Consider the following 72,089-nt stretch of genomic DNA (forward strand, 5'->3'; position numbering starts at 1 on the left):
TTTCCGAAATAGTAAATGTTCATTTTTGTACCAGTATATTAATGTTCATTTTAAACAACACAAACGACATCATTTTGGATGGGGGTACAGCCAGCTTTGGCTGTACCCGGGTATAGCCAAAAATTTGCGTACAATTATTATTACTTGCTTCTTTATATCTTTGGGTAAATTTTTCTTCTCTTCTCTCATGAGTTGAGTCTCACACTCACTTATTCACCCATTCACTTTTTATTTTTTCATTCTCCTAAAATCTTTTGCAAAATGGCATGGACCAAGTGCAAAGGGCAAAAAGAGTTATACTCTTGATGTAAGCATCTCCATATCAATTAGATAGACCAAATTTTTATTTTTGCACACCTATGTGAGACAAAATTTCCCGTGTTCTACTCACAAGGGATGTGTCAAAATCAATTTCTCTATATCATTATTAGCCAATAACCTTTTAAGAGAGGATTACAGAGACTTAGCTTTTCGACGTCTAGCTCCTTTGTAAGTTTTTGTTTATTTTATTTGTTGGGTTTTTATTGTCTTTTTTTGCAGCCTATAATAATAATAATAAAAAAAAATAAAAAAAAATAAAAAAAAATAAAAATAAAAAAAAATAAAAATAATAATAATAATAATAATAATAATAATAATAATAATAATAATAATAATAATAATAATAATAATAATAATAAGAGTAATTGTTAGGAATTAAACACAAGTTATCTAAGTCGATAAGAATATGAAACAGACTTGGAGTCAAATATAAGTTTTGTTTGGTTTATATGTTGTTTCCTAGTTTAATTAGAATTGTAATTAGGAAACTAAATATGTTTTGGTATGTAAGAATCTCTAGAATTATTTAGATTTGAAGAGCAAATATAATTCTAGTAGACGAGAGTTTCTAGTTTAGTCTATAAAAGGGCATTTAGGCCTAAATAGAAAATACATTGGTTAGAGGAATCATCAATTGAGAGCTATTGTATTATTTTGCAAATTTTCTGGCAAACACTCGTGTCTTTTATTATTGTTCTTTACTATTTATTCTACATTATATTTGCGGATTTGTTCCTGATTATTTGCGACAGGAGTTTGGTTATAAGAACAATAATTAATAAATAAACTAGCCAACAGCCAGATTTGATGGGATTGCCACGAATATACATGATCCATGAAATGCTATCGAGACACAAAAGACATGATGGCACGACATATTATTCTCCCTGTCTTCTTATACAGTTATACACTTAGACCAGGTCATTTGGTGCATTTGAAAAAATCCATACATACGGCCTATTCGTTGTGTTTTATTTAACGGTTTTTTCATGAAATGCCCCTGAGGTTTGCAAAAACGCACCAAATACCCTCGCGTCTTTTGAATCACATAATATACCCCTATTTTTTCCCAAGTTTGCACCAAATACCCCTAAACCGACCTTCCGTTAAGCCTCCGTTAAGTCGTGTTTATAATTCACAGAATACCCCTATTTATAAACTAAGTTGCACCAAATACCCAAAATATTTTTAAACCGCAGAATTTGATTTCCATAAATCGTTCACCTAATATGGGGATTGAGGATATGCAATTAATAATAGAAAATATTGTCACTCAAATCTTTCACCTAAAATATCACACTTTGTTTGACCAGCAATGGAAATAAAAGGGGGGCGTCTACACAATCACCACCCACAAACATTAATCGGAAAACCAAATCATAGTGGTTCATTTCTATATTAGTTCACCATCACCTCTGGGCTTGAATTCACAGAAAAACAATAACCGACTAGTTTCATATCCCATAGATACAGCAAGGTGGGGCAACAACTTAGCAGGGAAGTGCTAATAATCAACTGACTTTAGCTCACTCTAATAAAATGAGATCAAAATTACAAGAAAAAGAAAGGAACATGACTGTCATGATGAATTCAAGGGTGAAATATAACCAATTTCAACTAGAAAGCACAACCAAAGAGTATATAGAAATCAAAACTGTAGAAATCATCATCATCAAGTTGTTATCTGAAATGGCTACTACAAATGACCAGCAACTTCATCTGCTTTACGATACCTAGGGCCTTGAACCCAAGCACCATCAATGGGGGCAATAACTCCAGTCAAGCCATCGTCGACAAAATCACAACCCTCTTCCCCTCTAAAACAGCCTTCACCGGCGCCAACTTAAGCTTCACACCAAAGTCCCTAATCCTCTGTGAAGGCTCGATAAAGGTTCTCCCCACATAATGGGACCTAATCAAACCCTTTTGAAAGGGCACACCAGCTTTCTCAGCATCCCCAAGAGCAGCAACAACCCCAGAATCAGGCACTGCAATAACCACATCACATTCAACAGGCGAATCAAACCAAATAAAAAACGCCTAGAAATCAAACGCCAATTTGTAATCAAAAGAACTAATCAACAACAAACACAAGAATCACAACCAAACCACCGATCAAAATCCGGCGAAATTTGTCGATCCCTTGCCAGAAGACCCGAAACCCATCCCTAATTCAAACCCAATGAGAAACTTCCTTCTACTGGGCAATTATAATTATCAAAGGAAAGAGAAGAAGCTTTGTAGAGCTTTACTTGATAAGGAGAGAGAAAATAATTTGGGTTTGGAATCTGGTCACGAGGATGATGCAAGTGAGGCTGTTGGGTTTGGAATCTGGTCACGAGGATCACCAACATCTTGCCCCCATTTGTAGTAGCCACTATACTTCAAAATCGTGGGTTAGGCTTGCCGGCGACCAGAGATCGGCCTCCGCCGGCGAAAAAAGAGCGGAGATCGGATGCCGCCGGCGACCAGAGAGCCGGAGGAAGAACATCGGAGAGGAGAGAGAAAAAGATAGAGAAAATGGTTGAGATTTCTTTGGGAATTTTGTCAAAAAACATGTTTTAAGGGCAAAATAGTAAAACGCGACTAACGGCAGACTAACGCCGTTAACTCAAAGGTGTATCTCATGAACAGTACGCAAAAATAGGGGTATATTATGTGATTCAAAAGACGCGAGGGTATTTGATGCGTTTTTGCAAACCTCAGGGGTATTTCATGAAAAAACCGTTTATTTAATTATTTGGTTATTATCGTATCATATCTTTAAAAAGTATGATCTTTTATCAAAACTAGTATTCGGTTGCGCGCGTTATGCAATGTGACTGGAAATTTCAATTGTGCATCAATGGCGTTGTAGCACCCTAATATTTTAATATTTTTGAATTCGGATTGAATTCGGGTATCCGATTCAAAAACTTTGGAAACCCCAAACTTTTGGATTGGATCCGGATCACATTTTTCTGATATGGAAATTTCGGATCGGGTCAGATCCTATATCCGAAAATAGAATACCCTTAATACCTAGTATATATTCTACGTTTTATTACCTTAGATAAATTAGGATACAATAATGACAAAAAGCTATCCTAATTTCAATGTACTTTTCCTTTTAAAAAAAAGAGTTGACAAGTTGGATACTCGAAACTCGATACTATACACAATACATGTTCTACATTTCATTTGAATAAAAAATGACACGCAAATGTATATGAGAACTTCTGTCTTGTTCCCAACTATATTTTAGTTTGGTGTACTCAGAGTCGGTTAATTTTTATTGATCGGTTGTATTAAATCGTAATTAAACAAAACCGATAAAGTTAGTACAAAAGAAAGACATTTGCTACATGTACCCAATTCTAAATATACTTCGTACTTATGAGCAAGATTATTAAGACATTTGGTACATGTACCCAATTCTAAATATACTTCGTACCTATGAGCAAGATTATTAGATTAAGGAGTATGAGTTGAGTAATTGCCTAAGAAATATGCAGTGAAATGTTTAGATTAAGGTCGCAATAAGACTATTACCCTTAATTAAGATAGTTGACAAATTAGTTAAAAAACATTAGAATAAATAGTTAAAAAGAAGTAAAATGAATAATTGCTATACATAGCCACATAGGGAGTTACTATTCATAAGAAACAGTAATAAATCTCCCACTTTTAAAAAAGTAGAGATGACTAGTTTGCTATATCTGATATGTTTTTTTTTAATTTCTTTTTTCTTTTTTAATAAAATTTGAACGGGTCTAGTCATGTAAGTTCGGGTGTTAACTCTGTAAACATTGGACCCTTACTTTTTTTTTTTTTTTTTTTAACAATGGCAACATAACACTACGAAAATAGAGTGTGAAACATATATATATATATATATATATATATAGAGAGAGAGAGAGAGAGAGAGAGAAAAGGGATCATGTGACTATGTGAGAACAGATCTTATATGAGAACAAATCCTGACCATTGAGGAGGCAAGATCTAACGGCTAGAATATCACCCGTGTAATTGTTAGAAATAATGGCAAATTCGTAATTAAATTTAATAAACAAAACAAGCCTTCATCTTCTCACGCAATTCCGTTCATACTTTTTCCATATATTTAAAAGTTAGTTGAAAGGAAAAGTGGATTATTTATCGAATATAGTGATGTCATATTGTCAATGGGGCTGGTTTTTTAGGGAGACCCCGTGCATCCGCCCCCTAGTGGATTATTTGTTGAAAGTAGTGACGAGGACAAATTTTAGATTAGACATGCGCGCGTTGCTAATCCTTCATCTAACTACTAACTTACATATTATAATGTTTAATTTATTTACTCAAATACTCTAATCAGACAAACGGATTGTCAAAAACTCTAGAATAATTTTTAAAATTCAAAATTATCTTACCAAAAAAACACTGAGTCTAGGGGTAGGTTATTTTAGGTTGGGCTACTGGATACACTGAAGGGGGAGTCATGAAGCAGGGATAAATTTTGCTCTGTACCTCTCGAGACGGGGATTGAGAGTGGTGGATATCGTTCTTATCGTGGATGGAGGGGATGGAGATGAGAATTGTAGGCGGGTATGAGTGTGCAGGCCTCGCCTCGCCTCAAAGTCATCTCTAACTGAATAATTAAATGGTGTGGTTAGATGTTAAGCGACCGGGTAATGAAGTTAATGAACGACTATGCGAGTATTAATTGGGTATTACTGTCGAAGTGAAGGGTGGATAAGATCATTAAGTTTATTCTTGACACAAGAGGTGAATGAGAAAGAAAATATATTCATTTATATACCCTTATCTGTTTTAAACTTTTTTAATAAACATGACACCGAATGGGAGATTACAAATTTATCCATCATTAACTATAATTTGGAGGATAGCTATTGTTCTATTTCAATGATAATTATCTACTATATTTCATATAAATTTATGTTCAGATTATAAACCGTGCATCGCACGGGTATTATACTGCAGAGATCAAGAGGATGGCTCAAAGCTTTAGCATATGCACCATCGTGAAGGCTGACAGGACAACAGTGCACAAGGCCCATCTAATAGCAGGCTGACCGGACAGCATTGCACAAGGCCCATCTATTAGCAAATAAGTGTAGGAAAGAAGGTGTTAGTTTCAGTACTAGGCTTTAATTTCTCGTTGATTTAGCTCATGTCAAAAGGAAAAACAAGTACTGTGTATGGATAAACGAACTTGTTTTTTTGTTATCTTCAAACATTAAATCAAGGCACCAAAACAGATGAGTGGAACACTGAAAATCAAACCGAAAAATCATGACTAGTTACTCCCTCCGTCTCTTTTTATTTTTTACGTTTTTTTTTTTTGGGTATTTCAAAATGTTCTTTACATTTCCTTTTATATTATCACATAAATAACATAGTATTCTATCAAAATTTGTGTCCAATTATTATTTTAATCAATTAAATTCATTGGGTCATTTAATCTCTCATACTTTTCTATTGGGACATTAAATTTTTCTCATTTTTCAATATCAGAATTTTGATAAAAGTGAAAACATTAAAAATAAACGTAATTTATCTTGTTTAAATAAAAAATTTGAGGAATCTCGATCCAAATTAATTATTCGTTAAAACGCGTGAAAAGTACCAAACATAAAGAACAAAAAGAGACGGAGGGAGTAGTCAATTGGGATCTTAAAAGAACCTAATATCCTAATAAAAATCTTAGAATGTTAAGGGGTTGCTAATTATTGGCTGGTTCACTTCAAGAAGACAATAAGGCAGTTTGCGGAACCTTCCTAACTCATTGCATCTATTTGCACAAAGTAATTCATCCGCCTCATCATCCATGAATACATAAACCCACTCATCAGGCTCCAGGAAAGCGCTGTCGATGGATGAGTCGTCATCATCACCATCACCATCACCATCACAATCACAATCACCATCATCATCTTCAACTTCAACTTCAACTTCAACTTCAACTTCAACTTCAACGGACGAGTCCTGCTGTAACCATCCAAGCCCAATCTCAACATATGAATGATCGCCCTCTTCTCTAAATATTCCAACAGTTGATGGTCGTGGTTGTGGTTGGCGTACACAATTTGCAATAGAAACTAGACTCTCTCTGTAACCTATAATCATGTCTCCTCCCGGAACTTGAAGCGATTTCATTTTCTGCGTACTCAAATTATACCATGATGTTACTTTTCTATCATCTTCATGTTTGCTAAACACAATCGTTTTTTTCTTCCACAACATCATTCATACCCCTGAACTTACCACTTCGGGTAATGTAATATACTGTTGTTTGTTCCAAAACCCAGTTGGACCATACTCCTTCAAAACCCATATATGCATACCTCTTGTAAACTCAATCGTGTCGTCCATATAATACAAGGTAGGGTACATATCATTGGAGTATTGGTTCAAAAACTCAGCAGAAGACCCTGTTTTATCAGGAAGAGGGGTCTCGACGAATACCTCATCCACCATGTCGAACGAGAGAAGGGAAGGGAAAGAGCTATCGTACCCAACATCTCTCGACATCCAATGGTGCATACGACCAGTAGAGATTCCAGAACAAGGACCATCAGCAACAACCTCCTCAAAGTTAAAACCGGCAGAAGAGCTACCGGAACAAGGACTAAAACCGGCATCATCAACCTGCCACCAAGAATTAGCAGCAAGGGAGTACAATTGCACCACGATGGAATTCGTACCCACATAATAAAAACAAACAACCTTGTAATCATTGGTTACTTCATCAAACCCGAAACCAAAATAAGAAATCATATACTTTATTGGGTTGGGCAGTCTGAAAACTTCTCTAGTAGCTGGGTTCCATAACAAAATCACATTTTCGAAACCTCTTCTCAAATAGAGAAGGAAGAGGCCATTACAAGGGCCGTAAATGGCGCAACCGGAAACTAATTCATGATGATCAATACCGAAGCGAGGCGGTTCACATTCAACAGCTGGTCTAAACTTGAAGGCAGTTTCAAAAGTGAGGTTTTCGCAAGAAATAATGGAAATAGAAGAAGCTGGGGGAAATGTGGTCAAAAGAGAATCCAATTCCCGATCGTTTCCCGATCGAGTGGCGTGATGTTTGGATGCAAATTCAGGTGATCTAATGAAAGTTAGCCAGTACTTACAAACACATGTAAATCGAATCAACGATTTCACCGGCAGCCGCGCTAAGATCTCTATCAACACATCCTCTTGCAATTCAATTTCCATATCCTCTGACATCTAATAATATACTCCTGCAATCAATTAGACGAATTTGATTTGTCATAAAACGAACAAATTAAAGTTGAATCAGAGAAGCCAAGATTTGATATTTACCTGAAAATTTAAATGAACCAAGTTGATGCCTAAGCCAGAGTAGGAGGATTTTCCCCGCACAACCTGTTGGAGGACATGAGGACAGTGTTCGACAACTGCCGGCGACGGAAGAAAAGGTTGAAGGAGAATGGAGTTGAAAGTGGAGATATTATTAACACTCAGCAATGCTGTGACAGGGTGGCTCAAACAGGGTGTAATTAAAGCATGAATTATATATGGTTCGAATTAAGGTGGAACATGGAAGGCACAATTGAGTAAATTATACACACGAGTTATTAAATCATGATCACAAAATCTTGCACTTATGCTGATCATGACCTGACATGAAAACCAGTGAATCAGCATCAAAGCTAACAGATACTGTATAATTGAAATAGACATAGATGTATCCTGAATGTAGCCAAGCCTCAAAACAGAGATTAAAAACAAAATGTTGTACCCAAAAAGGCTCTCGCTATTTAGCACATGGTTAATGTACACAGTCTTACCCTTATTTTCATAAAGAGACAAAACAGAGATCAAAATTACACACACAAAAAAAAAAAAAAAAAAACAAAAAACGACCTCATGTCACGTCACATGTGTACAAAAAAAGGCAAGATTAATGATAACAAATTACATGACATTACATAGTAACTAACTAAAAATGTGTAGTATGTAGGCACCGTTATTCTTCCTTTGTATATGTGTGTTCTCCAACTTCTAAGCAAACCTGCATAACACCACAATTGATGTGATCAGGAATAAACACCTGGAACATGACAACCGTTTTTATTTTTTTCGCTATTTAAAGAACTACAATTCATAACCTAGAAGAAAAATTCTAGCAAACACAACAATTACTTGCTCTAAATAAGCAACTTCTTGAGAAGTCCAAATATATTCAACCTGTCCTTTAATCAATCTAGATAATAGAGAAACTAACTCTCGAAGACCCACAAAAAGAAGCAGAGAAAAAAGTTTGTGAAGGTAAATAAGCCAGAGCAGCATTTCCTGCGATCTTCAGCAAATTTGTTTTCAGAAGGACAGGTATAACACAGAAAGACAAATGAAGATAGACGAACTTATTTTCTGTGATCTTTCAACAATTTTAATCACAGGTTTATGGAGTAACCAAGTCAAAATAGAACAATTGAACACCGAGAATCAAACGAAAAATTCACGAATCTTAGAAAAGGCGAATTCATTCCAGGAAAGAAATATAGCGACAGACTCACACATTTGTATTTGTATAACAAATATATGGTGCATAGAACAATACTACTAACTACTAACCATAAATTGAATATCAGCTGCCACCAGTATCATGAGCAATTCAATTTGTGTCTGCCACAACTCGCTGTCACAGAAAATAAACATATCTGTTATCTGAAGTACACACATACAACTTAATATATCAGCACAAGAAACATAATCCTATACAGTATACACTGAGCTCCAATATTACTGTTCACCCAGAACTATAAGCTGGCACAGTGGCACCTATCTCAAAAAGACTCCAAAGTGTTATTCATAATAAAACTACATACACCCTTACCTAGTGCTTGAGGGCATCTCACATATACATGAGTACACAACTTTACATCAATTAGAAAAAGGTCTTTGATAAACCTTAAGTGATGCACCCCCAAACCTACACCCACCGGAAAATTCAGGCATATGTGCATATTAACATTCCAATTTCCTATATCTACTCTCATAAACTAAGCATAGGAATCGGATTAGTCAATGTCCAACCTCGTTAAAAGTAATTAGAGTTCAGCAGCCTGAACTCTCAAATTATCTGATTAACATTCAAATGTTACTTTGTAGTTTGTATTCATCTTATTACTTGTGCAAATCAAACTGGACACAACTCCTGCTACCCATTTACATAAGCTGACAAAATACATATTGTTGTTATTAAAAAGCACATGTAAATCCTGGAATTGATCCCTAATTTTACTAGTACCTACATTACACCTTGACCACATACAGAACTTGTACCATATTTCCCCCCTGCACGTCATGGCAGTGTTCTTAATCACTAAATGACGAAACCACTGTTACCCGATTCGCTAGTATGATGGTACGTAATTCGCTACCTAATTTGATAAATAGACCAAAATTGAACCATTTTCATGTTATAATCTGCTTTTTCGGTTCGCGGTTCTTATGGTGATTAAAGGATTAGGTTAAAATGGACTAAACTAACTACTTTACTAGCATACTTTAAAATTTAAATTCAAAGTCTCTGAAAACAAATACAAATATAAAACCATAGAAGAGTCATGCAGGATTTTTTTATCTACTTCACAAGTCAAAGCATCATTAGACTGCGTACTTCAATTTGAACTTAAGTAATAACTGTACTCCACCAACACTAAAAGAATCAAGGTAAAACCTTTTCTTTCTCAGCACATATACACTTTTTTGTAGATTTAAGTATTTAACCATGCCTCAACTCGGAGAAAGTTAATTTACAGTGTTGATGACAAGCACATGTATATATAACAGAAAAGCTCAGTGTATACATCCTTATGCAGCATGTAGGATTGTTAGGATTGTCAGGAATGATATGGAACAATCAATTCACTCATTACCTATATGCTTAGACAACATCTGCTTTGTATAATAACACTTCTGAACTGAATTCAAAACAATTATGTTTCAGAACTAAGTGGGTTTCAAAACTTCAATACAAAGCTATAAATTAATGAAACTACATAGTTGACTATCAGAAAAAGAATCCAACCCACTGTACACGTATAGAAAATCCTGCTGAACAAGCAAAATGGCATCAAGCTGATTTCGTAATTTAAGCAACATAATAGTATAATACAAACATGGACCTGTCAGCTTCTTGGTGCGAGTACCGGGTGTGTGCAAGGGTATGGGTGGGTGGGTGGGTAAGAGAAAACAAGATTCAAATAAGAGTGGAGCGAGGAAAAGAAACGAAAGGAATGAAGGTAAACCTTAGTGTAAAACCGTGACGATCTTTTACGTTTCGGATGCGAACCTCCAGGAAATTGCTTTGAAGACATCAAAATATTTGCCTCGGTGTTTACAAATTTACTCTGATGATGCTCAACGCTATTAAAATTTCTCATCCTCCTGTGTTCCCGAGAAGATTCTGGATCCGAAGTCTTTTTCCAGGACTTCTCCGTTAGGTTATCAAAATTCAAGCATCTAAATAAGAAAAAAAAACATAAAAGCTATTAGCTAAAACAATAAGGTAAAGTCAGCAGAAGAACTTTCCCATAGAGGAAAAGAGCTTACTCTGATCCCTCCCTTCCATTTCCCGTGTCGCTCTTACCCTGCAACGTAAGCGTCACTTAGAAGCTAATCCATTGAGTCAACGAATGATTAAAGCCAAGAGATAAAACAAAGTGTCCTGTTGAACGATATGAGTATCATGATGGTTGTTATTTGGAAAATGTTTGTGATACACAAACCATGAACGGAGCTATATGAGTATTATTATCGTCCTTAAGAACCCCTATCTTCTCTACAAGAATCAAGATTCAAGCTGACAGGGCCAAGCCAAAGGACCTTGTGCACTATTCTTGATTGTGGACACGAAGAAGAAAGAGAAAGTAGGGAAAAACCAATGCTGCTGTAGAAAATCAAAAGATTCTCAGCAGCCTGCTAATACCAGATATTATTCAAGATAAGGAAGTCTTGCAACTAAGACCGAGGTTTTCCTTTATATTTTAAACAATCATTATACACTTAAATTCTTTGAACTCAATTATTATTTATATGAATCAACTTCTTCACCAAATAGAGTAAAGAGAAGACGAGAGGAAAAGGTTTGTTATAAGAGATGATCAAGAAAGTTCATGATGGCTGATGCTCAAGCAGTCGTCAATCTAGATATTTTAGTGCAGAAGCTTTAGAGATTTTTTTTTCTTTTTTGGCAAATAGAAGCTTTAGAGCAATGAGAATAAGAAAAGGAAAAATTGGTTATATAGTGAAGAGGCAAATGGGGTTGTTACACTCCTTCAGTTTCATGAAGTTCTTCCTGCTTTTACTTTATTCCTTGTTTGGTCTTCAACTTTGTGGGACCCACTTCTCTCAAGACTACAATCCTGTCCTATCTAAAAAGAAAAAAAAGGACCCATATTTCCACGTTCTCGCCTCCCTTGGGTTCTGTTCCTATAGTGACTAGGAAGACAATTAAGAGTGTAGGGAGTAAGAGAGAATCAAGGAAAACTTATGATGGCTGATGATAAGGAGGTCAGAAATTTGTATAAGCTTTAGCTCTCTGGGACGGCTTAAATGCTTAATGGAAGCTCAGTATCTAAATATCCAAAGCTATTTATTGAAGGAGACAATTTTTCTTATTAACTCTCAAAAGAATTTGACTAATACGCTGATTACCAGTATCATTCTGGCTGTCTATAGTATTTATTCTGAGAATGTTCAATCATTTCCAATTACTTCAGGGAGGATATTAAAGAATAATCAACTTTGGGCAAAACTGGCCTACTTATCACTGTTGGTATAGTATAATCAATCTTTAATTAGTTCAATCATCATTGAGGATGAGGTGGCAACTTATTCTCGGGGCGTTACCTAGGTTTTGCTGTCCTTGTTAAACAAAAGAATAAAATCCGAAAGGGACAAAGTCACAAAGGTTTAAAGCAAGTTTAATTATACCAGATTTCCCACATTTGCTGTATCTGAACTTCTGCAAATGTCCTCTTGAAGCTTATTTGATTTAGTTGAAATGCAATGATCTAACCCATTTTGCCTAGGAACAACCAACTCAAGGGACCCATCATTGCACCAAGGATATATTGCTGCATCTTTTTGCTGCAGCTCATCAGTTTCAATAACAGCCTCCTGTGTCCTTAGAAATCCAGCCTTTTCTGTTTCAATACCCTCAGTAAGATCGATGACATTCTGTGACTCATATCTGCCTTTTGAGTGATTAGCCGCTGAATGAGATTGTGCCTCTCTTATTTGCAAATCAGATTTCTTGAAGAAGCTTGTTCTTCTGTGCCGAGTTTCCACTTCACTCCTATCAACAAGATCCAATGGAAGACTATTCAACACAGGAGACACACACGTGCTCTGAGCAACTGATTGAACAGGCCACATCTGAAGCTCATCCCCGCTGGGAGCCTGAATAGAGTTAACTTTTCTAGATAAAACCACTTCGTTATTCTTTAGCCGATCATCCACATTTACACATCTACCGATTCCAGAAGGAGAATATTCAATATCCTGATTCACAGTAGCAAAAGTTGATGCTTTAGTCTCCATGCAAACAGTTGTTAACAACTCACTACGTTTCACTGCAGGTTCCAGAGAGCAATAAGTTTGCTGCAAGGTTGGGTTTTCGCAAATGCCATTCACAGCATTTGAACCCTGCCTTGCTGGCATTTCTGAACATTTAGGATAAGATGTGGCAGAGTTCCTTGTAAAATTAAAATGGTTTCTAGTCCGGACAGCTGCATTCACATGTGAATTAGCAGCTCTTCTGCTGGATTTTGCACCAGAAAGTTTCCCCTTAGTACCAGATTCAATTCTGGATGTCAGATATCCTTCCTCATCTATCAAATTCCCCAGACAATGAACAGAATTTAAGGATTTCAATCCAGGTGAAGACAAAGACCCTTTTCCTTCATCAGGTTGATCAGTTTTTGCCAGGTTATCGGTCAATATTGAGGTTGGGTAAGACCCATCTTGAAGTTGGCCATTATCACTCTCCTTAGATGGATCCAAAGTAAAAGAGCCCTTTTTGTGCTTAGGATTACTTTGTGATTTGGGCTTGTGTACAACATCATTTATTTGAACTCCAGCTTTTAAACTCTCGATCCAATCTGACGGGGTTGAATTCAGATCAACATACAGTTTAATTCCATCCTCGCAAAAAACGTCAAACGTAAATGTAGGGACAGGAGCTACTACAGGAAAACCAACAACAGTCTTTGGAACGCCTGCACCACTAATACTTTCTCTGTCGGCTTGCGTTAAATTATTCAAATCGACAGATGCCTGCAGAAGTGCAGAGCACAACAGACATGATGAGCAATCTTAAAAATACAAGCAGAGTCCAGATTGCTCCAGAAATCTAGAATTCAGCTCATGATATTAAAAAAATTCACATCCATCTATTTTGAAGATATTCATAAGGTATCCCTGTTAAATTAATGTTTCAACTGAGAGACTGTACAACCGAGGTCCCACTTTCTATAGAAATCATCATTAACTTCAGAGTAAGCCTCATTCAAATAAAAACCCTATCATAAAAGATACATGGATACACTAAAATTCAACTTCCGCCCATCTGACAGGTCTCTTTCAAAATTTCGCTCTTCCCCACAAACACTATCCTTTGCCTCTTGCCTCTGGTGGCCACTGCTTCCCTCTTTCTTCTGTCTACCCCCCCCCCCCCCCCCCCAAATTCTTTCCCCTCTCCTACCCCACTCACTCACCATCTCCTTGCCTTTAGGGGATCAAGCTCACCACCAAGCCATATCCCTGATTCCCTACCTCGAGCACCATTCTTTTCTCCTGCATCCGTAACTTGATACCAACAAACAAAAAACATATTTTAAGTTTTTCAAATTTGAGAGAGAGAGAGTTGTGTTTCTTTTAAATATATAAATTTTTGGCGGAGCATGGTATAAGAAAAGTTGGGTCAACTGAACATATAATAAGGAATGGAGAAACTAGTAAATATGCTTTTATATTTGCATATTTTTAAGTCCAAAACAGCCTCTAGCTTAAGACGCCCTAACTCCCTGAGGCAGAAGCGCACATAAGTTTTTAACAACTTCTACTGTTCATTAGAGATCTTGGAATTGCCTTGATGCGCCTTAGTTTGTTTTATACATTGGCTTAAGAAGAGACATACTCCCTTAGTACCATATAAAATTACAAATGTTACCCGGTGACTTTTTTTATAAGAACTAAACTGGCCAAATGTTCTGCTAAAAGCAAAAAAAAAAAAAAAAAGTTGAGCATGCATCAATTTAATCACGGAAAAGTACTTTTTGCCAAGAATCTTTTATGATAGCTAGTGATAGTGTTTTCTAAATTTCTTCATAAAGATACAACATATTTCTTAAGAAATTTGTACCCAAAATTACCAAATTTTGCTCAAAGGAAAAAAAAAAACTGTATCGTGATTCAGGGTGGAGGGAGTAAAATCTTTTACAGGCAAATATATCTTTTCTCCAGCGCTAATAATCAAGGGTATGGTGGAAATATTTCCGTATACCCGTTTTCCTTGTGAATTTCAGAACAAAAAAATGCAGAACACTAGAGAAATACCATAAGCAGAACAATACTGAATTTTTCCACAAACTGATCTAATTCACATTTTCTGGAACTGAGTTTCAGGAAGGAAAAGACGGTCTTTGGATCCCTCATTGTTCCTATCTCAAATCACTTCCAAGAAATAAAATATGGCAATCCAGGAGAAAATATGGCACTCAAAGCTCTTCAAGGCATTAGAGACTAGTTCTCATTCAATGGCATAAGCACACGACTACACTGATTCAACTTGATTATAACAGGTTAAATGTCTAGGCATGGTGATAATTTTATAAAATTATCTCAACAGACTAATTGTCTTATGAACCTGCCAAAGAGGCAAAGAGAACTTGACAGTGAGAGCCGGACCTTATCAGAAGTAGCAGAGTCTTTGAAGTTCTGCAAATCATTTGGTTGTACATCTCGATGATTATGGCGTAGGTTACAATCTGGAGAAAAGAAACGACAATAAAGAAGAAAATTTTGAGAACTACAAAACAAATAATTCCTGATCTTGTCCCGCAATTAAATGGATAATACATTCAATGCCAACAATCTAGCCTCTTTTCTTGTGATTTATATTTCATAACGTAGATATAGAATTCATAGAGCACCATACACAATAATAACACAAGATAACAATACAGCAGTTTCCTCATCCAAATAAATTCAGAATTTCAGATCTTGACAAAATAGACACATTAATTTATTTTTACTTTTTGGGGTGGGGTGGGGGGTGGAGGGAGAGAGGAGAGGAGATAGCTCAATACCTTTTCTCTGGTCATCTGTCGAATTCATCATCACAAAAGTCTGCTGCGCTGTTATTCCTGAAGAAAAGAGATCACTTCTAGAGTTCTAGTCCTCTCCCATATGGCTCTGGTGCTCAGGTTCTTCGTCTGCATTTATATAGGAGAGAATCGTCAATTTTCAAGATATAAAAGGAAATGAATCAAAGTAGACCTTATGAGGCATGTGAATTATGGTAGATATCGGAAAAGTTAATAATACAACCGTTGTGAAACACTATGTGATACGACCAAACCTTTTTCAACCACTCAAAACATTTTAAAAGTGATTTTTTTTCACCCCTATTTTCCAGGGTTGTGAGAGGGTCTTATTGCCTCATAGTGCAACCACTATATTCCGTTAACCAAAAGATATATTGCTTTCAATGTAGGAAAATTGTCCTATACGACACCAACGGCTTTGGCACAAGGAGCAATGCCTGCAACTAAAGTGGGTGTACAGGGAAGCACCAACTTTAATGTTGAGAGCGCTTAATGACACATCACAGTTGATTCCACCGGATTCTTATTTATCCAGCCACTGTCAAAACCCTCTCCCCCCCTTCCTCATTCCCACGCCTGTCCATCCATCTTGAACAAAATAGAAAGATCCTCCATAATAGAATCTGGCAGAAGTTACAACGACGTGTCATTGAGGAGTTCACCCATCTGCCCTATACGCCCACTTAACTTGACGATGCTCTCTCCACCAAAGCTGTAGTCAGTGTCAAATAGGCCAAATTTTATTAAATGTATGTGTGTTTTCTTTTGCACTAAACTTCTTTCATATCCACATTTTTTGAGGCAAGACATACTTTTAAAAGCATTACAGATTAAGAAAATACACTGAATTCACAAAAAGATCAAATTTAAGACAACGTTGATGTTAAAAAAATACTACCTCCGTCCCAATTTAATTGTCCCACTAAGCTTTTCACGGACTTTTATGAGATATGTAATTGTAGGCTTATCAATAACAGTTAAATAGAAAAGTAGGTGTGACTAGGGATGTCAGTGGGGCGGGTTTCGCGGGAGACCCGCCCCGCATCCGCCCCAAGTAGGCGGGGATGGAGGTAGGTTTGGCGGGTGATGGGGCGGGGATGGGTATAAAAATCGTACCCGCCATGGGTGATGGGGCGGGTGTGGATTTTGTGTTGAACCCGCCCCATCCCCGCCCGCCCCGCCCCATCCCCACTCGCCCCGCTTCATACCCGCCATGGGTGATGGGGTGAGTTTGGATTTATTTGCATCTTTAGGTGATAATATAAGTTTAGGTGAGATTTTTATGTTTTTTGTTTGAATTTTTTTTATGACGAGTATTTTTTGATTATATAGGTTACTTTAGTCATTAGTATTTTTTTTTTTTTTTTCTATAGTTAACTTTCACTAATCCGTATATATAGCAAATATTTGCTAAATAAGAAAAATTAGGCGGGTATTAGCGCGGGTATGAAGCGGGGATAAGACGGGGATGGATACCCAGTTGGATGGCGGGGCGGGGATGGATTTTAGCTTACACCCGTTGGGGCGGGGATGGGGATGAACTTTGTACCCGCCATGGGTGATGGGGCGGGGATGGGGATGAAAATTTTAGGTGGGGATGAAGATGGAGGGACCTACATCCGCATCCGCCCCGCCCCATTGACATCCCTAGGTGTGACGGGAGATAGTGGAAGAAATTTTTAATTGAATGTGAGGATGTGGGCCCATAATTTGGTAGTGGGGACTGGGGAGAGAGAGATAATAAAATATTAGTAGGTCCATGCCATAATAGGAAGTGTGACAATTAAGTTGAGACGAACGTAAATATAAAGTGTGACGATTAAATTGGGATGGGGGGTTAAAGGTTTTCAGTTTTCACAGTGAAAGGTTAAAGTAAGACGTTGTGGGCCTTGCGACAATGGTTCTGGTTGACATGAAATGAAATTATATGAGTTGTATCAGTTCTATGACGGCCAATGACACAATCTTACATGTGAACATCTAATTTGACAAAGAAGCACCTCTCTACAGCCACCCCCTATTGCCACCCTAAGTCTGCAACCGTAGAAAACTTCACCTCTTAGCCCAATAATGCTGACTTTTGTATCTTTTACATTTGAAAGCATTAATTACGTAGTTGTAATAGTACTTGAATTAAGGCTATAAATAGCCATGGTTGTAATCGGCAGAACACAAGCCTTTGTATGAGAAATATATCAAACACTTTGAGTGTTCTTTAGGTTGAGTATAATCTCCCTTCCCCTTGGTGGTGTTACTATATCCAAGGTTTCCTTCTCTACTACTTCCTAGTGGTGTTTCTGTATCTGGGAATTAGAGAGCTGTATCGCCGGAGTAGCCGATCGGCGTGGTGATTAGGCTAATTCTATCCGACCCCTACCCAGTACGGTGTCAAATTGGTACCAGAGCCAAGGTTCCACTTACCTTTCGGACACCCTCCATTGAAGCCGAAACCGACCGTTGCTTCTTCAATACCTATTACATCCGCTTAAACACACAAAACAAACCACCAAACAAACACCACCCTTCACCGAAAATCTAACCCAAAAATATAAAAAATAATAATAATAATAATAATTCACCTCCACCGTGAGCCACGACGCACCCACCGACTCACCATCGCCAATTCGCTAGTCACCATTACCATCTCACCTCAAATTTATCCAGAGTAATTTCGGAGTCCGATTTGCTTATCACGTTTGAGTTGTAAGCTGCCGCCGGATTCTTTGATCGAGTAACTCCAATCTGAAATTTTGGTACTCTGTTCTCACTTTCTCTCTCATTGAATTTGGGTTTTTGTTCAATCACTGTTGCGTCCTTTCTTTAAAATCCCTTACTTATTTGGTTAGTTTATTTATAATATTATTAAAAAAAAAAAAAAAAAAAAAAGAAGAGAACTAGTAGTCTGCTTTTATACGTAAGTCAGCCCATTTATTCTTAGCATGGAGTCATGAAGTATTAATTCATTGTTGTTATGGTCAAAGTCAATTAGTAGCTTTCTTAGTCTTTTGTTATTTGTGTATCACCCTATAATTAGTACTTTTATATTTGTAAAAAAAAAAATATATATATATATATATATGTATATATATATATATATATGTATATATATATATATATATATATATATATTAAAAAAAAAAAAAAAAACAGAAAAAAAATAAAATTATTTACAAAATGCCCCCGAGAACACGTCGTGGTGGTAATCATCAACCACGTCCTGTTTATGATACAATCATAGCTGATATGCAACGAGAAATCCAACGACTCCAACAACGTCTTACACGTTATGAAGCTGCCGCTGGTCCATCCCGTCAGTCAGATGACGAACAATCAGACGGTGAAGATGAAGAAGTCAATCCATTTCACCAACCCGATGGTGAATCATCAAGTGGAGAAACATCCAATACCAGGCGAACCCGTCATCCCCAACACCGAGAAAAAGATTTGGGAATAAAAGTTGATATTCCTGATTTTGAAGGAGGTGTTCATCCAGACGATTTTATTGAATGGCTTCACACCGTTGAACGTGTCTTTGATTTCAAGGATATTCCAGATGATCGCAAGGTCAAGATAGTTGCAATCAAGTTCAAGAAGCATGCATCCATTTGGTGGGAGAATCTTAAGAGACAACGAGAACGAGAAGATCGTAGTAAAATTCGCACATGGGATAAAATGAAGCGTGAACTCAAGCGCAAATTTTTACCAAGTCATTATCATCAAGATATATTTCTTAAGTTCCATCACCTGGAACAAGGAAGCAAATCTGTGGCAGAGTATATTGCCGAATTTGAAGATTTATCAATGAAGTGTGACAATGCCGAGCCTGAAGAGCAGACCATTGCAAGATTCTTGACACGCCTGGACCCGAAGATCTCTAAAGTTGTACAACTCCAGCAATATTGGTCGTTCAACGATGTCACCAAGCTAGCCTTAAAAGTTGAAAGCCAACAAACAAAAGAGAAGACCGGATTCAAAACTGTCACGAAAGAGACACCTTATCGTGGTAACCCTTCAACAAGGTTTCCACCACCAAGAGCTAACTCCAGCACCACAATGAAAAAGGTCGAGAATCCAGCCGCAACCAGCAAGCCTTTCAAGCAAGTAAGTAATCCTACTTCGAGGAGATGTTTTAAGTGTCAAGGATTCGGACACAATGCTTCAGAATGTCCAAATTCTAGAATAATCTCTTTTGTCGAAGAAGAATTATTTGAAGACGATCAAGTTGAGGAAAGCCAAGAAGATGAAGCTGATCAAGAGGTCCTACATGCAGACAAAGGTGAATCACTCGTTATTCGACGTATCCTCAACGCAGCTCCTATTGAAGAAGATGAATGGTTGCGCCACAACATCTTCCACACTCGGTGTACATCTCATGGGAAGATATGCAATGTCATCATCGATAGTGGCAGTTGTGAAAATGTTGTTGCCGCGACAATGGTCGAGAAATTGAAGTTGCCTACAAAGGATCACCCTTATCCTTACAAGCTCACATGGTTGAAGAAGGGGAATGATGTCAAGGTCACTAAACGATGCCTAATTGATTTCTCCATTGGTAAGAAATACCAAGATAAGGTATGGTGTGATGTCATTCCTATGGATGCTTGTCATTTACTTTTGGGTCGTCCATGGCAATATGATCGTCATGCAATTCATGATGGTTTTAAAAACACTTATTCCTTTGAAAAAGATGGTATTAAAATTGTTTTAGCTCCATTTAAAAGGGATATGTTAGCAAAGCCAAGCCAAGAGAAGAGTCTCACCGTGTCTGAATCAATGTTTACTATGGCGTTAGAAGAATCGAGAGTTGCTTGTGTCCTTGTCATGCTAGAAGAGAATAAAGAAGATCAAGGGATTCCTGACGAGATCACGCCTCTACTTCGTGAATTCAATGACATTGTGCCTGAAAAAATCCCACCTGGTCTACCTCCAATGCGTGACATTCAACATTGTATTGATTTTGTTCCTGGTGCAGTGATTCCAAACAAAGCTGCATATCGAATGAGTCCAAAAGAGCATGAAGAACTTCAGAGACAAGTCACCGAGCTTATGCAGAAATGTTTAGTTCGTGAAAGTGTGAGTCCTTGCACAGTTCCAGCACTCCTTGTGCCAAAGAAAGACGGATCATGGCGTATGTGCATCGATAGTCGTACTGTCAATCGGATCACAATCAAATACAGATTTCCTATTCCTCGCCTTGATGACCTACTAGATCAATTGCATAATGCTTTTTTATTTTCCAAAATTGATCTACGAAGTGGGTACCATCAGATTCGAATGCGACCTGAAGATGAGTGGAAGACTGCATTCAAGACTAGAGATGGATTATACGAGCGGATGGTCATGCCATTTGGTCTTTCAAATGCACCGAGCACTTTTATGCGATTGATGAATCAGGTATTCCGCCCTTTCATTGGAAAATTCGTGGTTGTTTATTTTGATGACATCCTTGTGTATAGTCGAAATTCTGAAGAACACTTGGAGCATTTGCGGCAAATTTTTCAAGTTCTTCGTGAACAGAAATTGTATGCCAATTTGAAGAAATGTCACTTCTTGACTGACAAAGTGGTATTTCTTGGGTACGTTGTATCAAGCAATGGGATTGAGATGGATCCCAGCAAAATTGAGGCAATTATTAGCTGGCCAATTCCTCAATCAATACATGATGTTCGCAGTTTTCATGGCCTAGCATCTTTCTATCGCCGCTTCATCAAGAATTTCAGCACTATTGCCGCCCCACTCACTGAAGTATTAAAAAAAGAAAAGTTTGAGTGGACCCGAGCTGCCCAACAAAGCTTTGAAGAACTCAAAGAAATTATCACGAGAGCACCAACTCTAGCCTTGCCAGATTTTGACAAGCTTTTTGAAGTAGATTGTGACGCTTCAGGAGTTGGTATAGGTACAGTTCTCAGTCAAGAGGGTCGACCAATTGCCTTCTTTAGTGAGAAACTCAATGAATCAAGGCGTAAGTACTCAACGTACGAGAAGGAATTTTATGCAATTGTACGAGCCTTAGATCACTGGAGTCACTATTTGCTAGCTAAGGAATTTGTGTTGTATTCTGATCATGAGTCACTCAAGTATCTTCACAGCCAACAAAAGCTCCAGCGTCGTCATGCAAAATGGAGTGAGTTTTTATCTCCTTTTCACTTTGTCCTTAAGCACAAGTCTGGAACTCAAAATAAAGTTGCTGATGGTTTAAGTAGACGACATGCTTTGCTCTCAACTCTTCAAGTCAAAGTAATTGGTTTTGAAGTTCTCAAGGATTTGTATGAAGATGATGAAGACCTTGGAGAATTCTAGAAGAAATGTGTTGAAGGCCCTCACCGCCGGTTTCATCGTCAAGATGGTTACTTATTCAAGGGAAATCAGTTGTGCATACCAAGATGTTCCTTGCGTGATATGATACTACACGAGTGTCATGCCGGTGGTCTTGCTGGACATTTTGGTAGAGACAAGACATTGAGCATTATTGCAGAGAATTTCTATTGGCCACACATGGTTAGAGATGTCGATCGATATGTCAAAAGATGTCGAGCATGTCATATTGCAAAAGCTCGTGGTCAAAACACAGGTCTTTACACTCCATTGCCTGTTCCCGATGCTCCTTGGGAAGATGTGAGTATGGATTTTGTTGTTGGGTTACCTCGTACCCAACGCAACAAAGATTCAATCATGGTTGTTGTTGATCGATTCTCAAAGATGGCACACTTTCTTCCATGCAACAAGACTAATGATGCCACACAAGTTGCCGATCTTAACTTTCGAGAAATTTTGCGTCTACATGGAATTCCAAAGACAATCACTTCTGATCGAGATGTCAAATTCATGAGTCACTTTTGGTGTACTCTATGGCGCAAATTAGGTACACGGTTGCAATTTAGCTCTGCGGCGCATCCTCAAACTGATGGTCAAACCGAAGTTGTCAACATGACTCTTGGAAACATGTTGAGAAGTCTTGTGGATAAAAACCTTCGCCAATGGGATTTGATGATAGCTCAAGCAGAATTTGCCTATAATTGTTCTCCAAGTCAAACTACTGGTGAAAGCCCGTTCAAGATCGTTTATAGTAAAAATCCGACCACACCGGTTGATCTTGCTCCACTACCTTCTCCTAACAACTTTAGTGGTGATGCTGATGAACGAGCTAGAGAAATCAAGAAGCTACATGAGAAAGTCTGAGCTCAGATCACACGGAAAAATAAACGTTACCAAGAGCAAGCGAATAAATTTCGCAAACCGGCCACTTTTAAAGAAGGAGATTTGGTTTGGATTCACTTAAGGAAAGAAAGGTTTCCACGAGGGACACATGGAAAGCTGAAGCCAAGGGCCGATGGACCTTTCAAAGTTCTAGAAAGGATTGGAGAAAATGCATACAAGATTGAGCTTCCAGGGGAATACAATGTTTCTGCTACCTTCAATGTTACTGATTTGTCCCCATATTATGAGGATGAGGAAGAACAAAGACTCGAGGTCGAGTCTTCTCCAACAGGGGGAGTTTGACACAATCTTACATGTGAACATCTAATTTGACAAAGAAGCACCTCTCTACAGCCACCCCTATTGCCCTACAGCCACCCCCTATTGCCACCCTAAGTCTGCAACCGTAGAAAACTTCACCTCTTAGCCCAATAATGCTGACTTTTGTATCTTTTACATTTGAAAGCATTAATTATGTAGTTGTAATAGTACTTGAATTAAGGCTATAAATAGCCATGGTTGTAATCGGCAGAACACAAGCCTTTGTATGAGAAATATATCAAACACTTTGAGTGTTCTTCGGGTTGAGTATAATCTCCCTTCCCCTTGGTGGTGTTACTATATCCAAGGTTCTCTTCTCTACTACTTCCTAGTGGTGTTTCTGTATCTGGGAATTAGAGAGCTGTATCGCCGGAGTAGCCGATCGGCGTGGTGATTAGGCTAATTCTATCCGACCCCTACCCAGTACGGTGTCAGCCAATATGTTACAGCTCCGTATAACTTAGTGAATAGCTGAAAAATAGATACATATTAGCCAATGTATCAGGTAACAACTGATTTCAATATCACAATTCCACTTCACTGAAGTTCACTTTGTAACCAGGCTCTACTTTGAAACCAGGTCCTATATCTCTAACTGAAATATACCTCTATAACCCTAACAAATTATGGCACCATTTTCATTACAAAATATATTCTACTGCGTCATAAGAAGTTTGCAAAAAGTTCCTATTAAACTTCAATATCTCCATCCCTTCATTGCTAATGTTCATAAAATTGTCACTAAAAGAAAGGTGGATCTTTAATCCACATTAGACGCTTTTCCAACCAAAAAATGAAGAAAACTTTGAGAACCACAAAACAAATAACACCTGATCTTGTTGCACAGTTGATAATACATCCAATGCCATTCATAGAACACCATACACAATACAGCGGTATCCACATCCAAATAGATTCAGAATTTCAAATCTTGACAAAATAGCACCCTCTTATTTGCGGGGAACAAACAGTGAGCAAGAAAGACACATTTTTTTTGGGGGGGCGGGGGGGGGGAAGGAATATAGCTCAATACCTTCTCCCTGGTCATCTGCTGAATTCATCATCACAAAAGTCTGCAGCTCTGTTGTTCCTGAAGCAAAGAGGTCACTTCTAGTCCCCTCGCATATGGCTCTGGTACTCAGGTTCTTCTTCGTCATTTACATAGGAGAGAACAGTCAATTTTTAAGATATAAAATGAATCAAAGTACACCCTATGAGGCATGTGATTTAAGGTAGATATCATAAAAATTCTAATACAACCATAGAAAACCCTATGTGGTAAGACCAACCATTTATCAACCACTCAAAAAAAAAAGTTCAAAGTGATTTTCTTTCACCCCTATTTTCCAGGGTTGTCAGAGGGTCTTATTGCCTCATAGTGCAACCAATGTATTGGGAAACTTTCGGGTAGATATTGTAAATGTTAAATAAAACTTTTCAGATAATCAAAAGAGATATTGCTTTCAATGTAGGGAAATTGGCCTATATGACACCAAAAACATGGTGGAAGGAGCAATGCCAACAACTAAAGTGGGAAGCACGAACCTAAAATAATTGTTCCTTTAGCTTTCTTTGGACATCCCATAGTCTTGTACAAAACTAAAATTAAAAATCCTTGCCAATCGACTTTTATTGAACATACTGAAATATGCTAAACTTGAAAGAGATGATTTCGGCCGAATTTGAAAAACTATAGCTAGTTTCACATTGAACGCTAAGTCATTTACAGATATACGATGATGTCTTCCATACAACTTAAGATTTTTCAAAAGGATCGAAAAAATTAGGGACGAATGTAGTCCATGATAAAATCCACAATGGGGTAACCAAGGCTTCTCTCCACACACTTTTAGACAAAACATTTGTCTAATATATGAAACTTTCTTATGGAGAGGTTTAGAACCCTGTCCATGTACTTCTGATTACTGCTGATATTTCAGAAATACACCAAGTTTTGCCGCATAGTGCATACATCTTCTCTCCCTAAATTATGCTATTAGTGGGATCCATTCTGCCTACTGTTGCTACTCTACATGTAATTTTAAGAACTAATAGTAAGGGAATTTTGTACTGACTATTAGGTTTCATTTCCATCTTGCTGCTCAAGAAGAAGAAAACAAGGTTTTATATCTTCAAATATGACAAACTATGATATTCTAGTCAGCACCGCAGTGGAAAAGCAAGCTAATTATAATTTTTGCAAATAAACAATTTTCGCTATTTGGGAATATCTGTGTCACAACAACAATAAAAGCCAGCATAGATTCCAATATCAACAGGCCTAAGGAAGAATGTGTACAGAGTCTTACCCTTTTCACAGAGAGCAGTCTATCAAGGGCAACCATGGTGATCATGGAAATAAAAGGGAAAAACACAGAGATACAGCTACTATCTTTGTTTTCATACTAGTTTATAGGAAGAGGGGAAGGGGAGAAGGAAATTACCACTGCCTTCACTCTAAAATATTGAAGAAATTTAGGGACTGGCAAAAAACAAGATAATTTATTGCACTGTTTCTATCTTGCACCTTGACATGTGTAATTCCAGCGCAATCTCAGTCATCTTAAAACTAAAATAAAGAACATGCTTTAGAAAGCAAAATTTTGATATTTCATCACCTTTTTAGGACAGAGTAAAAATAATAGTTGTAGCAATATGGTATACAAAGTTATAAAAAAGTGTTTTGGTTTTTTCCAGAAATACTAACCTGGAAATTGTAGATGAGTTTGAGCAGCTTCTCCAAATAAAAAGTTCTACCTCTCTGGGTTCATACCTTGGGTTTCCCCTTCAACACAGAAAGCCTACTAGAGCCAAGTTATCATTCCTTATTGACAAGCTGAGTTCAAAATTTGCCGCTTGGAAAACCAATTCTCTCTACAAAGCTGGGTGTTATCTCTTAATTCAATCTTCCTTACTAGCCATCCCTAGATACTAAAGGCAGGTTCTCCATTGCCCCTCTTCCATAACCTTCAATCTTTGACTCAATTTGTTCGATTTTTTTTGTGGGGGGGGGGGGGGGGTGGGTGGGTGGGCAGCCCCAAAGAAATGGGTGGGTTGGGGTTCTTGTGCAACTCGGAGATAAACACTATTGCCTTGGCAAAGCTCTGTTGGAATCTGGAGACCAAGCACTCAATTGACTCGAAAATCATACATGAATAAGTACATCAAAATAGAACCTTTCCCACCTCTTTTGCTCTAGGTTCCCATATTTGGAAAGCTGTCGGGAAGGGTTGGGCTTTGTACAAGAGAGTCTTGCTTGGCAAGTTAAGGAAGGGTCCTCCATTGACTTGTGGGTTGATAAATGGGTTGGTAATGAATCTCTTAGGGCAAGACTAATTGGGCCTGTGAATAGGGCTGAGGAAAAGCAGACAGTCAGGGATATTAAGGGGATGTCTTGTAATCAATTAGAGAATTTCCTCTCCTTTCCTATGATCCTATCTCGCCTGATCTGCTACAAATATATGTGCTGTCCCTTTTCCCAACAAACCTGATAGGTTGTTTTCAGACTGGCAGACGAAAAGAAAGTTCAATTCTAGCATGGTTAGAACTTGTATCAATTTGGGAAAATTAAATATCTCAAAGGGAAGTCATGATTGGGAGTGGATCTGGGATACGGTGGGACTACCAAAGATGCTATTCTTTTATTGGCCAATTTGGTGGGATAGGTTAGCGACCAAAAAGAATCACAACTTTTAGGCTTCAAACAAATCCTCACTGTGCTTTATGTCCAGGAATTGTTGAAGATAATGATCATATATTCAGATTTTGTGTGAGAGCAATGGATTTCTGGGAGTCTAAGGGTTTGAGTTGTGATATGTCTTCTCCTTTCAACACTTGGTTTAAGACTTCACTGTTTGCTGCCTCAACAGGTTCTGATAATATTCCCTTCAATGTTCATTTTGCTTTTGGGTGTTGGGCTATTTGGAAGCGGCGCAATGTGTGGTGCGTCTCCCAAATTAACATCCCCCTTTCTTCTTCAATCAAGCCCTCTTCCTGGGCTGCCTTGGAGTGGTTCTATACCCAAAAATAGCCGTCCAAGGAACCAAAGCCCAATCCCCCCAAATGGTCGGGCCTGCCCCATGGCACCATTAAAATTAACATAGATGCCTCCTCTTCCCCCCTCCTTCTGCTCAGGCACTGCTGCAGTTGCTGGGAACCACTGTGGTGAGTGGATGGAAGGTAGACTCTGGTTTGTTACGCTAATGATGTGTTATCAGCTGAACTTCTGGGAAAGAGGTCCTTTCGTGGGTTGGGGAGAAAAACTGGGATGGTTGTATCATCTCTTCTGACTGTCTTATAGCTGTCCAGGAAATATTAAGTATAAAAGTGTATAACTCCAGAAATAAAACACTCGTTGATATGTGCAGGGCACGGCTTGAAACTACAGGATGCTACACTGATTTTTGAAGACAGATCTACCAATTTAGTGGCTGACTCGATGGCGAAAAGCGCAAGGAAGAACTTTATTTTGAATTATCAAAGCTGTATTTTTCACTCACCCCCTTTGGAATGTACTAAACTTTTAATAGAAGACGCTAATCTCGCCTCTTTTGGTTTTAATAGGGCAAGTGGTGTGACGCTTGACCCTTGAAGTAATAGTCCTGTAAACTCTACGGATCCTTTTGGATCCCAACTTTGAGTTAACAATTAATCTGATGTTCTCTTTTGATAAAAAAAAAACAGCTATACTTCGTACAACATAAGTCCATAGTAGTTGTAGTATAAGATAAACAAAGAAAGAGGCAGAACGGGAAGTATCACAACGACAGTCACACCTTCCCCAAATCTCATCATAAGCAGGCAAGAAACTTGCTATACCAGACGGCTGACACACACAGAAGCATAAAATGGCAAAGGAAATCCATTTGATGCATAGATTGAAAAGTAAACCAAAAGAAAAGATAATAATAAAAAAAAATTATTTACATAAAAACCATACCAACAGAAGAAGTGGAAATGAGAGAATTAAGGAGAGGCCATAGCATAAGGAAGCCACATGCAAGCACATAGACTGGCAGATACCCCAGTGGCAATGTCACAAGAAATATGAAAGCACAAAATCTAGCATAGGAGACCCACCCTAGGGCCCACTACAACAGTCCTAGAGCACCACTAATCCCTATTGAAGATCATAACAAATTTTCTAGTGACCACCCCCTACCCCTCATTTGTCTTAGGCTTTTCCTTTCTCTCTTGAAATCCCTTATTATCATGTTCTTGCTCTTCTGTAGTTCTGTCTGCCACTCTGCCTTCTCCTGAAGTGACCAAACCATCAAGACCTTGCCTCTTGCATCTTACCTTCCATTGGAGGCAGCTCTCACTTCCACCTTATGAACCAATTTCTACTAAAACACTAAGATTGATTAATTTATGTAACTGAAAAAGTACAGGGGGAAATCATTTATTACACCAATTTTGGTCTTAGTATTTAATACATGTTTATTACCGTTTACGCATAATTTGAAGACAACAATAAGTCATTAACTATTATGGTAGAAAGGCTAACTTTTTATCATCTTGATGTGAAAAAGCACCCTTGTTGGTATAACCCACAACAACGACCGGAAAACCAAAGCCTTATTCCCAAAAGGATGGGGTCGGGTTGCATGAACCAAGGATTGCATCTTTATCACCCTTCCCAAAATAGCATCTTTATCTTGATTAGCACTATCACTTTATCAGCTAGAAGCCGTATCATTACACAACATAAATTGAAATTATTTTCCTTCTAGTTTATGCGGAATCTTCTTGCCACACTGCCACAGTACTTTACTTATAGGTAAAAAAAACGGCGGTAGAAAAAAGAAATTGGGTCACCCTATAAACAACAAATTTTCGCATGCAGCAGTTCCACAAGATTAAGGTTAACAAAAAAATAGAAAAGTTATCAGAGTGAAGCACCCATCGAATATGTGGTTAAGGCTCTCACAAGATATCCTACAAGAATTGTCTTCTGAAGGACTTCAACAATGAGTTCGGAGAGAAAAATCTACCATAACTATTTCCATCACTGAACACAGGCCATAGTTTCATGGGATCAATAAAATCTCTCCATTTTTATTATTTAGCCATTGCATGCATAACACAGCAAATAAACATCGTAGATGGCACCTAGGCATTCCTATATTCTAGCAATTAGTCAAATGCCTATGTTCTCAGTCAAATGCATCAATCTCAATAACAGTGGGCCTGTGGCTCTACGTGACTTAAAACCATGCACCCTATCAATAAATTCGAAGTCTTATTTCGTGCTTAGAGAGTTGCAAATGTAAGATATCGCATAAAATTCCAGAATAGTTAACAACTGGGGAAAATGACTTAAATACAAAAATAACCATAAATCCCTATGTTGCATTAGTTCAAAAATAATTCAAACTCACGGGAGGTCTTTGAATATGGCCAGAACAATTATGGTGTCAACTCTCCTAATGAACCTTTTAAATATATTGCAGTAATGTTTTATTTTAAGAATTACGGAGTGGTAACTGGTAAGTTTAAATACTGAAGACAATAAAGTTTTCCCCTTTGCCGACAAGGCCTGCTTTCTAACCATCCATGGACGGTTGTCTCAGTTCCCACCAAAAAATCTTTATCTTCACCTATTTCACTTTTTAAAACAAACTCTTCAATATGTTACAAGTAAAAATAATTGAGTGTAAGACCATTTCTAACAAACACCTTACACAAGTTAAACAATGGACTATTCCATGTTACTTTCCCTCAGCGATAATACTAAGAAAGATAATTCATTTGATATTGATCGGTTGATCCACTTAAACCCATTCATTGTCATAATACTTCAGAGTTCAGAATTTTATTCAGTCAGGGGCAAATCATTTATTTGTCCAAAGCCCACTTACATCTAAAAAAGTACTACTTTCAGAGGGTTTAAATACAGTGACGTTTGTCTGTGAATTTTCACTATATACACCAATATGCTACAATGGAAGATTAACGTATATAATTAACAGCCAATTAAAACAGGCATCATAGAAGCAAATTAAATAAAGAGATTAAATCTGAAGAAAAATAACCTATGACCAAAATTGAAGAGTTGACTATAACACAGCTCTTTTTTAAAACTAAAGAGGCTTACTCCTCATACAGCTGAAAGATGATAGTGGCATCAGCAGAATACCTCCAGGTAAAGAATCAAGGACGTTGCCGCTTCAGAGTTTGACTTATTACAGGTAGACCGTATTTCTTGTACAAGCCCAGGAGATCCTTTCTTGAGAAATTATGATACAAATCCTCCTCTTTCTTGTCTTCCATATGTTTCAAACAATGCATCAAAGTGTAAACCTGAGGCCAAAATCAGCAGTAATGTTCAAGTAGTATAATGAATGTCACTCACCAACCATTAATCACAATTACATATGAAAAAGAACCCCAAGCAACTCTACTTCCAGATGTACTAGAGATTTAGGCTCCTTTAAAAAAAACGTTGAAACAAGCACAGCCTTAGTGGAACGTTGGTCAGCAGTTCTCTTAGAAAGAGAAATCTAGGTTTTGATTCGTTTTCAAGGAAATATGATTTATGACGTTAAAAAATAAATAAAGAAGAACTAACAGCCCGTCTGGTATGCAATAACAGAAGGTGGAAATTGTATTAGCCATTTAAATGTAATTTTGCAAGGAAAGTCTCATGCATCCGTCCAAAATAAGACAACTCTATCCTCAAGTCGATGGTTTCTAAATAAATTTTCGTTATCACCATTGAAGAGGCGGTTTTGAGTGGCAACAGAATTATTTGAAGAACAATTCATACTTGGAGACGGAGAAGATTATCATAGAAATTTCCAAAGGACTTTCCTTACTAAATTAGACATAAACTTATTACAACCACTGGCATTTATTACCACCTATCAAACAGAAACTAAGTGGAACAATCAAATTAGCTTATGTCTTTCCAATCACAGACCAGATATTGCATTTATGTATCCTGCAACTATTTCCTTTTTACCCAGCAGAAAGAAAAAGTAGGAAACGTTACTGCTAGAACAACACCAAATTATATTTTTTCACTTAGCAAACTGTAAAGAGCTCTTTAGTCTCTACACAACTATAATTTTTCATTACAAACAAAGAGATTAGCAAGATATAAATAACATTCCATTGCAAACTTTACTATGCAACCAAATAAAGGTAAATCCGTACATAGAAATAGTTTGACCAAGAGAAAATAGCTGATATTAACATGAGATAGCTCAACGAGAATGGGATTCGTGAATTACAATATCTAGCTGGACAGAAATGACTGTGCAAACTGTGTTTTAACTACAAGCGGCCTCCAATGAAGCAAAGAAGAGGTATAGATCGTGCACGCACACAAAATCACATATGAGCCGAAGCATCAAGAACCAATAGACATCTAAAGGTACCTAAACACTCAACACCTGAGGTTCCATCTCCTCATACTCTCATAGGTTATCCCCCTTTCCTTTGAAGTACATTGAGGTTACCTTTTTTTATCCCCGTTTATATTAATATGAGATACCAAAAGTTGTGGACAAGTGTTATATCTATTATTCGAAAAACGCCACATACAACCTTAGCATGTTCCATTCAAAGCATAAAGTAAACCAAACATTGTGATTGAGTGATCCCTAGTATAGCAAGCAATATATAGAATACAGATAGTATCAAAAGGTATCCTTCCAAAACGAACTGGCCTTGCCGTTTCTAATTTTCTTCTTCATAAAGCATTGTCATTAAGGCTTTGTTTGATAGGGCGTAAAACATTTTCATGGAAAACGATTTTCCCCTTTTCAATTATTTTACGTTGTTTGGTTGGGTAAGGGATGGAAAACAATTTTCCATGACTCCCTCAAAGGCGGAAAACCCTTTTCCATTTGAAAGGAAGGAAACCTCTTTCCTTCTTTCCTCCTTACCTCCCTCTCCTTTCTTCCCCTCAATCATCACCATCTTCTCCCATTTTCCTTTAAGGTACCAAAGAAAGGAAAACTAATTTGGTATTGTGTTTTCCATTTAAAAATGTTTTCCATGGAAAATCGTTTTACAATGAAAATGTTTTACCCCCTACCAAACGGAGCCTAAGGGCACGCTTGGGTTGGGTGTAATGGATTATGGGGGTAATAAAAGTCAAACCATCATAATGAAAGGACAATGAAGGTAAATTTAGGTGGTTGCAAGGAGGGCGGTGTGGTGGTATTGTGATGAGAAGTTGTGGTAGTGGTGGTGTTGTGAGGAGAAGGGAGGAAGGGGGAAGTAATTACCCCCTAAATGAGGGTAATAATCACCCTAGTGGGATGGTGGGTAACTATTTCCCCCATGACGAGGGTATTTGTTTCCCCTTTCCTTTTATTTTCTTCTTGCCAACACTAGCTTGTTCCCTTTGCCACCACTTCATCTCCTCATCATCACCTTCAATTACCTTAGTTTGACTTTTATTATTCCTTTAATACATTACCCTCAATCCAAGCATGCCCTAAGTGATTCCTATATTTACATGCAAATGTAAACTACATCTTTTTTCTCCTTTTTGTTTAGTTACTACAATAGTCAATTTTATAAGAACTGAATCGTCTTTGAACTCGAAACTAAGTTAAAACTTTTATTAGCATTATCATAAATCATTATCCCCACTGAACTACAAAAAATGCAATTCAAGAAGCATAAATACCAAAAATAAAAAATAATCACACCAAGCTTCTCGCTACCAGAAAAAACAATATAACAAATAACAAACTCAAATAAACTACGATTAGGGTGAAAATTGGGCAATTTTACAGAAAATGCAAACCTTGTTTCCCCTGTAAAAGTGATGATTGATGCTTTAATTTCCCTCTCTTAGCAACTTGAGCTTGAAACTGAACAATAGATTCAAAAAAAACCCCGAAAAATTCAAATTCTGCAATCCTACCAAAATCAGTTATTTTTAAAAATCGAACTCTCAATTAAATTTTAAACAGGAAAATTTCCCAATTTCCTTTGCATTTCAATTTTCTGGAAAAGAAAAATCAACACAATCTAAGCTCAAATTGAACGAAAAGAAGAAAATTTAACAAATTAAAGGTACCTGATCGAATCATATTTACGGAAATTGCGAGAAGCTTTCGAATAAAATTACAGATTATACAGATGAGAGGAGAGAGAAAGAGTGTCAAAGGGAATTCCAAGGCGAGGTCTGAGGACTGACGACGGTGTTTTTTTTTGGTTTAGGGAGAAAAAATATAGGGAATTAACCGTATAAACGGCTTTTATTTCTGATTCTCTGATGTATTGGTATTGGTATTGGTATTGGTATTAGGCCTGTGCAAAATTTGGTCCGGACCGAAAAATTAGGCCGGACCGGACCGTACCAGATCGGATCGAACTGGACCGTTTTTTTTCGGTCCGGTGTTCGAGTCTTCCAAAATGAAAAATCGGTCTTCGATCCGATCCGGTCCAAACCCGAAAAAAAACCGGACCGGACCGAAGACCGATTTTTAAAATAATTTTTTTTAAAAAGATAATTATGCTGCCGTGTTGCCTGCATAATGCGGATTTGTGGATTTGCCGTTATTAAAAAGATTTTAAGCTTTTAAAAAACTGCAAGCACTTCATCATAACCCTAACTCTCCACGCTATTCATCTTTTTCTCTGCCTCTTTGCTTCTTTATAGGTTGGTATTTACATATGCTTGTCAATTTGTTTATCAATTTCATCTCAATTCCTTAAAAGTGGTAAGCATTACTTAATTTTTCTCTATTCCTTCATGTTCCTTCAATTTCTTGCCTTTCTGTTTTTTTCTTAATGGTCTAGTTTGTTGTTTTGCTGTTTTGATTTCCTGCCTTCTACGTTGTAAATCAAATGTAGTAACATATAAAGAGTACGAGTATTATTCATGGACGAAGGGAGCCCAAATACCTGTTATTTATACTTAAGAATGGTGACTACTGCATGAATCCTGCAAGCTCCACCATACTTGAACGGTTTTAATGGTAGTTTGTCACTTTGTTGTTTTAATGAATGTAATTATGTAAATATTTAATTGCCAATTGTGATCAGTTCTGAATTTTGACTCATTGAATTATGAGTAATTGAGTACTCCATATTCGGTTTGAGTTCTTTTACTTTGAGTTTGACTGAAAATAGTGACTTAGTGATATGATATCCGACTTGTTACTGCCTTATTGGCTTGTGAGTTGTGGCTTTTAGGATTTATGTAATCGTCTCTTCCCAATTTAATATGGCTTAAATTTTTATCTCAAATTCTAATATACTTTCCACACATGATCTCTAATTTCGTATATAATATTTGATCCAATGTCTTATCTTCTACTTTTTTGTTTAATATGCAAATGAGCCGGAAGTCAATTGAAAGTGGAGTATTAAATTGAAATATAAGAGATACAACATACAACAGGTGGAAAAAATAGAGATAATGTATAGGCAATCTATACACTATAGCAGACTAAACCATGAATGCATATGTATATTCTTGTTAGATTCATAGTAATAAGATTATGCATAGTAATAAGATCTTTGTTTAGTTCTGTATATTCTTGTTAGATTCATTTAATTTTTTAATTACTATTTAAAATTTTCAACGTAACATCCATTTGATATAAGTAGTAGGAATTAAATCCGTTGCCTTAGCCCTTAGGTACTCAATATAGTTTTCTAATATATTAATAATATTCTAATATTCCTTTATTTATATTCTTCTCTTACAGATGGCAGGTCCTACAAAAAGAAGTAAAAGATCATTTTCCGAGTCCGAAACTCAAGAATAAATTGCAGAAGTACAAGATGATAATAGTAGTGAGTCTCAAGATGATGACCTTGTAGAGATAAAGGACCAAAAAGTGAAAGCTTTGTTACCACCAAGACAAAAAATGGTGGGAAGATAATACATTGAGGGCTCAAAAGGGAGGAGAGCTGACTATTGGGTGCATTTTTGGGAGTACATGGAGAAAGGTAAAAATAGAGCTGAGTGTAAGTATTGTGAAAATGTAACTTTTGCTTGTGATGTTCGTTCTAATGGCTCTAAAATGTGAAATATCATTGGGAAAGATGTCCTACTAATCCTACAAATAAGTCTAAAATGAAAGGTAGACAAACTGAATTGGTGTTTGACATTGACAGTGAAGGAGGAGAATCAAAAGTTAAAAATTGGGTTTTGAATGTCAAAGATGTTAGAGATGCAGTTACTTACATGATCATAGTAGATGAATTACCTTTTCGTCATGTGGAGAAACCTGGATTCAGACATCTTATGGCAACTTGTTGTCCTAAATTTCATATACCATCACGTTTTACTATTGCACGTGATTGTTTGCAGCTTTATGGGAAAGAAAAGACAAATTTAAAGGAGCTTTTACGAATGAAATGTCAAAGAGTTTCTATTACAACTGATACATGGACAAGTATTCAGAAAATCAATTACATGTGTCTCACTGCTCATTTTATTGATGATGATTGGAAGTTGCATAAAAAGATTTTGAATTTTTGTCCTATTTTTAGCCACAAAGGTAAGGCTATTGCTAAAGATGTAGAGGAATGTTTGTTTGATTGGGGTTTAGATGATAAATTATTTACCGTGACTGTGGATAATGCAAGTTCTAATGATGTTGCATGTCTAGAATTGAAAAAAATGATGCAAAGAAAATCAACATGCATTGGTAACGGGGATTACTTGCATATGAGGTGTGTTGCGCATATCATTAATAGGGGTGAGCAAAAAATTCGGGTACCCGGTACCAGACCCGGAACTGGTAAAGACCCGCCGGGTCCAGAACCGGAATTGGAAATGTTGGGACCGGTTCCGGATCCAAAAATCAGGACCCGGTCTTAACCGGTTCCGGTACCGGTTCCTAGAATTTTGGACCCGTTTTCCACCGGGTACCCGGTAGAACCGGTTCCATAACCATAAATTTGTTTTTTTTTTTGTTTTTTTCTGCTGTCTATTGAACTATTGGATACTTCATAAAAATGAAGCCCAACCCATTACTCATATATGTAATCTAAATATTCATTCTCACAAACTCACATACACTAACCCTAGATTTTCTCACCCATCCGCCACCACTATCATCTTCAACCTCCAAGTTTTAATTTCCAACATCTCACCATCGGTCACTTGGATCTTCGAAGCTTCGAAGCTAAATTTTGTTTGCTGCTAGCTGGTCATATGTGTTGTGGGATCTTTTGCGGTGCTGACGTGGCACGCGTTCCTCGGAGGTATCAAGTATGACCTGGCACGAACTTCTGGCAACCTGCAAAACAAGAATCTTCCCGTAGGAATATTCCCTCCGATGCTTAAGTAAGTATAAGCTAGAGAGATAAGTAATTTGTAGAGAGAAGTCAGAGCAAAGATAAGTTTTTGTTGGTGGGAATGAATTGAATGCCCTTTTACCTTGGGATCTGAGCTATTTATAGTGCTAGGGTTTCTTGGGGACTGTGCCCTCAACCCTAGCTGTGGGGTGTGTGCCCCTTGGGGATTTAGGACACGTGGCATTTGGCCCGCAATGATGAGCCTTTTACCATTTGGACCTACCTTCTCAGAGAGGATGGGCCTTTCAAAATGGGGTTATGTTCTTATTTCGTTTGGGTACCAAGGTTTGGGCCTTCTTTCTAGGTTTGGGCCCAGCTGACCGGTATTGATCGTTGTATCCTCTTTGGGCTTTGTGGTGGAGATATTCAAGCCCACATCAATATGGTGTTTCACATCTCCTCTTCAGTTCACTCACCTTTATATTCGAAGTACAAAAATCAAAATAAAACAACATATTTTTGTTTTATTAACTAGTACTCCATCCGAATCTAAATGTTATTCCCGTTTCCTTTTTTAGTGTCCCAAAATAATCTTCCCATTTCTTTTATTTCCTTTTTAATCTCTTCTTTGTAATTTTAACTTTGTAATTCTATTGGTTTATCAATAAAAAAAACCTTGTAGTCTCATTGGTTGGTTTAAGTTTGGATGGATTAATGAGTTGGCATTTATATTCCTTAAATTCTATTGGTTCAACTATTTTGTTTTCTTGTGAAAATGGAATCAAAAAGCAACAATTCCCCATAAAACTACATTAATAATTGTTAATCTTATAATGTTTCTTTTACCTTAATAACCACGTAAAATGACAAACGGGAATAACATTTAGGTACGGAGGGAGTATGTTTGATGCAAATCACAGAGTGTTTCAAGGCCAAAATTTATTGCAAAAAATGAATCTTATCAAATGATGCTATTGGAGCATAATTACGGATAAATATTCTATATTTTTTGATTTAATCTTGCACTTGTTTATAAATCTCTTGAATTCTTGTGAAAACTAATTTTATTTAAACCAAAAAAATGGATAAAAAGAGTTTTTAATAAACTAAGCGGGTACCCGGAACCGGAACCGGTTCCCACTGGTTCTGGGACCGGTTCCTCAAATCTTGGACCCGATCATAAGCGGGTCCGGGACCGGTTCCAAAAACTAGGAACCGGTGTTGACCGGTTCCGGGGCCGGTTCCTTAAAATTTGACCGGGTACCCGGTCCCGCTCACCCCTAATCATTAATCTTATAGTGTGGGATGGGCTGAAAAATAACAAGAAATTTATTGATAAAGTTAGATATGCTGTGAAATTTGTTAAGAGTTCTCCTTCTAGGTTGAAACTATTTAAAGATCTTGCTGAAAAGTATGTGCGGAGCCAGTTATCACCTTCTTTAGATGTTCCTACTAGATGGAACTCTACATTTGACATGTTAGATAGAGCCTTGAAGTTTCGTGATATTTTTTTGAGGATGGATATTCCAACTAATCCCCAACTAGATTCTACATTGGAAGTTGAGCTTGATGGAGATGATAATGAAGATCCTATTGAATTACAATTTGAAATGGAAAATGCAGGGGCTCCCTCAGAAAATGATTGGAAGGTATGTGAAGGGTTTGCTTTATTTCTGAAGGAGTTTAAGACATTGACTGAACAAGTTTCTGGCTCATTGTATGTGACTAGCAATTCAACATTCTTTTTTATTGCACGTGCTTTAGATCAATTAAATAAGTGGATGGCTAGTGATAATATTGATTTTAAGAGAATGGCTACAACAATGAAAAAGAAGTTTGATAAATATTGGGGACAACTTGAGAAGATGAATGTGTTAATATACATGGGGGCTACATGCCCATAATCGTCTCTTGGTTGAAGAAGAACGCCGATCCCAAGACACAAATGGTACGTCATCAAGTTTTGTCGTGCACCAACCAACCCCCACCGTCGTATCACCACAGCTGCACCAACCACCGCGAAATCCTGGAGGAGGTGGTGGTGGCATAGGTGGTGGCGGTTGGAGCAGGTATCGTGGTGGCCGCGGTAAGGGTCGTGGAAGGGGTAATGGCAGCCAACATCAGCCTGCCCAACAACAAATGGGCGCCCAGCCACAACAATGGACCGACCCACCACATGGCACTTGGTCAGCCTCATCTCAACAAGGGCAGTGGGTCCAACAATCGGTGCCTGGCCCATTGTAACACCCCGACAATTCCCTTTTTCTAAAATGACCATTTTTATAAATATAACTATAGAGAATTATCAAAGTATTATCGCCCGTGTGAAAACGTAACGGCTTATTCAGAATTTTGCAGCGGAAAACATAAAACTAACTTTTAGGTTCATAAATAATCGATTACATACTAAATCCAAAAACCAATCAACGAAAATAAGGAAATATAAATAGTACGACAAGTTTCAAGTCCAAATTAATAAACCAAGTCACTTAGCAAACAAAACTAAATACAAGCTCTCTCATCCCGATCCCAATGATGCATCATCTTCAAACCTGTAGATGGCAACGCTTATTGATCCTTAGAGACAGCTCACCAAAATGGGTCATCACAGGATCAATAAGGCATAGCCATGATCAACACACACAAACAAAGCACGTAATCAGCAAAGCTGAGTACTACATACTAAATCAATAATAATCCTAATATGATTCTATTAAACGATCAATCCTAACATGATACTAATAAAACATAAATAAGGGCAGACAAAACTTGTTAATTTGACAACCACACTTGACTAGACTAGGTTAGACTGGACTAGACTAGGTTAGACTGGACTAGACTTTTATAATAATATTATTATTTTAATTGAGATTGTAACACCCCGACAATTCTCTCTTTTCTAAAATAATCTTTTAATATAAAACGTAGAGAATTATCAAGGCATTATCGCCCGTGTGAAAACGTAACGGCTTATTCAGAATTTTGCAGCGGAAAACATAAAACTAACTTTAGGTTTATAAATAATCGATTACAGATTTAGTCCCCAAAAATCATCCAACGAAAATAAGGAAATATAAATAGTACGACAAGTTTAAAGTCCCAATTAACAAACCCAAGTTAACTTAGCAAATCAAAACTAAATACAAGCTCTCTATTCCCGATCCCAATGATGCAACATCTTCAAACCTGCAGATGGACAATGCTTATTGATCCTTAGAGACTGCTCACCAAAGATTGGGTCATCACAGGATCAATAAGGCATAGCCATGATCAACATGCACAAGCAAAAGCACGTAATCAGCAAAGCTGAGTACTACATACTAAAACAATAATAATCCTAACATGATACTATTGAACGAACACACCTAACATGGTACTAATAAAACACGAGTAAGGGTAGACAAAACATGTTAATTTGACGACAACACTTTACTAGGCTAGGCTACACTGGACTAGACTTTTACAACAATAACATTATTTTAATTGAAATAGTCAATGGACTGAGTTGCTACTAGAAACTTCTTCTTCTTCACTAAGGAAGACGAGGTACGGGCGCGACTCCGTAAACCCCAATGACCTGCGATATCGAGGGACTTTTAAATAAAAATAGAACCGGTGATCAATCCGGCCCCAGAAAAAGTCATAGGCTACCCATGACCCCAACTCCTGATTGTCCGTCACTTTAGACGTGCACAGTCTAAAGCTATTGCTACTCATTTTCACTTTACATGACTTAACTTTTAATACTTGGTTATGACTCATCAAACATAAATATTATATTCAACAAGTAAACACAACTTCTTTTATCTTTGAATTAAACAAGTGATCACAACGTTCAACCAAGAGCCAATTCCAACTATTTTAATCCTTCCTTTATCCATATTTAAAAACCTTTATTAGGTATAAGGTTCAACTACCAAACAAGGTCCTCGGCCCTTATAAAGTAGTGAAAATCTAAAGAGGAACAACGATCAATAAAGATCTAAACCAATATTAAATACTATAAAGTTCCTCAAAACAACATGCTTGCATCAATATTCCATGCTAACATGATTCAATTCTTATAAATAAAGTTCTATGCTCAGCGCATTAATTCAACGACATTGAACATGAAATTCCAACATAAACAAGTTCATAAATATATTCATCATATTCTCAATACAACACACATCCAAGCACACAGGTATGTACGTACCTTGTGTAAACAAACTGATAGGCCACTTTAACGAATTCAAAAGTCGCCTAAATAGAATTCTCCGCCTAAAACAACCAACAAATATTCTCAATCAACTTCTAATCATTCACAACTATACTAACACATTCTAACTACATCTTAAACATATTTAGAACTTTTCTCCAATAACAAAACTTGAATATTTGATTTCCTAGCATCATAATTATTGAATTAATGATTGAAATTCGTTGAAAACTCTTCAAAGCATCATACTTTAAATTTCCAGCAACATAAACTAATTTCAAACTACTCCAAAACATAATAAACATGTTTGAAATCATAAAAACAATAACTTTAATAATTCATAAACATCCTACTATGATTTAAAATCATTAAAACCTTAAAATTCATACTTTAAATAATTCAAACTCTTATTTCAATCAAATTATATAATCTGAAAATTAATAATTTAATTATGCAAAACATATAAATATGAAATTCATAATTAAATCATAAAACTATAAATTTAGTTCAAGAAAACATAAATTAAATTAATAATACATAATTAAAACCTTTACTCATACATGATTAACAAATCTGAAAATAAACTAATTTATAATATCAGCATATAATCTGAATTCTAAATATACTCAAAACTAGTAATTTAAATCATGGAAACTTAATTAATTTATTAAAACATAAATATTAATTTAAATAAATCGAAGGGAAGGAAATAACCAAAGTGGAGACAAGGGAGGCTAGCCGGCGTCGGAATACGCGGCAGCAAGCACGGTGGTCGCGGAGGCCGGTGGGTGTGCGGTTGCAGCGAGGAAGGCGGTTGGGCGATGGCTGCTGTGCGACAATCAAAGCAAGAGAGTGAGGAGAAGGGCATCGAAAACCAAACAGAAAAAGGGAGAGACACGAGGGAAGAGAAGGGAGTTACCGGCGGCGGTGAGTGCGAGAAACCGGTGACATGCCGGCTGGTGGTGGTGGCGACAAGCTGGCGGTGGTTGCTGCAAATAGATGGCAGTGCTTAATTTAAGGAGAAAGGACGAAGCAAAGAGAGAGGAGAGAAAGGAGAACGAAAGGGAGGAGGAGTGCCGGAAGGAACTGACCGGAGGGCTGAAGAGGCCAGCGTCAGCGGTCGAGTGATGGTTGGCCGACGAAGGTGGCGGCGCAGCAAGGAGGAGATTTAGTTACTGCTTCACGTGAAAGGGAGGATGAGCAGGTTTGAGAGTTTCTGAGAGTTTCTTTTTTCCTTTTCTGTTTCACGTGAAGAGCAAGGTGGTGGTTGAGATTTCAAGTGAAGTTGAAACATGGGTATGGGGTTATGGGTTTATTTGTTTTGGGCTTTGCCAATTTGGACTAGGATTAGAATTAAGATTTAGAATTTGAATCCAAAACTGATTATGATTGTTTTCCAAATCCAAACGTGTTTTCGTAATTCAAATTCATTTCAAAATAAAATTCTAAAATTAATTTTGATTGCATAAATCGTTAAAATATTTAGAAATGTAATAAAATAAATATTCGTTAATTACATATTTATTTCTAAAATTCATAAATTCTATTTAAATATAATTAACTATACGTTAAAATATATTAATAAAATTTATAAAATTACGGGGGATTACAGAGATAGTCAATGGACCGAGTTTTCTAGCTAGAGGCTTCACTAAGGAAGACGAGGTACGGGCGCGACTCCGTAACCTCAGTGACCTGCGATATCGAGGAACGTTTGAATAAAAATAGGACACGGTGATCAATCCGGTCCGAGATAAAGGCCATGGGCTACCACCATGAACCCCAACTCCTGTTTGTCCGTCACTTTAGACGTGCACAGTCTAAAGCTATTGCTACTCAGTTTCACTTTACATGATTTACAAATTGAAACCATGTTATGACTCAACAATCACATAAGGCATACAATCCACATTTATTCACAACTGTTTTTATCTTGGAATTAAGTAAGTGTCACAAGGGTATCAAACAAGACTCATTCCAATTAAATCCAACTTTTCCTTTAATATTGATCAGCCCCTCTATATGGGTATAAGGTTTCAACTTACTAAACAAGGTCCTCGGCCCTCATAAGGTAGTGAAAAGCTAAAAGGGAACAACAATCAATCGATCTGAATCAATATATATAAAGTAATCTAGTGTTCCCAATCAAACATGTTTGCATCAATCATCTACTAACATGTTATAATCATCATAACGAAATATATATGTTCAACATGTCCATCCAACCATATTAAACATGAAATTCCAACATAATCAAGTCCATCAACAAATTTCAACTTGGTTTCAACAGATAACACACATTCCAAGCACACAGGTATGTACGTACCTTGTGTAAACAAACTGCAAGACCACTTTAATAATTCAAAAGTCGCCTACAGATAATTCTCTGCCTAAAAACAAACAACAAGGATTCCAAATCAACTTCTAATCGTTCACAACTATAATAACACATTCTAACTACATCCTAAACATATTTAGAACTTTTCTCCAATAACAAAACTTGAATATTTGATTTCCAAGCATAACAATTATTGAATTAGAGATTGAAATTTGTTGAAAACTCTTTGCAAACATCGTACTTTAAATTTCAGCAATGTAAACTTATTTAAAAACTTCACCAAGGCCAATCTACGTTCTTAGAACATCGAAACAATAAATTTAATAATCCACAATCATCCTACCATGATTTAAAACTTAAAATTCATGCTTTAAATAATTAAAAATCATTATTTCAATGCATTTATATAATCTGAAAATTAAATATATTATTTAAACATAATATAAAATTCTGAAATTCTAATTAAATCATAAATTCATGAATTCAATTTAGTTAAATTATAACTTAAATTAATAACATTTAAATTAAAATACTTAATTCAATTGCTTAGAGTTCAAGAAATAACCAAGAAAGAGGGAGAGAGAAGGGTTGGCTGGCGGACAGATCACGGCGGCGGCAAGGCGGCGGCTTGCGGAGGCGGCTTGCGGAGGTTGGTTGCGTGGCTCGACGGCTGTGGAGAACGACATGTTCAATAAGGGTCGAAGCATCAAGAACGAAGATCAAGAAAATTAAAAACGAAAAAGAAGGAAAGAAAGAGGACTACCGTGCGGCGGTGGTCGAGGTTCGTGGGTGACTGCGCTAGGTGGTGGACGGCGGCACGATGCTCGTGGTGCTGCTGTGCGAAGTCGAACACAGGGAGGGGGTTAATGGTGAGAACAAAGGAAAAGGGAACGCAAGAAAATTAGAAGGACGAAGAACGAAGAAGAAGGAGATCGAAGAAGAAGGGGGGCAAAGCTTACCGCCGGCGACTGGTTGTCCGGCGGCTGGGGAAAAGAGTGTACCAAGGTTTGAGGGTTTGCTGGTTAACGTGAGATTGAAGGAGAGAGTTTGGTTGATTCTTTTGTTTGTTTTGTTTTTACGTAATGCTGAAAGAGAAGGGAGTAGGGTGGTTTTGGGTTATGGGTTTATAATATTGGGCTTTGCCCAATTGGGCTAGACTTAGGAATTTAGTTTTAGGATTTGAATCCAAAATCGAATATGATTGTTTTCTAAATTCAATCAGTTTTCGTAATTCGAATTTTTTTCAAAATAAAATTCTAATTTTTTTTTTTGATTTCATAAATTCTTAAAATATTTAAAATACATTTGAATAAATAAATATACATTAAATATGTATATTTATTACTAAAATTCACCAATATAATTTAAATATAATTAATTATTCGTAAAACTATATTAATAAACTTTATAAATATACGGGGGATTACACCCATTCCCATATCCTCAACAACAAGCAGCCCCACACTACTACAAAAATGAGAAAAGAGATCTCAAATAAAAGACCCATTATTTAAATAACGGGTCTCTTTGATATGAAATATCTAATATTATAGATAACTGGTCTCTAATCTTCATTTTGGCGTACTAAATTATTTTACAAAAAAGAATTAGAGAGATAAGAGACCCGTTATGTAAGGTCACGGGTCTCATCTACATTGGGTCCTGCGCTTGAAATAAAAGAGAGACCCCGTAATTGAACACACGGGTCTTTTTTTTCCTCTCAAAATAAAAAAAAAGGAAAATAAATATTCCGTAGGAATGAGTCAATGACTCAGAACTGAAGCATCCCTTCCACAGTTACCTTTTACCTAAAATAATCCAGTCGTTCCATTTTCATCTCACTTTCTCTCTCGAGCAACCATGGTTTCAACTCCTTCAAAGCTTCATCCTCTACCTCTCTTCCCCTCTCCTACTCACATTTCAGTCTTATGACATTTAACTCTACATTGGAGTAATCTGGTTGCCGAATTGCTGCATCATAATCACTACTAATCAAACATCGGTCCCTCTCTCTCCTGCGCACAACAGTCACGACCTTCCGCCACCTCTTCGTTTCTTCCCCAATCACTTCCACCGCTTAATTAGTGTGGGTAAGTTTTCTGCTTTGGGTTTTTAAAATTAGGGTTTTGGTATGAGTTATTAAGTTAAGCTTTCTAATTAGGACAAATTGGTTGTAATTGTGTGTTCATTGAGTAGGGATTTATTGAATGTTGTTAATTTCTTGGATTTTAACGATCATAGATGATAATTTTGATTGATATTAAATAGTGGAAGTTATATTATTTGGGTTGCACACCAAGTGTTTGATGAAATACCCAAAAGATTTTTTGTGATATTTCTGGATATCCAACTAACATTCGTGTTGGTCCTCTTTCCTCTCTGCCAACGTCCTTCTTTTCCTCACCAACAACCATTCACGGTCTTCGTTTTCCCTAACTCCAATCTACCTATTTCTCCCATGACTGAAATTAAGGGTTTCCATTTGAATTGTGAGTTGTCAATTCATTTAGGCGAATTGCATGAGAAAGATAAGACGAAAAGGATCGCGGCACACAGATGAATTGTGCTAAATGAAAAATCTAGAAGGCTTAAGTAATTTCCTATGTTTACGGTTAAAGAGCCTTACAAAATGAAGACGATTTCTTCGGAAATGCCGAATTTACATAAGGTCTCTGGTAATGATTCAACTCAAGCTTCGTAACTTGATTGAATGGGTTTTACTAGGTTTATATACTTGGTTGAATTAGTTTAGATGCAATGAGTGAGTTGTGACAACAAAAATTGGTAGGGTTTATGATTAGTTATCTACTGTATTGTCAAAATTCTATTGGAGCAGGGCAAAAAAAAAAACAATCAAGGATTGTGTAAACCAAATTTTTTGCATTGTTGTGAACATCTATATTGTTTCGTTGTTAGATGTTTCGTTGTATTGTTTAATTTAGTAGATTCTTTTTTTTTTGTATTATCAATTGCTTGTTGGATAACGAGTCTAAAAGTTTTGACAAAGTAAGTGCTTTTATTCAGTCTAATAGGTCTCTTGATATCTTCTAGGCAAGCTTCTGTAGCTTTAAATGTGTGGCAGCTGGGGTTTGTTATGGGAAGACTGAAACAAATAGTGGAGTGATGTGTTCCATTTTTTTTTCCGTATCAATGACCATGAGATGGAGTTTAAGCTATGTAATCACCATGTTATAGTGCTTGAAAAGACTCATATGAATCAGTCTTTTGCTGCATACAATATATGATTTTTTTCATTGAAGAAAAGTACTAAAGTGACTGCCATGAACTTCTTTTGATTTGTTTTCAGAGAGATGAAAATTGAATGCTTGAGGATGCGAAGAAAAAGCTGCATTCCAGGAAGAGGAGGGTTGGTGATCCTAGCATTAAAAGGAAGAGAATGAAAACACGTGTCACTGGTTAGAGTTGTATACTTCGTCTTCTCACTTTAAAGCAGCCGAAAACCCTTAAGAACGGCGACGACAGAGAACCTGTTGGTGTAGATCTGCGATTGAACGAAGCAATTATCGAGAAATTGAACCACCAATAGAAACTCTGTAATGGTCACCTTCTTTCCACGCTCTTAATCCAAGGCATTCCTCGCCATTCTCAAATTTCAACTTCAGATATCACTGGTATTTCCCTTTCTCCTCAATGTTTGCTCATTTTTTCTGGTTATGTCATAATTTTAAGGTTTTATGGTTAAAAATGGATGGTATTATTTGCCGGAGGCGAAGATTTGTCAATTAGGGCAAGAATTTGTTCAATTTTTCAGCATTTCTAGTGAAATTGTGATTATTGCAGATATTGTTAGCTATAATGTTATCTTTGTCGCTAATAGATTTATGTTTAATGCGTATTCAATTGGAACTACTTGATTTATGAGTTGTAACTATGGTTTATTGTCAATTTATTCTTTGAGGAAGAAACAACAGAAAAATGTGTAATTTTGCTAGGTTGCTTAAATTAAACACAGTTCTTAGGTCTTCGGACAAGGTGTAATTTTAGTTCTTGGCACATTCCAATATTGTCAAACTTACTTATTAGATATTGCAGGCAAGTAGCTTTGATTTGAATCTTGCATCTTTAGGTAGAGCTGATCTCCTAGGACGGTTCTACAGATTGATGATGTTAATGTTGCATATAGTCAACATTTGTTTTATCGAGCTCCCAAAGTTGAGCAGTTGTTTCATTGAATGGATTTTCATAATTATAGTGGAGCTCCATCTAGGAAAATACTGGATTATTTATTGCACAAATTGTTCTAGTTCTGCCTGTAGAAACTCTGCATACTATTTTCTTCTTTCTGGTATGCGCGTTTGAACTCTATACCGAGGAGGTGAGTGGAAACTCTCAAGTCACTCAACCAAGGGAATGACCTTTTTTGCCGGGGAACTATGTGAGGTTGATACTATTAGTTCAAGAACTATTAGAAGTATTCTTATGTATGTATCTTATGAAATCCGCCACTACTAATTGGCATTTGCATAGTCCATAACTTGAAATAGTTGGATAGTTAATGACTTGAATCAACATGGTCTTTTATGAAGAGTTTATTCCCCTATATTGTGTAGTAGTGTGAGTGTGACTGCACAATCCGAAGAGCGAAACAAGGAGTCTGTGTAGCTGCTTGCGTTCATATGTTTGTAGCCACCATGCCCTTATGGATGCATTTTCAATTTGGAGACGATCATACTGAACTCGTGCAATGTTACTCTGTACAGTGTGTTTGTTTAATCTGGTATTCTTTGCTCAGGAATTTGATGATGTTGCTGATCTAGACACCCTAGTAGGAGAGCTAAAAGACTCATACAAAGATAGCATATTACCTCACTTCATGGACATCAGATATGCAGGTGGTGCATCTTCTCCCATATTATGCTAGGTTCTTAAGCCTTCAAATAGACCCTTAAACAAAATATTATCTGCTTCATTATGGGAGCATTATATAATATTTTTATACATCTCATTCGTCTGTTTTAATAATCTCTTAACGTCAATGGTTGGAGATTTGGTGTGCGTGACAATCCAGCTGCAATACATGGTTGTCCATAGCTATTGCAATGTATGAAACTTTTTCATGTTCATGTTCTCAACTTAATTAGTGAACTTATTTATTTCCCCCCTGGTGCTTCTAACATATCTCTTCTCGTACCTTTATGATTAGTTATAATCTGACATTTTCCACTATTATCATCTAAACTGGATATATTACACAGGAGAATGTTTCATTTTCTATTGTTGATCTTACTCGCTTACTGGCTACCGTCCTGTTTCTCCCACTGTTTTTCTATCTTTAAGTTTCATTAGCTTGATTATACAATCATGGAGACATGATTACAATTATCTTTTACACTGACTAGTCAGTATTCCGGTCTTATAAACGCATACATAACTGTTTTAATCTTATAAGAGGTTTATAAACAGTTTGTTGATGATGCTTTACCAATTTTTTAACGATTGTGGAACTTCTAATTTGCTTAATTACTTATTCTGTTGCTTATTACAGTTTTCTTAAGGAACTTATTCATCGGAAAATGTTGACGAGGTTAGAGACATGTGGTCAAGCAAGAAGCATATGAAGAAAACAAGATATGGTATAGAAATAGGTCTGAGTTTTGGTTCCAATTACTGTTAATTGGTGTCAATGATTATACTATAACATTTTTTTGTTGTTTTTACGCTTTTTGAAATTACGATCTAAAGCTCTTGCGATTTTAGAAATTATAATTGATGTACAGTTTTTGTGTTTTTGGAGATTACAATTGGAATATTATGGAATTATTATTCAGCAAATATAGTTTTGCATGATATCAAGCCAGCAGGTTTCACGCAGTAGCAGGTTTAACGCCTGCGTTTGCATTTTTTTATATTTTTGTTTTAAAAAATAAATTCATAGAGACCCGTTAGGTATAAAAAGGATCTCTCATTTATAATAATAAAAAATTCAAAGAGACTTCCTATCTTATATAAAGGGTCTGAATTTATTGGATAGAAAATAATAAAAAAAAAATTCAAAGAGACATCCTATCTTATATATGGGGTCTTAATTTCTTGAATAAAAAATATTAAAAAAATCAAAGAGACCCCCTATCTTACGAATGGGGTCTGAATATTTTTAACAAACAAACCTCCTATGTCTAATGATGGGTCTCTTTCCCTTCTAAAATATTCTCCATACGATTTACATAATAGACCTCATTTCTTAGGTAAGGGGTCTCTAGCTTTTACCAAACAGACCCCCTCTAGATAAGGGGCAAATGAGGTCTCTTAGGCCATTTTGGAAGGGTCTCTTTGCCTATTTTTGTAGTAGTGCCACAACAACAAAGGCCACCTAATTCAATTATTGGGCCCACTCCCTATTACCGTCCAGTCCAATTACCATACAACCAATATGGCCAACAGCATTTCCAACCACCTCAGGCCAGTTATTCGGAATATGGACCGACACTGACCCCAACGGAATTGGGAAATTCTTTTGCAACAATGACCCTGCCCCAAGATCAGTCATGATATGTGGACTCGGGTGCGACTTCGCATATGATCAATAATCCAGGTACTCTTATGCCCTTGTTTAATTTAAGCACTAATAATCATATTTTAGTTGGTAATGGTCATCGCATTCCAGTTACCGGTTATGAACATGCAACCCCCCCACCTTAAACTACCCCTAGCCCTCCGTGATGTTCTCCTAGGCCTAACACCCCAAATTATTAAGAATTTTATTTCAGTCCGTAAATTCACCACAACATTAACAATAGGACATCTATAATTTCCTCTTGTATAGAAATGGATTCTTATAACGTACAGTCAACAACTCTTATCCTCTCGAGTCTCAATCCTTACCAACGATACATATGTTTATCAAGAAAAAGTACATCGTACTAATTTATCGATTCATAGTTATCTTTTTGTTATGAGTTTTTAATACAATTTCAGACATATAAAGACAACAAATTAAACAACTAATCAGCCAAAAAAAAAAAAAAAAAAACTACTCAGCAAACAATATTTCTACAATGTCGGATGTCACTAATTGCAAACAAAATTAATACAATCATGCATTGTTTTTGTACTTAATTATAGTTTAATAACATTATAAGATGTCCTTATTAGATCCGATCTGATTCTCCCTTAACATGATTTCGATCAGCTAACTTAATGGTCCTCGATATCTGGCTATACAATAATTCTAAAGTAAAACAATTTTGTATGGTTGGGTCCATTATTATTACATTGAATTAATTTTTGAAAACTAACATCATCAATACTAGAGAATTCTTAGAGTATTAATACTAGATAACTCTTAGCCCCTTTTAAGGAGAGAGAAAATCTAAGAGCTAACTCTTAGCAAATAAGATGTAACTCTTAGCTCCCTCTTATTTAGAGATTAACTAGTATAATACCCGTGCGATGCACGATTTATAATCTAAATATAAATTTATATGAAATCTAAATTGTTATGATAGACCATTATTATCAAAATAGAGCTTATATACTTCCTCCGTCTTTTAATACTCGCAACGTTTGTTAGTTTCACGCATGCCGATGCACAACTTTGATCATTTATATCTTAAATTATCTTTATGCAAAAATTATAAAAAGTTGATATTTTGAAAATACACATTGAGACGAATCTAACAAGATCCCACATGACTATGTTTTATCTTATATAAAAAACACTACGAATAGTCAAAGTAGATTATATGAATAGTGGCAAAAGTCCAAACGTTGCGAGTATTAAAAGACGGAGGAAGTATGTGTATTCTCCTAATTAAAATTAATGATGGATATATGTGTTATTGCTTCACTCGATGTCTTATTTATTTATTTTTTAAAAAACAAAAAAGGGCACCTAAACTAAACTATTTCATCCTCATTCATGACTTGTGGCAAGCATAAAGTTATTATCATCCAACCTTAACTTCTATAGTAATACTCACTTAATACTTGCCCTTATACTTCATTACCCGACCACCTAACACTTACTCCAACCATTTACGTTATTCAGTTATATATGAGTTTGAGGCGGGGCGTGGCCTCCAAACTCGTACCGCCTAAAATGCTCATTTTTATCCCCGCCACCCACAATTATAAAAACACCCCCACTCCTCCCAATCCCCTTCTCATGGGGTAAAAAACAAATTCATCTCCGCTCCATCACCCATTCGTGTTCCAAATCCACCTCAAATTAACTCACTTCTAGGCTAAACATTTTCTTTTGGTAAGAGAGTTTTGAATTTTAGTATAGAGTCATCGATAATTCGGTTGTTTGATTAATTAGAGTAATTGTGTGAATTAACAAAACATAGTAATGTGTAGGTTAGCAGTAAATGAAATGTTGATAAGTTCATAATCAATTAGATGAACGATAAGCGAGGCAGGCAGGTCCAATCTAGAGCTGATCGTTTGCGGGTTTGGACGGGTAATGGACGGGCAACCTTCCAAAAATCTGTCCAACAGGCTTAAAAATGCAGCCCTTACCCGTCCGCTAAATAATATATTTATTTCTCTCACCCGCCTTGTACATAAAATGCGGGCTGCCAACGGGCTAATGGGCTTACGCGTAATATAATTTTTTCAAGGAAAAGTTGTCATAGAATAAAACATAAATTAATCCTGTTGTACCTACTGGTAAGTTACTTCGTAGATGGAGAAGGAATGGAGAAGAATGAAGATGTAGTGAAGAACGTAAGAGAGTAGGAGACTAAGGGTGGGTGGCGACTCTTTTGTGAAATGGAAGTGTTAGGTTGGCTCTAGGGTTTCCTACTTTCTTTTAGGCAATAGATAATTATTAATTAATTAATTAGATACATACTCTAGAAGACCAAAATGTTCTAAAATCAGATTATCAGAATTACAAGAAGTAAGTTTATTTAAATTTAGCCGGCTGGGCGGGCCTGCCTGTTAATAAATTTTGTGTGCCGTAACCCGTCCATTTTTATTAACGGGCCGGACCTGGCCCTCCCAACTTTCGATTTTTTTTAAAAAAAACATTGTCCAAGCCCGCTACTTTAACGGGCCGAGCGGGTCGGGTCTAGCGGGTATTCCCGCCCATGATCAACTCTAGTCCAATCTAAAATTCATCTTCAATTTGGTCCGTCACCCGTGACGAATACGTTTTGTAACCCTATCACCCACCAAATTTTCCTCCATCCCCGCCCACTTCAAGCGGATGAGCGGGGTTTCTCCCAAAAATCCAGCCCCACTGACAATCTATATTCGGTAAATAATTTTGCCTTTCAGTTAACTTTTGAATATTTTAGACAATCATTGTCATATGGTTGTGAATATTTTTATATTGAAGTAGACTCTCAATCATTTAAAAGATTAAGAAACTATTAATGAAACGATAAGGAGAAAATTATAAATGTGAGAGAGAAAAGATGCTAAGTAATTAAACAATTTCTTTTAAATAATCATGTTTTAGACAAACTTGTTAAAGACTACTTTGTTTATTGAAGCAAAAGGTAAACATTCATTATACATATCCTCAATGACACAAATTCTAAATAAAAACTAATAGTACATACAGTTAGTCATTAGTAAAAAAAAAAAGGTAAATTATTTTAATACATGCTAAAAGATGTTTACGAACTTTTATTAATATGTTGGACAAATCATTGTCGTATGGTTGTGAACATTGTACGTGATATTGAGTCGAATTTAGTAATGACCTATTATAGTAATATTAATATCATATATCAGTTGTACATAAACAATAATGACAAAACTGGTGCATAATAATTTGACCAAATTGTCTCAAATAAAATAAATATTCCATACCATGCAATAAAGAGATAAAAAAATAACGACATAAATTAGGTGCATAATAATTTTTACATATTGACTCAAACAAAATAAATACTCCGTATCGAGATTTTATTTGTAAAATTAAAAGTGTATTCTACATTTTTATAAGACATCCACATTGTATATTTATTTGTTATACATCTTATACTTATTTGTTTTACAACCTTCATATAATAAGTTACTTACCCATATATCAAATAGATTCTTTCATGTTTTATATCTATAATGTATAAACGATCTTAAACTCCATATACTTATCTTAACTTTAGTATAGTATAATAGTTCTTTACTAACATAATAGTTCAAGTATATAGTTCTTGAGTCTGGATCCTCTAGAGTTTTAATAAAACTCTACGATGTAAAGTTGTATATAAACAATACATTTTAAAATCAATGGCTCATATTGATGAGAAAAAATAGGGGGAATTTTGGAAAGATAATATATGAAACATTGATTTTTTATTCAGTGGTAGATATGCTCAAACTCTACCTCGTAGAGTTATTTTAAAACTATAGAGGATCCAAAACCATAGTTATTATATTAGGATAAGAAATATAAATAATCGTTGAACTTAACATAATTATATCATTTTGTTTTTGGATAAGTTATATACTACGTATCTTGTAAGAGTATTATTATAGCATATAGATTCATGAGATCACATTGATTTGATTAACTAATGTGTAAATAGAAAGAATAATTATTTAATGTAAACAAATAATTTATAAGGATTAATAATTGATTTGCTAGAATATTTACATATATTCTCTATATTTACATATATTCTATTAATTGATTATTTATATTATATATTTAATTATTTATTATATTAAAAGAGAGGCGAATCAATGAGTGACATTTGTCATCACCACATTGATTTCCTCTCTTTTAGTATAATATATAGATTATGACATCCTCAAAATAAGAGGTAGTTCTTAGAAAATAAGAGGGGTGTGAGGTGGAAATATTGTGGGGTATTATGCTTACTTTTTGATATTTTTGTATTAAAATAAAATAAAAAAATAAGAAAAAACTACCTAAGAGACAGTGTTTAAGATTTAGTATATTTATTGGGAAAAAACTACCTAAGAGTTAGTGTATAACTAGCTACTCCCTCCGTATTTTTTTAAGAGATACACTTGGTTGGGCACGGGTCTTAAGAAGAATAAAAGAAGTGGGGTTGGGGTAGATATTTTAATAAATAAGTACATTGGGGACCATGTCCTTTTGAACAAGTGGAGGTGGGGGTGGGGTGGGTGTAGTTGTAAAATTATTTTTTAATTGGATGGTGGGTCATAAAGTGTAGTAGATATATTATTTAATTAGGTGGTGGGGTTGATAAGTTACCAAAAATGGCAAGTGTATCTCTTAAAAAAATACGGCCGGAAAAGGCAAGTGTATCTCTTAAAAAAATACGGAGGGAGTAACTCTTGTTAAGAGTGGTGCTGATGTGGATGAAGAGAGAGATTAAGAGTGGAAAAGTAAGAGATAGCACTAGTTAGGGGCGGATGTACTGTGTAAATTGGATAGATAAATGTCTACCTAGTTTTTAATTGAAAAATCATGACCAAAGGGGACAATGACATAATTAGATTTCCTAGCTGATCACTTCAGTCAATTGTCTTTTCTTTGTTGCAGATTAAATACATAAACCTTATTTTTAGATCGAGAATTATTTAAAATTTCAGGGTTTTTTTTTCCGGGGGTGGCACATCATATTCTCATATGATTTTTAATTTATTCTTCGTATATTTTTAAAGTTTTGTTGTTAATTGCTTATATAACACGGGGTACTCTGTATACATTTATCTTGTATAATCTTTAAAATCTTAGGATTTATAAAATAACGGTAAACTGTGAAATTGTTAAATAATATAAACATTGTAATTAGTACTCCGCATATTGTCATTTTCATTGTATCTTTTTTTTTAAAAGGTTGTAATTTTTATTTATTTTAAAAGTGTCTATTCTGTTTCGAAATTCTGGTTACGCCACTAAGCACTACAATTGAAATGCTCTAAAGTATATTTCTTTCGTGTTTCGTACGAGCATTTTTTGGTTCCTGTTTCGTTTCCTATTTTCGGTTTCAAACTTTCAACTTCATCTTATAAATGGGTGATGATAAAGGTCGCAAGTTGTGACAAAATTTAGTTGTCGCAATCTTACGTGGCACAGTTTAATTGGTACATATAGACGACACGTAGACTATGAGTCATCATAATATTTTTACTATCAATGTAATATTTTTACTATGAAAACATGTAAATAAAGTAGTCGATATAAATAAGGAAACAAATTAGAATATTAAGATTTTCCTAGCTTTTTATGAACCATTTAAGATAGGATATATAAATTAAATATTTTAATTTACAATTTAAATTATGACACATAAGCATGTCATGTCATCATTGTGACATGGCTTAAAGGTCGCATGTTGCGACCTTTATCATTTTCGCTTATAAATTAGGGATGAAGCTACGTTGAGGTCTAAGAAGTCCCTCCACCTGTCACAAGTTTGGAAGCTTTTATACTCTGTATAGTTTAATACTACGGAGTACTCCCTCCGTCCCTTAATACTCACTCTGGTTTGACCGTGCGGAGTTTAAGACATTTAAATTGACTTATTAATTTAATGGTTGTTAGTTGATAGTGGGGTATTTTTTTTTTAAAAATATAGTTAGTGTGAAATATGTAAGGGGTGGGGAGTGGTGAGTGAGGTGTGTGAATTTTTAAATGATTTTTTGTAGGGAGTAGGGGCGTAGGTGGGTTAGTAGGTAAGTGTGAGAAATAATATAATATTAGTAAAGATATCTATTTATAGAAGCGGTTCATGTATTAAGGGACGACCCAAAAAGAAAAGCGATGCAAGTATTAAGGAACGGAGGGAGTAATAACTAACTAACTATAATCAATGATGGTATGTTGCAGTGGTGAGAAGTGAGAACATGATCATACTCATGAGTTTATAGGTTCACCTTACAAACATTTCCTATTTGCTTCTTTTTATTATGAAGTATTTTATTTTTTTGTTCTCGATCAATTTGCCATTTCAATATTTTACAGAGATTCTTAAACATTATTTCCTATTTGCTTTTCTTTTTTTTCTTTCTCCAACTTGCCGTTTCTAATATATTATGCAGTAGATATAATTATATATCGGCAACTTTTATGTAAGACCGTAAAGACCAATTTGATTGTTTAACTAAATGGTTCTATTGGTTAACTAATCATTTCTAGTGCTTAGCTAATTATTTTTATTGCCTAACTAATTGATTTCAGTGCTTAACTAATTAGTTCAAGTGCTTAACTTATATGATTTCAAGGTGGTATTTAGTAAAACCATCATACATAAAAGTTTGTAATTATATATTTGCATATTTTTTCCCCAACTTGCCATTTTTAACATTTTATAGATATAATTATATATTTGCATAATATTTTTTCTTCTCAATTTTCCATTTCTAATATTTTATACGTAGTAGATATAACTAATGTGTATAAAAGGTTATTCCCTATTTGCTTTTTTTATTCCCCAACTTGCCATTCCTAAACTTGTATAGATATAATTATATAATGGCATAAAATAATTAACATAATAAAATTTATGAATAAAACTTAAGAACAAAATAAAATTTCAGCCTGTCACTCGTCCTTGATATAAACTAAAAAATCATAATGCATTCATACATGATACGTACGTAGTAGTACAGTAGGTGATCGACTTCACTATCATTATTCCAAATACACATATATATATAATGAGAAAGATATACAACAACAACAACAACAACAACAACAACAACAACAACAACACATATATATTTATTGCATACAATACACATACGATAACAATTATACACCCGGCAATAAATTGCAATGATCCCCCATCAGACGGTACATACCGCTAGTCGATCGATCACTTGTCGTCTTTAAGGTGATGGGCCTCGATATCTTTAGAGACTGCAATGCAAAAGTCGATTAACTTGGTAGGGTAATGCCCTTTATCATCAATTGTTACAAATTCAGCAGTCCATTTCACTCCAGTTATATCACCCATTGGAAGTACTTGTACTGTAAGTGTGAAGGTCTTGAACTCTTTCAGAAGATCTCCTTCGATGATTTTGAATCTTACTAACTTGTTTTCCTCGTCTACCACTTCCACTAGCTCCTTCGCTACACACTTTTTCCCATCTGCACATTTATGCAATCCCGATTTTTAAATTAGATTTTATTTATTCAATAGAATTTACGCTTTGAATTTATCATAGGTCTTTCAACTAATGTATAGCTACCCATCTCTCTCTCACACACACACTATTAAATACGGGCACGGGCCACACCCGTCACCAAGAGAGAGTACACTTAATAAAATCGTATTAAGTGTTTAACTCTTTTCTCTTTTATCAATGTTGGATTCTCACACGTGATGTTTCATGGGTCAGTCTTAACACACACAGAAAGCTACCCATCACAAAAAAAAGAAAAATCTGAAATTTAGAAATTAATAAGATAAACCTTATTTCATGGCCTAGGGCCGAGGATGGGCAACATCTACATGAGCCAATCCTACTGAACCAACATCTATCACATGTTAGTCAGTTCAGCTACACGTACAGGTCTTTGTTTGAGTCAAGCCTAAATATTTCGCATCTGATGGAGATCGACCTTGTGACCTCCAAGTCACAAGGTGAATTGTCCACAAACTTGTGTTGGTTTGACGTACTATCACTACAAGAAATTGTACTATTAACGACGGGAAATCCCGTCGCTAAAGCCAATAATTGTTGATTAATGACGGGATTTTCCGTCGTAAACCCGTCATAAAAGGGGGTCGTTGTTAATGGAAAATCTCGTCGCTAACCCGTCGTAAAAGACATTTGCGACGGTTGTTCCCGTCTTTGTTGGGTTGTTATCCCCGTCGCAAAAGCCTTTTACGACGGGGTTTTTACCCGTCGTTATTAGGTTGTCATAAAAGATACAAATTCTTGTAGTGTTATTACTACTACGTACTTGAACAAGATCATTAATAGGAGTATGAATGATAAACAACATCATAACGCAATGTAAATTTGTAATGGTGGATGTGAAGATCGAATTACGTACCGAGGGTATAATCCCAGTTAATGATAGAGCCGGGCTTGCCGAATTCACCATCGTGCACATCACAAGCATGGATGTGTGGTGACATATCGGAGATATGGTGTGGCCTGGTGCTAAATATTTCATGGAAGATATCACCATGACAATTGATATCAACTTCAACTTCTAGTTTCCCTTTTATTCCCAATGTTTTTGACATGATGCTCACTTTAGAGTTTAGAGTAAATTACTGCAAACACAAGTGGTTTTGGTGACCAACTAGTTCTGCTAACTGCCCCTTTTATAGATGCTCCAATAGCTGTCGAAAACATAAAAATTAAAATTAAAATTAAAATTAAAATTGAAAGATGCTCCAATAGCGAGATCCTCATGCTGTGGCGTTGCAGTAAGGGGCTTGACCGATTCAAGGCATTATCTAACAATTCTTTTTCATAACTATACTGCGTAAGATATAGTTATTCTTGTAATAACCTGGCAAAAAAATTTTGCACGCATAAGGTGTACAACAAATTTATTGTACATCAAGATTACTTTTACCCAGCTTTTTGTAACTTTTAATATGTTTTTATCAACTTTTGTATTGTGAAAAAAATAGTTGATGGATATGATAAACATTTTAAAAGGTTAAATAGTTACTTTTGTACATTCAGAGTGATTTTGAAGGAATAACTTTTGTAAAAGTAAAAAAAAGTATCACTAAAAAATAGATAACTTTTACTTATATGGAGTAACTTAATTTTAAGCATTTTGAATTAACTTTCACTTAGAATATTTATTGTACAATACTTGTAAGTAAGAATGTGATAAACGGTGCATCGTCTGAGCTCAAATACTAATTCAAACAATATAAACATTGACACGGGTATTTTGTTTAACATAAAACATTAAAATCTAAGATGTTAAATAAAATGACGTTAAATAGCACGAAAGTCCTAGGAATTGTTCCGTTTAGCAAAGTAGGCCCTTCCTATAAGTTAAATTTCTAATGAATCCTCAATTGCTTGTATAATATTGTATCATTGTATGACTCTTAAAACTGCTTGATAAAATTCCTTTCATACTGATAAACAATAAAGTTATACTCCGCATTAAAGTAGTCAACAAATTAATAATAGTACTCCTTCAAAAAAACACTGATATTTTAATTCCATAATGTTTTTCACTGTTGCAATTTGCACAGTCTTCGATTCATTTCTTTGACAATTAGTAACTCTAACCGACATTACGACTTCCGTTTTAAAATGATATACTTTTAATTACTATTTGCACATATATTAAAAGAAAATAAGAATAGCGTGTAAATATGAATAAAGTAAGAGAAATGTGTAAAAAGGTGGGTGAATCTAAAAAAAATTGAGTGAAAAGTTGTAAATGTTATAGGTTAAGAAGGGTACGATAGTAAATTTTCATGTCAAAAAATAGTATAAAGCACAAGGTAAATAACATTGTAAAACGGACTAAAATGAAAATTATAAAGTTCATCATTAATACTTGCCCCGTTTCTATAAATGATACTTCCTCCGTCTTTTAATACTCGCAACGTTTGTTAGTTTCACGCATGCCAATGCACAACTTTGATCATTTATATCTTAAATTCTCTTTATGCAAAAATTATTAAAAGTTGATATTTTGAAAATACGCATTGAGACGAATCTAACAAGATCTCACATGACTATGTTATATCTTATATAAAAAGCACTAAGAATAGTCAAAGTAGATTATATGAATAGTGGCAAAAGTCCAAACGTTGCGAGTATTAAAAGACGGAGGAAGTATATTTTTATTAATATTATATTAACCATAGATGCACATATATTCCTTACTTCCTAAAACAAACATTAAAAAAACCTCAAGTCTTATATGAGACCAGCCACACCATCAACTTGATGGTGTGACATGTTCACACTTATAAATAAATCCAACGCGTTTAAAGGCAAAAAATAAAGTAACATTGGCATAGAAAATAAAGTAACATCAGTATAGAAAATAAAGTAACATCAACATAGAAAATAAAGTAACATTAGTATATACAAAGAAACTCTAACATATAGAAAATAAAGTAACATCGGTATAGAAAATAAAGTAACATCAACATAGAAAATAAAGTAACATCAGTATATACAAAGAAACTCTAACATGAAATTGAAGAAAACGCAATAAAACAAAAAAAGTAACCGCGAATACAAGGTATAAGTAACATCAGCATAGAAATTCAAGTAACACCAATTTATACAAGGAACTTCTAACATGAAATTGAAGAAAATGCAATAACTAAAAGTAACATCAGCATAACAGGTCAAGTAACACCAGTCTATTCAAGGAACCTCGAACATGAAATTCAAGAAAATGTAGTAAACGCAAGAAAATAACAGCGAATACAACGTACGAGTAACATCATCATAGAAAGTCAAGTAACTCCAGTCTATACAAGGAACCTCTTACATGAAACTGCAATAAAACAAAAAAAGTAACCGCGAATACAAGGTATAAGTAACATCAGCATAGTAATTCAAATAACACTAGTTTATACAAGGAACCTTTAATATGAAATTGAAGAAAATGCAATAACTAAAAGTAACATCAGCATAAAAGATCAAGTAACACCAGTCTATACAAAGAACCTCGAACATGAAATTCAAGAAAATGTGGTAAACACAAGAAAATAACAACGAATACAACGTACAAGTAACATCATCATAGAAAGTCAAGTAACACTAGTCTATACAAGGAACCTTTTACATGAAACTGCAATAAAATAAGAAAAATAACGACGAATACAATGTATAAGTAACACCAGCATAGAGTATCAAGTAACACTCGTCTATACAATCAACCTCTAACATGAAATTCAAGAAACTGCAGTAAAACAAAAAAAAAGTAACGGCGAATACAATGTAGAAGTAACACCAGCACAGAAGTCAAGTAACACTCTTCTATAACTTTCTCCACATTAATTGCGCGCGTCACACCATCAAGTTGATGGTGTGACTGGTCACACATGAGACGCACTGTTAAAAAAATTCAACCCCATCCACCCATATCCCATCCACACCCCTTTAATTGATACATTTCCCACTATATAATTAATTATATTAAAAAGATACCCCACCATCAACTACCACCTAATAAATTAATAAGTCAATTAAATTGCCTAAAACTATGTGTCGTTCAAAACGGGACGAATATTAAGAGACGGAGAAAGTAGTAAAATAATCCAGAAAATATGCATTCAAATGAATTTAACAAGATTTATGACAACAACAAAATACCTTTTTTCTTCTTCTAATATACAAACCATAATCTATTACGGTCAAATTTTTAAATTTGGTCACACAAATAGTAAATGTGAAAAACATGGGACGGAGATATTAGTATGACCTATTTAATTTAACAATAATATTCCGTATTAGAGCAACATCAGCGCCAAGTCTTAAGACTTGAATTTTGCTTACAAGGCATATGACTCACGTAGTCTTAGGATTAGACATATCAATTTAAAGCATTGAAGTGGGTTAGTCTTAACAAAGTCTTAAATCGAGTCTTGAAAAACTAAGACTCAACTTAAGACTCAATATACGAGTTAAATGAAATAAATAAATTAAAATATTATATTATTTGATATGCTTTAAATGAGTTTGAGGAGTGAAGAACTAAATTTGAATGAGTCTTAAGAAGTCTTAATAAAATTTAATTAATTAAATATTAGTGGAAAGATGACATGACATATAAAGAAAGTCTTAAAATAAGACCCCCTTAATGTTGCTCTTATGCACAATGCACCAACTGTCATGGAACATAAATATTTATAAAAATCATTAGATTTGGCAATAATACAAATCACAAAATACTTTTTTCATATTTGTTTTTACTAGTTGGTATAAAAAAATTTCTTGTAAAAATTCTACGTAAAATACGAGTAGTTACAAATTTATGAGAAATCTGGTAAATGATATGGAGTAAAAATGTTACATTAAATTTGGATTAACATAGAATAGATAAAATAGATGGATAAAGTATGATTGAAATTCACTATACTTGCTTGAGATTGGTTACGTTGCGTTTTCTGTACTACGTTCAATTTTACAATAAAAAGCACAGCTAAATCACCAAATCGTGGTGTATTAATTGCTACCACAATAAATCACTGTAATCGATCAACTAAGAAGTACATAATTTGAAATAAATTATCCAGAAAAGTGGATTATATAAATAAAAAAAAGTACTTTGTAGTAGAGAAAAACATCATGTCCTTATCTTCTAGATTCCCGAGAACGGTATATTTAGAAAAAAAAAATCTAAACATAATTGCAAATTCTTATTTACATGTGGAATACAATAAATATTGTACACCGAATTAAAATTAACTCAAAATGATTAAAAATTACCCTTATATGTGTAAAACTTATTCTTAAAAGAGGAAAAAATGAAAAAGTAATAAATGATAAATAAGACCTTTCATTGTAGACAAGGAAAATGCCAAAAAAAAATAAAGAAGAATCAAAACAGACAATACACTATTGTGGGGATAATACTTAGAACTCCTTGCTTTTATAAGTGTTAGGATTTAAGTTCAACTTTAAAAATAACACAGGGTATTTTACTAAACAGTTGAGCGCTATTGAAGAAGCCTTTGCATAATGCCACGCTATTCGACGCCCACTTTTACACATGTCGCCCATTTTTTAATGGTGAAAACCCAAAATTACCCTTATAAAAAAATCAACCCCCCCCCCCCCACCCCACCCCAACCCCAACCCCATACATCACTTTCTCTCTCTTTCATTTACCCACCCCTTTCCCAATTTAGGCAGCCACCACCGCCATCCACCACCGACACCATCACTCCCACCTAACTTATTTTTTTCCCCGCCACCCACCACCACCCCCACCTAACTGGTTTGTTTTCCGCCACCCACTGCCGGAGAATTCATCGCCATTCATCAAAATACCAACCGGCGCATGCACCACCATCAACAAAGCTACTCGTATTCAATTAATTAAAAAATTAATTAAATGTACTCGTGGTACTTAACGATACACGTCGTTTAAAAATTTAGTGATAAAAAGTGCTACAATTACTAATTAGTGTGTTTCACCTATTTCATATCGACTCAAAATAAATAAAAAATATTACCACCTAGCTTAAGCGTTAACCAACAAACAAATATTAGTCTTATTCTTGTCAATTATTTAGTTTTTGACTGATAATAATCGTAAACTACCCTAACAAGACAATAAATATTCAAAGAATAAAGTTAATTATGTGATTACATGGAATAGGGTTAAGAGCCCAATTCCTACCCTAGGCCGAAATAGGGATGTGAACCCTATTCCCTCCCTAGGCATGAATAGGGATCTCAACCCTATTCCCTCCCTCCATGTGAAAAAATAGGGAGCTCAGCCCTATTCCCAACCTAGGCAGGAATAAGGATCTCAGCCCCATTCCATGATTTGTTTGTTTATTTCAAGATTTGTCGCCTTGCTGTTGTTAACATGGAATAGGGCTCATACCCCAATTCTTGTCCTAGGACATGATTGGGATCTCAGCCATATTCCGTGTTTATCATTTTTGTACCATTACAACACGGAATAGGGCTACAACTCCAATTCCCTCCTAGGACAAGATAGGGATCTCAACCCTATCCCGTGTGCTTTTGTCGCCTATACAAACCACGGAATAGGGCTCCTATTCCCATTCCCACCCTAGGACAAGATAGGGATTTCAGTCTTATTCCGTGTTTTTTCTATTTTGTCTCCATTACAAAACACGGAATAGGGTTCCCAACCCAATTCCAACCCTAGGGCAAGATACGGATCTCAACCCTATTCCATGTTTTTTCCCTTTTGTCGCCATTACAATACACGGAGTAGGGCTCCCACTCCAATTTTCTCCCTAGGACAAGATAGGGATCTCAACCCTATTCCGTGTTTTTTCATTTTTGTTATTACGTGTTTTTTCTCAACTAATTCTTCGTCGAATTTATTACATTTGTTATTATTATTTAGTTAATATTTTTATTATGTTTTTAATAATGCATTATTAAGGTTTTTTTAGGGTCATTTATTAATTATAATGTCAATAAATAATTTTTTCAAATGAACACAAGTGAACATTTTTTCCTTAAATAATTATTAACTTAATTATAGTCAACAAATAAACAAGCAAACTTAATTATAGTCAACAAATAAACAAACATAATAAAAATTCATTTACGTTCTCGGCCAAAATTTCACTTCAATCACGATGATGACGTGGTGGTCGGGCCAATGATGGCGGTGGCTAAGGTGGGGCCGACAAAATAGTGGTTGCCGGAATTTAGTGGTGGTTCTAGTGAGAGAAAGTGGGGGAAGTGAGTGGGGGAAGTGGGGGTGAGTGAGAGTGGGTGAGGTGGGGTGGGGTGGGGTGAGAGGGACAAGAGGGACATTTCATTAAATAAAGATGGGCGTTTTGCGTAAAAGTGGGCGTCGAATAGTAATGCCCTTTGTATATCTAAATTAAATTAAGATTTTTTGGTATTTACTACGGAGTACTCCTTAAAAGTACACAACTTTTGTACTTCGTATTTATTGCCTTGGGAAAATTTTATTGTTATTAACTCCTTAAAGTATATTTTTGTTTTGGAATCACCTATCACTTTACGGTTTTTTCATATTTAAATTAAGATATCTCTTGTTTCTTAATTGTTTTAAGTGATTCATTTTTAGTTTTTTTTTTTAATAAAAATATCCTTGTTCTGTCAACTAAATGAAGGGTCTTGATTGATTTAATGTTAAATATCAATGGGTCGGAATTAAAGATTATAATAGTTACCAAATTATTGTGGCCATTGTAAAATCATCCATTAAAATATTATCTACGGTAGTTTCTAATTAAAATCTCATAATTATCCAAAATGTTATTACGAACATAATTTTTAATTCTTTTAATTTTTTAGTATGTGCAATATTTTTTTCCTTCCAGTTTAAAATCCAAGGAAGAGCACAAATAATTAAAGCGACATTTAGTAGAAATTAAAGAAAGAAAAGAAACACATGGGCGAGTAGGTTTTATCAGTGCGTAATTGCGTATACATGCATTACTCCGTATCGGTATCGATCATTTATATTCTAGCGGAAGGAAGATATGGTGGCCCGAGTTGCATTGATTACAGTGGAGTTATGAGAGTGGTTCAGAATATAGAGAGGTTGTTGTGAATACGGAGTAGTAATTATATACGTCAACCCTACATGGGATCGGACGATGGGTGGTGGACTGGTGTCCATTATATTGAGCATGGCCATGCATGGATGATAATTCTTTCGTTATTTCCTCATACAAATATATATATATATATATATATTTTTTTTAATAGGTAAGAAGAATAGACCCTAACTGAACCAGCACCTAGCACAGGTTAACCAGCCCAGCTCCGCAGGTCATCGCTTGAGCCACTCCCAAGCATTTTGCAGTTGATGGGGCTCGAACTTGTGACCTCCAAATCACAAGGTGAGTTCCCCACCAACTCCACCAACTTATGTTGGTTTTCCTCATACAAATATACAATTATACTTTTTGGAGACTTTTATTTGGTTGTCTATGTCAAAAAAAAACTTCTAGAGAAGTATCGTAAATATTCTACATTGTACTTCCTGGTTATATGAAATTCCTCACATTTACCATTCTTGTGGTTAGTGACAGACCTTGAACAACTTTATGAATGAGGCCGGTTGAAAAAAATTAAGCAAAATACTATGTAATTATACAATTATACACAAATTTTAGGGGTGGCCGTAACGAAAATTACAATACAAAATTTTTCGGCCGCAGGGCCAGACCTTCCCCAGGACAAACAAAGATTCGCCCCTGCCTGTGGTCAAAATTTTAAAACTATGACCATAATTTGTGATTAAGATAAAAGAAAAAAAAATATGGTTGGACATCATTTAATTCATTTTAATATAGATTTTATTAATTTTTTATATATTTCAGTAACATATATATACTTCTTCATTATTTTAACCATTTGATGCTTCACATTTGTCAATGTAAATCTTTAGTCATCAATATCTCTAATTTTACGTTAACTAAAATATTATTTTAAAAAAAAAATTGATATTTTTTAGTAGCAACGTGATAAAGGTTGCAACTTGGGACAAAATAATTTGTGTCGCAACTATTTTATTAAATTACATAAAAAATATATTACTCCTGTTGTATCCGTTTCCATTTTAAGCGTTCCCTTTTGTTGTACCCGTTTCTATTTTTAGACATACATTTTATCCTAAAATACCCTTACATTTCTATCTAATTACCAAAATACCTAAAGATTCTACCCATATTCCCACCTAAATTTCCCCACCCCTATTATTTAATTCTTTTTCCTTCCCCATATACCCACTCTCTCACCTCCTTTATCACCCATCATTATCACTCCTCTCTCTTACCTCATTTCTTTATTATTATTTTTTTTTATTATAATCTATTACGTACATACAATCATTTTTCTTACACTCAATCATTACACTTATACCAATACAAACCAAAATTCCAATTTTCTTAAAAACACCCCACTTTTCCAAATGGATACAACATTTAGGAACGGAGGGTATTAGATTGTAATTTCTATTTTTTAATTTATAATTTACTAAATAAATGGAAATATATATTTACTATAACCATTATAAAAAATATTTTCTTATTTTAATATTTTCACAGTAAAAATATGGCGTTGATAGTAAAAAATAATTTGATGAATCGCGGTATACGTGACACCCTTTTGGTACCATTAAAAAAGTGACAAGTAGGATTGCGACACATATTGTTTGTCGCAACTTGCAACCTTTGTCATCGCCCATTTAAATATATGGAGATAATCTAACAAGATCTCACATGAGACATGACTATACACACTACAAGAATTTGTATCTTTAACGACAACTTAATTACGACGGGTCAAAAATCCCGTCGTAAAAGCCTTTTGCGACGGGGCTAACAACCCAACAATGACGGGAATAACCGTCGCAAATGTCTTTTACGACGGGTTTACGACGAATTTACGACGGGATTTCTATTAACGACGGCCCCCTTTTATGACGGGTTCGCGACAGGAAATCCCGTCGTTAATCAACGAATATTGGGATTTCCCGTCGTCAATAGTACAATTTCTTGTAGTGACAATTCATTATGTATCAGTCACAAAAAAATTGATAAAAGAGAATGTTTGAATAATGTAAAATTGCAAATGGTACAAGTAAAAAAGGAGGAATTGAATATATATCAAAATGTCAGAGATGATTTTGTAGCTAGGTGGGTACGTATTCAGAGGTACACTATATTGTAGAAAATGTAGATTGCATAAACTAGACCAAGCAAGGAATTGAACTCGTAATCTTTTCGTAATATGAATAAAGAAAATCTTAGCTCAATTAGACAACAATCTGCTCCTAGCTTAGAATTGATAACTAGTCATTATCAATTCGAAATTATTGACTTGTTATGAACTTGTAACTGTTGAATTAAAGTATCAATAACCAAACACAAATGACAACAAAATAATTAAGTACCATTCAGCTAGGGATGATAGCCTGATAAAGAATGACAATGATGAGAATAAAATTAAGTGTAAAATAAGAAGAATATTAATATCATAATATCCATGCATGTTAATGCAATTTCCAACTAATATCATCATGGTAGAGGATGATAATGAAAATATATGAAGAGAATGAGATTATTTAGGTGAATTATGTACCGTTTCCATGCATGGATACATTTCTAGGAATTTCTTACATTTTTAAGGTAGATATTCATTCTCATTGCCTCTATTTATTATAGCCTATCAATCGGGACGTAATTCTATATATATATGTAGCCCTCCATAATCAATAATTCAATAACAGATTCTTGTAATGTCCACAAGTCCATAACAACCTTTAATCTTTATATACCCTAGATTAAGCCCGGCCCCTAGAAAACAATCTTAGCTTCATCTATATATATCCTCACCGCCCATTAGATTAAGGCCGGAGCTGTCACACGCATCACACACCATAGCCATTCCGATCCCCATCATTGCACATTCGCACACCACAACAATGTCGCTCCATTTGTTATAACGGATGTAAAGAAAGATTAAATAACGTGAATAAAGAATTCAGAGATTTAACGGCAGAGGGAAATAAAGTTTTATTGATCTTAACGAGTACAGATTACAGAATGCAACTGGCTTATGACTTGAAGAGTTTATGTAGTGCTCTCTATACATATGCGGAAAAGGCCGAGAAAATAGGCCCAAAATAGATAACCCTAGTTCAGAATAACATATACCGTAAAGTTTGGGGAGCCCTAAACCAGGGGCGTTGCCCTGAACCCCGACTCGTTGAGCGGTCAGCAAAATCCCCGTATTTAGGCATTACAGTAAAAGAATTGACCGATTCAAGACATTATTCTAACAAGCCCCAATAAACAACCTGCATCATCATTTATGTTGACAACGTATATCACTTCACGCTGGACGGTATCCACTCCTACCCGTGACGAGACCCATCCCCACTCGCTATATGCCAAACGTAACATGAGTTGTCGAGTTAAATCTTTAATAGAGTGTAAGCTAAAGCGAAGCTTTTGGTTACACGCTTATGTGCGCGGCCGGGGGCACTTGAGTTGCGGCCATAGAGTTTGCCGCAAGGATTTCTTTCTCGCCGATTCGATCATAGGTCATGCACATGACCTTAATAAAAAAATGTCGGAGTTTATACTACAATCTTACTTCACATGCATCAAGCAAACAAAAGAAATACGGAGTATATACAAATATTGCATCAATCAATAAAAAAATTTACGGTTGAGCTATTCTTTCAAGTACTTTTCCTATTAGGTTTTTTGGGTGCGAACAGGGGTGTAAATAAGCTGAGCCGAGTTGAGTACTACTCTGTTTATGTTCATTTAATTTAGGTGAGCTCGATCCCCATCACGAGCTTTCAATCGAGCTCAAAAATTTGTTCAACCTCGGTTCATTTAAGAGATTTTGTGTTGGTGAACGATTCATGAACATCTAGTTTATTAATCGAGTCGAGTTCATAAACGAGCTTTGCACTTTAAAATTTAATCATTTGAAAACATAATTTTGAAAGTGCACTAATATAGCCATTTAAATTCCAAATTTTTTTACTTTATGATACACGTAGTTCGTATTTTTTTGGTTTTTAAAATTAAAGTTAGAATACGATTTTTTATCTATGATCATATAAGTTATGTATGGAAATTTTGATTATTGATAGAGATGGAAATCTATTAGGATTTAATGTTTTAGAATATTTGGTGTATATTAGACTTCTAGACATATTAGTGTTTCTAATTCTATTAAGACTCATATGATAATTTCTATATATACGGTCAATGGAATACACTCCATTCACGGAGTTTCACAATATCTAACAATTATGAACACAAATAGATGAGCTCGTTCATTCATGAACATAAATGAACGAAAATATGTATGTTCATGTTCAAACTCGTTTAATAGACGAGTTCCAAAAGTTGTTCATGCTCGGCTCATTTATTAAATAAACGACCATGAACGTGCTTTAATCGGGCTCGAACATGGGTAATTTATTGAGGGTATCGACTCATTTGCACCCCTAGATACGAATGAGATATACTGACAATACAAATTACAAGGAGGGAGTAAGGATTCGAACTTAGACTACACAGTGCGCTTACAGCGCGTCTCCTGTGAGACCAGTCACACCATCAACTTGATGGTGTGACGAGCGCGAAACCAACAGCGTACCTCTCCTAAAACTATAAAAAAAAAGTAACATATCTAAACTATAGAAGTAACATACCTAAACTAAAAAAGTACCTCCTCTAAAATTATATAAAAAAAAGTAACATGTCTAAACTATAGAAGTAACATACCTAAACTAAAAATGTACCTCCCCTAAAACTATTACGTATAAAAAAAAAGTAACATGTCTAAACTATATAAGTAACATACGTAAACTAAAAAAGTACCGCATCCAAAATTATAAAAAAAAGTAACATGTCTAAACTATAGAAGTAATACATAAACTAAAAAGGTACCTCCCCTAAAACTAATCCGTATAAAAAAGGTAACATGTCTAAACTATAGAAGTAACATACCTAAACTAAAAAGATACCTCCCCTAAAACTACTCCGTATAAAAAAAAGTAACATGTCTAAACTATAGAAGTAACATACCTAAACTAAAAAAAATACCTCCTCTAAAATTATTATAAAAAAAAGTAACATGTCTAAAATATAGAAGTAACATACCTAAACTAAGAAGGTATCTCCCCTAAAACTATTCCGAATAAAAAAAGTAACATGTATAAACTCTAGAAGTAACATACCTAAACTAAAAAAAAGTAATTCCTCTAAAATCTAATATATATATATATATAAAGGGGAGTTTTTTCAAGAGTATTGGGAGCGTCCACGTAGGAAAGTCCAGTCACAAAATCAACATTAATTTTATTTTAATTAATGTAAAAGATAAAAGTAAATTAAGGATAAAATATTTAACTATAAGATAAACATTGAGTAATAATTAAGTTGATAAAATCAAATTAAGGATAAAATATTAAATGATAAGATAAACATTGATTAATAATAAAGGTTTTATTTAAAAAAAAATGTAGGTATAAGATACTCCTATATATATAATATCTAAATATCTCATGGGCTATTTGCGTAGTCAAGGAGCAAAATACTTCAATTTTTATTATAGCTTTACGCCTTTACGAATGGTTTTTTTGGGTGTTCTATCGTTCAACTTTTTGTAGGCATAGATTTTAACTTGAACGCTGTTTTATATAATAGCTTTACCGTGATTTTTGTTGTTCTATCATTATTCAACATGTTTTATTAATCGACATACAAGACATCTAACTGATGATCCGAAGTGTTATTTATGTGGAGATGAGGAGAAAATAATGTTACGTTGCATATACTTAGAAACTTTCCAACAGCCAAGACTATTTGCCGTCGGCTTCTGGTCCTACAGATGCACTCAGTTTTTTTCAAGGAGACCTTAGACATTGGTTTATAAAAAATCAGGAGTTTAAAGATCCTACGAGCAATGTAATTTGAGCCACTTATTTCTATATTACAATAGGGTGGATATGTGTGAGGAATTGTTTCGTTTTTTGTCGTAGTGAAGATGGTTGTGCGTGGTAACAAGTAGGAGATTTATGTAGCTTGGTGTGCCCACCTGATGGTTGGTATGCAATGAATACTGATGGACCATTAAAAGGCTCTTCGAGTCTAGCTGGGGGATGGGGCGATCATACGGAACAACAGGTCGAGGTACTATGGTGTCTGCCTTCATAGCTTAGGGAACTTTGGTAGATGCAATGCTTCTTTTCAGGCTGAGGTTATGGCGCTTGCAAGTGATAAATCTAGCATGTGTGCAAGCTCTCGAGTGTGTTGCGGATGGAAGCAGTGAGTGTGATTGCTCGCCAATCATGGAGTTCCTAGAGGATATTCCATCTTATATTATACATATACAAAATTTATGTATTAAGTATATTAGTTTAGTAATAATTTAATTTTTTTAGTTTGGTTATACTTCTCATGTTTCCAAACATAAAAATATTGTTGTACAATCCGGGCAACGACCGAAATTTATTTTAAATTGTAAACTAATATTTTTCCCCCCTTTATCCTTCATAATTGATATTAAAAGTATTTTTTTATTCTTTATTTTCTTTACATTTGGATGTTAGAACAGGCCCTGTCAAGATTCAGGACTCTTCTATAAAGTTTGACAATAGTAAAGATAAGATTTTATTTTATAAGAGTTTTGGGAAGTGAAAATACCATAAGTGACGATGACATTTTAAAAAAAAAATCTGGCATATAGTAAAGTGCATTTAGATAAATCTTAGCAAAGATAATAAGATTAGTTATTTAGATGATCAAAGAAGTTTGTTTATGGTAGAAATAGTCCATTTAGATAAATCTTAGCAAAGTAGAAAAATAGAACAATGTTACTAGATCAGTTCATATACGAAGTATATAATTTCATCAAAGATTTTTCTTATTTAGAGTAAAATTTTAATTTTTGCTTTGGTATTACAATTAGGCCAATTAGGGATATCATAGACTGAGCATAAGAGTTTTTCATAAACTTATACTTCCGTATAAGATATAAGTCATTGTATTTTAACTATTGTTTTTTGCCGTGCATCGCACGGGCTTCAAACTAGTTATATAAAAAAAAGTAACATGTCTAA

The 72,089-nt window shown here is 35.4% G+C and overlaps 4 protein-coding genes and 2 long non-coding RNA genes across 12 annotated transcripts; 2 read left to right on the forward strand and 4 right to left on the reverse strand.

Moving 5' to 3' along the window:
• Positions 1-5,880: 5,880 nt before the first annotated feature.
• On the reverse strand, positions 5,881-7,912 carry LOC110797783 (F-box/kelch-repeat protein At3g06240). Its single transcript, XM_056839025.1, has 2 exons — positions 7,633-7,912; positions 5,881-7,550 (listed from the first exon to the last, which is right to left on the reverse strand). Exon 2 carries the CDS (start codon positions 7,534-7,536, stop codon positions 6,550-6,552), a length of 987 nt encoding a protein of 328 aa, XP_056695003.1. The 5' UTR covers positions 7,537-7,550; positions 7,633-7,912; the 3' UTR covers positions 5,881-6,549.
• Positions 7,913-8,065: 153 nt separating this feature from the next.
• LOC110797791 (uncharacterized) lies at positions 8,066-33,382 on the reverse strand. 7 transcript variants are annotated; one of them, XM_022002911.2, is made up of 12 exons: positions 33,226-33,381; positions 32,950-33,016; positions 30,325-30,488; positions 25,894-27,805; positions 24,220-24,331; positions 15,651-15,776; positions 15,250-15,329; positions 12,274-13,617; positions 10,891-10,928; positions 10,587-10,800; positions 8,908-8,971; positions 8,066-8,344 (listed from the first exon to the last, which is right to left on the reverse strand). In XM_022002911.2, the coding sequence occupies exons 6-11, from the start codon at positions 15,679-15,681 to the stop codon at positions 8,948-8,950; spliced, it is 1,731 nt and encodes a 576-aa protein (XP_021858603.2). In that variant the 5' UTR covers positions 15,682-15,776; positions 24,220-24,331; positions 25,894-27,805; positions 30,325-30,488; positions 32,950-33,016; positions 33,226-33,381; the 3' UTR covers positions 8,066-8,344; positions 8,908-8,947. The 7 variants fall into 7 exon arrangements, with proteins under 7 accessions (XP_021858603.2, XP_021858600.2, XP_021858601.2 ...); XM_022002908.2 differs by lacking the exon at positions 25,894-27,805 and having other exon boundaries at positions 33,226-33,382; XM_022002909.2 differs by lacking the exon at positions 25,894-27,805 and having other exon boundaries at positions 24,220-24,334; positions 33,226-33,382.
• On the forward strand, positions 18,843-21,968 carry LOC130469512 (uncharacterized). The gene has a single exon (XM_056838859.1). The coding sequence runs from the start codon at positions 18,843-18,845 to the stop codon at positions 21,966-21,968; it is 3,126 nt and encodes a 1,041-aa protein (XP_056694837.1).
• Positions 33,383-38,760: 5,378 nt separating the features above from the next.
• LOC110797799 (uncharacterized) lies at positions 38,761-41,830 on the reverse strand. The gene is made up of 5 exons (XR_008931404.1): positions 41,694-41,830; positions 41,522-41,591; positions 41,317-41,430; positions 40,600-40,664; positions 38,761-39,624 (listed from the first exon to the last, which is right to left on the reverse strand). It is a non-coding gene; the product is annotated as an uncharacterized lncRNA (long non-coding RNA).
• Positions 41,831-44,664: 2,834 nt separating this feature from the next.
• On the forward strand, positions 44,665-48,772 carry LOC110797797 (uncharacterized). The gene is made up of 4 exons (XR_002535934.2): positions 44,665-45,030; positions 46,248-46,572; positions 47,694-47,793; positions 48,447-48,772. It is a non-coding gene; the product is annotated as an uncharacterized lncRNA (long non-coding RNA).
• Positions 48,773-56,409: 7,637 nt separating this feature from the next.
• LOC110797792 (MLP-like protein 31) lies at positions 56,410-58,112 on the reverse strand. Its single transcript, XM_022002916.2, has 2 exons — positions 57,855-58,112; positions 56,410-56,942 (listed from the first exon to the last, which is right to left on the reverse strand). Exons 1-2 carry the CDS (start codon positions 58,048-58,050, stop codon positions 56,668-56,670), a joined length of 471 nt encoding a protein of 156 aa, XP_021858608.1. The 5' UTR covers positions 58,051-58,112; the 3' UTR covers positions 56,410-56,667.
• Between the last annotated feature and the right edge of the window lie 13,977 nt (positions 58,113-72,089).

This window comes from Spinacia oleracea, chromosome 3 (genome assembly GCF_020520425.1).
Source record: "Spinacia oleracea cultivar Varoflay chromosome 3, BTI_SOV_V1, whole genome shotgun sequence".
Lineage (NCBI taxonomy): Eukaryota > Viridiplantae > Streptophyta > Magnoliopsida > Caryophyllales > Amaranthaceae > Spinacia > Spinacia oleracea.

Bases quoted from the DNA above. Each gene is read 5' to 3' on its own strand.
- LOC130469512 (XM_056838859.1), top strand. From the start codon at position 18,843: ATGCCCCCGAGAACACGTCGTGGTGGTAATCATCAACCACGTCCTGTT.
- LOC110797783 (XM_056839025.1), bottom strand. From the start codon at position 7,536: ATGTCAGAGGATATGGAAATTGAATTGCAAGAGGATGTGTTGATAGAG.
- LOC110797792 (XM_022002916.2), bottom strand. From the start codon at position 58,050: ATGTCAAAAACATTGGGAATAAAAGGGAAACTAGAAGTTGAAGTTGAT. The intron at 56,943-57,854 runs GTACGTAATTCG...ATAAATGTGCAG, and splicing joins TAACTGGGATTATACCCTCG to ATGGGAAAAAGTGTGTAGCG.
- LOC110797791 (XM_022002908.2), bottom strand. From the start codon at position 15,681: ATGATGAATTCGACAGATGACCAGAGAAAAG. The intron at 10,929-12,273 runs GTATAATTAAAC...CTTACGTTGCAG, and splicing joins CAGCAAATGTGGGAAATCTG to GGTAAGAGCGACACGGGAAA. The intron at 8,972-10,586 runs GTTTACCTTCAT...TTTCTGTGACAG, and splicing joins CGTCACGGTTTTACACTAAG to CGAGTTGTGGCAGACACAAA.